This window comes from Canis lupus, chromosome 20 (genome assembly GCF_003254725.2).
Source record: "Canis lupus dingo isolate Sandy chromosome 20, ASM325472v2, whole genome shotgun sequence".
Taxonomy (NCBI): Eukaryota; Metazoa; Chordata; class Mammalia; order Carnivora; family Canidae; genus Canis; species Canis lupus.
Window position 1 is genome coordinate 56,612,717 of NC_064262.1, and position 72,089 is coordinate 56,684,805.

Sequence of the window (72,089 nt, forward strand, 5' to 3'; positions counted from 1 at the left end):
TTGTTTTATACATTCTTTATATATTTTAGATATTAACCTTTTTTATTGGATGTATCATTTGCAAATATATTCTCCCATTCTGTAGGTTGCCTTTTAGCTTGTTGGGTTGTTTCCTTTCCTGTGCAGAAGCTTTTTTTTTTAAAGATTTTATTTATTATTTATTCATAGAGACACAGCTAGAGAGAGAGGCAGAGACACAGGCAGAGGGAGAAGCAGGCTCCATGCAGGGAGCCCGACGGGGGGCTCAATTCCGGGTCTCCAGGATCACGCCCTGGGCTGCAGGCGGCGCTAAACCGCTGCGCCACCGGGGCTGCCCTGTGCAGAAGCTTTTTATTTGGATGTAGTCACAATGGTTTATTTTTGCTTTTATTTCCCTTGCCAGCAGAGACATATCTAGAAAAAAAGTTGCTATGGCTGATGTCAGAGAAATTACTCTGTCCTCTTTTTTTTTTTTTTTAGGATTTTTATGGTTTCAGATCTCACATTTAGGTCTTTAATCCATTTTGAATTTATTTTTATGTATAGTGTAAGAAAGTGGTCCAGTTTCATTCTTTTGCATGTTGCCCAGTTTTCCCAACACCATTTGTTGAAGAGACTGTTCTTTTCCCATTGGATATTCTTTCCTGCTTTTCAAAGATTAATTCACCATATAGTTGCGGTTTTATTTCTGGATTTTTAAAAAATATTTTATTTTTTTATTCACGAGAGGCACAGAGACATAGGCAGAGACACAGGCAGAGGGAGAAGCAGACTCCATGGGGACTCCATCGAGTCCCGATGTGGGACTCGATCCCAGGGACTCACGCCCTGGGTCGAAGGCAGACGCTCAGCCGCTGAGCCACCCAGGCGCCCCTATTTCTGGATTTTCCATTGTGTTCCATCGATCTGTTTGTGTGTGGGTACTACCCTGTTTTGATTACTACAGCCTTGTGACATAACTTGAAGTTCAGAATTGTGATACTTCCTGCTTTTCTTTTTCTTTTTTAAAAAGATTTTATTTATTTGCTCATGGGAGAGGCAAGAGAGAGAGAGGCAGAGACACAGGCAAAGGGAGGAGCAGGTCCCCACAAGGAGCCCAATATGGGACTCGATCCTGGACCCCAGGATCACGCCCTGAGCCGAGGGCAGATGCTCAGCCACTGAGCCACCCAGGTGTCCCTGCTTTTCTTTTTAAAGATTGCTTTTGCTAATTGGGGTCTTTTGTGGTTCCACTGAAATTTTAGGGTTGTTGTTTCTAGTTCTATGAAAAATGCCATTGGTATTTTGATAGGGATTGCATTAAATGTGTAGATTGCTTTGGTTGGTATAGATATTGCAACAGTGTTTGTTCTTCCAGCCCATGAGCTTGGAATGTCTTTCCATTTCTTTGCATTGTCCTCAGTTTCTTTCATGTGTGTTTTATAGTTTTCACAGTGCAGGTCTTTCACCTCTTTGGGTAACTTTATTCCTATGTATCTTTAAAAAATTTTTTTATTTATTTGAAAGAGAACAAGAAAGTGCATGTGCAGGGTGGAGGGGCAGAGGGAGAGGAAGAAGCAGATTCCATGCTGAGCGGGACATAGGACTTGATCCTAGGACCCTGGGATCATGACCTAGCCAAAAGCAGACACCCAATCAACTGAGCCGCCCTAGTGCACCCCCATGTAGCTTATGTATCTTATTTGTTCCAAGTGTAAGTGGGATTGCTGTTTTGTTTTATTTATTTATTTATTTATTTATTTATTTATTTATTTATTTATTTATTTATTTATTTTGGGGATTGCTGTTTTAATTTCTCTTTCTGCTGTTTCATTTGTGGTGTATGAGAATGCAACAGATTTCTGTACATTGATTTCATATCTTGCCACTTCACCGAAATTGCTTACCAGATCTAGCTGTTCTTTGGTGGAGTCTTTTATAGGTTATAGTAATATAGAGTATCATGTCATTTAACAAATAGTGAAGGTTTTACTTTTTCCTTACTGATGGATGCCTTTTATTTCTTTCTCTTGTCTGATTACTGTGGCTGGGACTTCCAGTACTATGTTGAATCAAAGTGGGGAGAGTGGACATTCTTGTCATGTTCCTAACCTTAGGGAAAAGGCTCTTACTTTTTCCCCATTGAGGATGATATTAGCTGTGGGATTTTTATTTTTATTTTATTTTTAAAAAGATTTTATTTATTTATTCATGAGAGACAGAGAGAGAGAGGCAGAGACACAGGCTCCCTGTGGGGAGCCTGATGCGGAACTCGATCCCAGGACAGGGATCACACTCTGAGCTGAAGGCAGATGCTCAACCATTGAGCCACCCAGGCGTCCCAGCTGTGGGATTTTTAAAAAGATTTTATTTATTCATTTGAGAGAGAGACCATGAGAGCACTTGAGCACAAGTCGGGGGAGGGAAGGGAGAGCGAGAAGCAGACTCCCCAGTGAGCAGGGAACCCAATGAGGGGCTCAATCCCAGGACTTTGAGATCATGACCTGAGCTGAAGGCAGATGCCCAACTGACTGAGCCACCCAGGGTCTGTGGGTCTCTCATATATGGCCTTTATTATGTGGTGGTATGTTCCCTCTAAATTACCTCGTCGAGGCTTTTATCATGAATGGTCGTTGTACTTTGGTAAATGCTTTTTCTGCTTCCATGCAGATGATCATATGGTTCTTGTCCTTTCTCTTATTAATGTGATAGATCACGTTGATTGACTTGTGCATATTGAACCATCCCTGAAATCCCGGAGTAAGTCCCACTTGATCGTGGTGAGTGATTCCTTTAATGTACTGTGGGACATTTGCTAGTACTCTGTATCTGCATCCATGTTCATCAGAGATATTGACCTTTTAGTTCTCTTTATTTGTGGTGTCTTTATCTGGTTTTAATGTCAGGGTAATGGTGGCCTCATAGGGTGAAGTTTTCCTTCCTCTTCTATCTTTTGGAATAGTTTGAGAAGAATAGGTATTAAGTCTTCTTTAAATGTTGGGTTGAATTTGCCTGTGAAGCCATCTGGTCCTGGATTTTTGTTTGTTGAGACATTTTCTTAAAGATTTTATTTATTTATTCATGAGAGACACACACAGAGAGAGGCAGAGACACAGGCAGAGGGAGCAGGAGGCTCCATGAGGGGAGCCAGACGTGGGACTCGATCCCAGGTCTCCAGGATCACATCCTGGGCTGAAGGCGGCGCTAAACCACTGAGCCACCGGGGCTGCCCCTTTTGAGAGATTTTTTTTTTTTTTTTTGAGAGAGAGAGTTTTGATTACTGATTCAATGTCTTTGCTGGTTATGGGTCTGTTCAGTTTTCTGTTTCTTCTGTTTCAGTTTTGCTAGTTTCTATGTTTCTAGGAATTTATCATTTCTTCTAAGTCGTCCAATATGTTGGCATATAATTTTTCATAATACTCTCTTGTCATTGTATTTCTGTGGTGTTTGTTCCTTCTCTCATTTGGGATTTTATTTATTTGGGTCCTTTCTCTTTTCTGGACAATTCTGGCTAGAGGTTTATCAATTTTATTGATCTTTTCAAAGAACCTCCTGGTTTCATTAATGTGTTCTATTGTTTTTTAAGTTTGTATGTCATTTATTTCTGCTCTAATTTTTCCCCCTGCTCTAATCTTTATCATTTCCTTCCTTCTGCTGGCTTTAGGTTTTGCTTGTTCTTGTTTCTAGCTCCTTTAGTTGTAAAGTTAGGTTGTTTTTCTCTGAGATTTTTTTGTGCTTCTTGAGGTAGGTCTGTTTTGCTATAGACTTCCCTCTTGGAATCACTTTTGCTGTTTCCTAGAGATTTTGAAACATTGTGCTCTAATTTTCATTTGTTTCCATGTGCTTTAGTTCCTCTTTTATTTCCTATTTAACCCACTCATTGTTTACTAACAAGTTATTTAACCTCCACATATTTGTGGTCTTTCCAGGTTTTTTCTTGTGGTTGACTTCTAATTTCATAGCACTGTGGTCAGAAGACATGCATGGTATGACATCAGTCTTCTTGAATCTGTGGAGACTTGTTTTGTGGGCGACTATGTGATCTATTTTGGAGAATGTTCCATGTGCACTTGAAAATAACGTGTATTCTACTGTTTAAATATGGAATGTTCTTTTTTTAAAAAAAGATTTTATTTATTCATGAGAGAAACAGAGATAACCAGAGACATAGGCAGAGGGAGAAGTAGGTTCCCCACGAGGAGCCTGATGCAGAACTAGATCCCAGGATCCTGGGATCACCAGAATCAACCACTGAGCGACCCAGATACCCCTCCAGTGTGTCATTTGAACCCATTGTTTCCTTGTTGATTTTCTGTTTAGATGATCTATCCATTGATGTAAATGGTGTGTTAAAGTCCACTACAGGTATGGTTTTATTATCACTGGTTAGTTCCTTTATGTATGTTATTAACTGTTTTATATATTTGTGTGCTTCCACGTTGGGCGCATAAACATTTAAAATTGTTATATCTTGTTGTATTGTTCCCTTTATTATTATATAGTGTCCTTCTTTGTCTCTTATTACAGGCTTTGTTTTTTTTATATTTTGAAATAAATCCTTTCTGTTTTTATTTACTTATGATAGTCACAGAGAGAGAGAGAGAGAGAGAGAGAGAGTGGCAGAGACACAGGCAGAGGGAGAAGCAGGCTCCATGCACCGGGAGCCCGACGTGGGATTCGATCTTGGGTCTCCAGGATCGCGCCCTGGGCCAAAGGCAGGCGCTAAGCCGCTGCGCCACCCAGGGATCCCCAGGCTTTGTTTTAAAGTCTATTTTGTCTCATACAAGTAAGTATTGCTGCTCTGGCTTTCTTTTGACGTCCATTGGCATAATGTTTTTCCATCCTCTGTCTTTCAATCTGTAGTTATCTTTAGGTCTAAAAACAAGATGAGGTGCCTGAATGGCTCAGTAAAGCATCTGCCTTTGGATCCCAGGATCCTGGGATCAAGCCCCACATTAGGCTCCCTGCTCAGTGAAGAGTATGCTTCTCTCTCTCTCTGCATGCCACCCCCCCGCCACAAGCACAAGCTTGTGCATGTGCTCTCCTGCTCTCTCTCAAATAAAATCAGAAAAAAAAAACTTAGTCTCTTGTAGGCAGCATATAGAGGAGTGTTGTTTTTATCCATTCTGTCACCCTGTGTATTTTGATTGGGGCATTTAGTCCTTTGACATTCAAAGCAATTATTGATAGTATGTACTTATGCCATTTTATTGCTTGTTTTGTGGTTGTTTCTGAAGATTTTTTTTTTCCTGATCCTTTCTTTGTTTTGTGGTTTGCTGGTTTTCTTTAGTGATATATTTGGATTTTTTCTATTTATTCTTTGCATATTTATTAGTGGATTTTCATTTGTGGCTACCATTAGGTTTGTATATATCCTCTTCCTCTTAGTTTAAGTTTGGACCCACTCTTTTTTTTTTTTTTAAGATTTTATTCATAGAAACACAGAGAGAGAATGAGAGGCAGAGACACAGGCAGAGGGAGAAGCAGGCTCCATGCAAAGAGCCTGACGTGGGACTCGATCCAGGGTCTTCAGGATCACGCCCTGGGTTGCAGGCGGCACTAAACCGCTGCGCCACCGGGGCTGCCCTGGACCCACTCTTTACTCCTCTTCTCCCCATGTTGGAGGTATATGGTGTCATAATTTATATCCTTTTATTTTGTTAGTTCCTTAACTGATGTTTTGCAGAAATACTCATTTTTTTATTGCTTTTGTGTTTCCCACCTTCATATTCTCATTTTTGGGCTTTCCTTTCCTGTCAGAGAGCCCCCTTTAATATTTCTTACAGGGCTGGTTTAGTGGTCATGAACTCTTTGAGTTCATCTGGGAAACTCTTTCTCTCTCCTCCTATTCTGAATGATAGCTTTGCTGGATAGAGCGTTCTTGGCTGCAGGTTCTTCCCTCTCAGCACTTTGAATATATCATGCCACTCCTTTCTAGCTTGGAAAGTTTCTGATGAAACAAAGGAAGACTTATGGGGTTTCCCTTCTGTGTAACTGTCTTTTGTCTTGCTGATTTTTTAAAATTTTTTTTAATTTTTATTTATTTATGATAGTCACACAGAGAGAAAGAGAGAGAGGCAGAGACACAGGCAGAGGGAGAAGCAGGCTCCATGCACTAGGAGCCCGATGTGGGATTCGATCCCGGGTCTCCAGGATCGCGCCCTGGGCCAAAGGCAGGCGCCAAACTGCTGCGCCACCCAGGGATCCCTTTTTTTTTTTAAATTTTTTTTAATGTCTTGCTGATTTTAATATTTTTTCTTTATCACTATATTTTGCCTGTTTAATTACAACATGTCTTGGTGTAGATTTGCTTTTGCTGATTTTGTTGGGGGTTTTCTGTGCCTCCTGGGTCTGGATATCTGTTTCCTTCCTCAGATGAGGGAAGTTTTAAGGTGTTATTTCTTCACATATACTCTCTGCCCCCTTCCTCTCTCTCTTTCTTCTGGGACGCCTATGATATGAGTGTTATTATATTTTTTTTTTAATTTTTTTTATTTTATTTATGATAGTCGCACAGAGAGAGAGAGAGAAGCAGAGACATAGGCAGAGGGAGAAGCAGGCTCCACGCACCGGGAGCCTGACGTGGGATTTGATCCCGGGTCTCCAGGATCGCGCCCTGGGCCAAAGGCAGGCGCCAAACCGCTGCGCCACCCAGGGATCCCGAGTGTTATTATATTTGATGGGTTGCCAAGTCTGTTCTCACTCTGCAAAATTCTTCTCTTTTGTTTAACTTGGTGACTTTCTGTTACTCTGTCTTCTAGGTCATGAGTTCATTCCTCTGCTTCTTCCAGCCATCAAGTGTGTTTGTTTTGTTTACTGAGCCCTGTATCTCTGCTATGTTATTCCTTATCTCTGTATTAACAGCCTCACTGATGTCCTTAACAATTTTTTCAAGTCCAGTGAGTATCTCTAGGATGAGTATCTTTAAATTCTGTGTCAAACATGTTACTTTATATCTGTTTTGCCTAGATATCTGGCTATGGCCTTGTTCTGTTCTTTCATTTGGGACAGATCCCTGTGTCATCTCATTTTGTCTAAGTCTCTGTGCCTGTTTCTGTGTGTGAGGAATGTCAGCTACATCTCCTGTTCTTGATGGTAATGGCTTTATGAAGAGGAGATCCTGTAGTGCCCACCATGTAGTGTCCTGTTCCCCAGGGCCTGGCGCTTCTAGGAGTGTCTCTGATGTGTGCTGCTTGTGCTCTGCTGTTTTGTCCTGGCTGCTCTATCCTTCAGGCCAGTCGTCTGCAAGGCTCTTTGACTTGTGGGCAGTGTTTGGTATCTTGCCTGAATGTGGTGAGTTTTAACTAGGTGTGCTCTGCTTGTGAAATGAGCACCCATCACCACTGCTGTTGGAACCCAGGCTCCTCAAAACTCGTGAGTGGGGAGATGGGGTATGAGCAGGGGTTTGGGCCAGTCTTCCAGGTCAAGGGGCCCGCCTCACTGGAACTCAGGAAGTATTATTGTGAATGCTGGTTCCACCAGAGCACAGGGTGGGAGGCTTGGTGTAAGCACGTTAGGCGGCCACTGTCAGTGCTGTGCTGGTTCCCGCAGATGGCTCTATGCTTATGCTGAGGGGCAGGGAAGGAAATGGCATCGGCCAGTTCCTTTGTTCTTCGATGTGTTTCTCTGTGAACATGGCCTCTCTGGGACGTGCTCCAAGATGAGCACCTGACCTCCCCCTGTGTGTCCCCAGAGTTCTTCAGATCACTGTTTCCATGCTGTTTGTCTGCAGTCTGCCTGGCTTTTCTCCAAGAGCAGCACCCATGTCCTCTGAACTCTTGCCGAGCCAAGCATGCTGACCTTTAAAACCCAAGCTTTACGCCCCACTGGTTGCAAGAACTCATGAAATTTGGACCCACTTACTTTCCAAGCCAATTGCTATGGGGATTCTTCTTCCCTGTGCACTCTCCTGTGTACTGGTCTGTCTCTAGCTCTCCTCTGTGACAGCAACTCCCTCCCCCCTGTAGCGGCCACCATCTCTCCCAAACCACAGCTCCACACTTTCTGCCTCTTCCTATGTGGCCTCTTTTCTCCCTTTAGTTGTGGAGTTTTGCTAGTCTTCAGGTCAATTTCTGGGGTATTCAGGATGATTTGATAGTTATCTGGTTGTATTCCTGGTACAAGGTGAGCCTAGGGTCCTCCTACTCCACCACCATCTTCTAGTTTCTTTTTAAGTGCTGTTGCTTGCAATTTATTTATTTTTAAAAAGATTTTATTTATTTATGAGAGAGACAGAGAGAAAGAGAGAGGTGGAGACACAAGCAGAGGGAGAAGCAGGCTCCATGTAGGGAGCCCGATGCGGGACCCGATCCCAGGACCCCAAGATCACACCCCGAGCCGGAAGGCAGGCGCCCAACCGCTGAGCCACCCGGGCGTCCTTGTTGCTTGCAATTTAAATGGGTGAGATTTACTTTCATATTGTGCTTGCATTCTGGAAACTTAACAAAAATCTTACTCCCTGCTTATCTTCTAGTTCTTTATGGATCTTCCATAATACTTTTAGCTCTGAATAAAGGTAACTTTTTTCTTTATAATTCTGATTTTTTTTTTTTTCTGGTGACTCTGGATGGGATGTCACCTAGAAGTGAGGTAATGGGATTCCTTTTCACCAAGATTAATTGGGAAAAGGTTCCACTTTGTATTCTTTGTATATTCTTTAATGAACATTCCTTTCTGATGTTTTCCTCATCAGGCTCTGCAAGTTTCCACCTATCCTTAAATTGCTAAGATTTTCTGTTTGGATTCATGTTGAATAGGATACATCTATTCAGATATTTTGACATTTTTCCTTTAACATGGTATTGTGATAAGTTATAACTGACTTCATGGAATTTAATCGTAAAATACAGTGTTTGTATAAAATGCATAGGTGGTTGCACAACCATCTAAATATTCTAAAGGACACCCAGGCCAAGACCTGGAGGAAGCCTTCATACCAGACATCCCACTTTAAATGACTCCAAAGGCAGGCCTCCTCTGTCTGGGTGAGTAACACTGTATGCATCTCTAAGTCAGCTGATTTTATTTTTGCATATTTTCTTTTGAGGAAAGCAGAAAAATTCAGGATCCAGTCATTTGTTGCTTTCAAATAACAAAGACAATTACTCAGAACTAGAATCTAACATCCACAAAGATGTGTTGCTGACACATAGCTACAGCAAGACTAATTAGTAAACCAGTAAACTTAGCCTGATTATTTACAGAAATGTAGAGAGCATAGTGACTGACCATATAAGCTTCTTTAAATCTGCCTTGCTAATCTTTTCTTCAGGAGTCTCCGATTGAAAATTTTAAAAGTTTCTCAAGGCTAAGAAGCCACGTCAAGGACATGCCATCACGCTTTACCTGCAGTACACAAAAATTCAGGTGAATTCCTCTCTTTCTGAGGTCCTCAAAATATCTTGAGATTTCTGCTCCTGCCAGGAAGTGGCCAACCTTACTGACCTGGGAAGGAAGCTGAGAACCCTGTAAGCAAGGTATCATTTCCAAGTGACCTCATTGACTCCATAAAGCCAATCCTAGTTGACTGGTCTGGTCATATCTGAATATATGCATCTCTCAAATATCTCAATTATGACATTCCATTCCAGCCTTAATAGTATAATGAATGTTTCCAGTTGTGCCCTGTTATAAGGAGAACAGATTCTTACTGAATTTATGCAAATAACTATATTGTCATGAAAATACAAACACAGTTGACGCTTTGAAAAACACAAGTTAGAACTGCTTGGGTCCAATTATGTGTGGATATTTAAAAAAAAACAGATACAGTGCTATAAATTTTCTCTCCTCATGATTTTATTAAAAACATTTTCTTTAGCATACTTGCTATAAGAATACAGTATATAATATACACAACACACAAAATATATGTTAATTATTTGTTATTGGTAAGGCTTTGGGCCAATAGTAGGCTGTTAGTAGTTAAGTTTTAGGGGAGTCAAAAGATATACTTGGGTTTTTAACTGTGCAGAGGGTCGGTGCCCCTAATCCCTGCATTGTTCAAGGTCAACTATACTCGTTAAGTTTCCAAGTTCTGGAGGATTAGGTAGAGAGAAAAAAAATTTTTCCCCATAATCCAATGAGACCAACGTGAATCTTTCCCTGGTCCCAGCAGAAACCAGAGAACCAGAAGGCACAGCCTCAGGAGGACAACATTCCCATCTCGGTCACCAAATTTACAGCTGAACTTTGGTGACTCACACATAGAAACCACGCCAGGTGAGTTGCTGCACAAAGCAGACATTATTTGTAGCAAATAAGATCACAGGGAATACCTTCTGAATCTGTACCCCCCTAAGCAAGGGTCAATATTTGGATAGGGACACCCTGTCACTGTATGGAGAGGCAGGCATGAGGTCATGTGTTCGCACTAAGGCCACAGGCCTGTACCTACATTCTATGTTATATAAATGAGGCTCTGCTCCTTCTTGGGTGGAGATTTTAGTATTCTAATGAGGTAAAGGTAATTGTTGGTCATTCCAGAGGTCACTCCTTGGTTCATCTGTGCAGGGGGAGTCCGGGGTTCAGCTCAAACTGGTCTGAGCCCGCTGGAGGTCTTGTCAGGGCAGTCACTAGCACCTGAGGGGTGGTTCTGGGTTTCATTTGCTTGAGTGAAGAGCTAAGCCAGAAAGAAGAACTTAAGGAAGGAAGTGAATACAAGCAGGTGGACAGTAGAGGTGTCAGGTCTGGGGTGTAGCTGGGACAGTATTTGTTTGCAAAGGTCTATATTTTTATTTTTTCAAATTAAAAAATATTTATTTATTCATGAGAGACAGAGAGAGGCTGAGAGAGAGAGAGGCAGAGACATAGGCAGAGGGAAGAGAAGCAGGCTCCATGCAAGGAGCCCGATGCGGGACTCGATCCCAGGACTCTGGGATCATGCCCTGAGCCCAAGGCGGACGCTCAACCACTGAGCCACCCAGGTGTCCTGCAAAGGTATATTTTGGTTTAAGAGAAAGTTCCTTTCTATCTGGAAGAGCAACATTAAACAATAGTGTTTCAAACAAGAGTCATAAAACTATAATGATCCTTCTCTGTTCATTCAGTTATTCTTGTTCTGTTTGAATCTGGTTTTCCTGCTAGTTTCAGGAATGCTCACACAGTTCAGTTCCATGATCCTAAGGTTATCAGGAACCTGTTTTGTCAAAACTCCTTTTCACGAATCTTGAAAATGAAATACTTTTGCAAAAGCATCAGAGGAAAACAATAGCTGTAAATGACAAGAGACTCAAAAGTGGCCGTGGTTAAAGATCTGACGAGAGTTCACTGTAATGTAGTGGACACAGAGATTTGGTTATTTCTGTGAAACTAAACACTTCAGTAACTAGAATTGCAAGTGATAACATACCAGGACATTTCTATTTCAGATTTCTAGGAGTTTCATATAATTTCTAGAACATTTATGTATCTACACAAATACAACCTAAAGAAAGCTTAGTATTCCTTCTTTCTTTTTAAAAGATTTTTTAAAAATTTATTTATTCATGAGAGAGAGAGAGAGGCAGAGAGAGAAGCAGGCTCTATGTCAGGAGCCCGACGCGGGACCCGATCCCGGGACTCCAGGATTGCGCCCTGGGCCAAAGGCAGGCGAAACCGCCGAGCCAGGGATCCCCTTAGTATTCCTTCTTGTTTGACAGAGTTTTCCGTGTAGTTTAACATATTTAGTAAGCCTAATTAGCTACATAACAAATCCTCTGGAATGTTCTAGGGATCCTTCTAGGAGAAATCCCAAATTCCTTTCCAGGTCAAGAAGACTTCATTTAGAATTTGATTTTGGGAAGTTTGTCAGAAAAATCAAAAGGAGTTTTAAAGCACTTGGTCAAATAGGACCATAGGTCACTGTGAAACAACACTTTGGTTATGAACCAAAGTGACAATAAGAGTTTTGAAAGGTAAATATAACAGGTTACATGGTTGTTGGCAAAACTTAACTTTTGATATTGAACAGATTCAGTTTTCATAAGTAATCAAAGGCCTGATAAACACAGGTAATTATGTTGGCAAAACAGAATCCTGTTTTTCTAGGCATAGACTATTAAAAGAGCATACCAACAGTTCAACTTTATCCTTTTAACAGATGAAAGAAAATTAAGTTCCATTTTTACCTAAGTACACTATTGATATTAAAACTTATTTTAAAATCCTTATAAGCTTATTTTTAAAAACACTTTAAGAAACACATTCTCGGGGATCCCTGGATGGCTCAGCGGTTTGGTGCCTGCCTTTGGTCCAGGGCGTGGTCCTGGGATCTGGGATCAAGTCCTGCATCGGGCTCCCAGCATGGAGCCTGCTTCTCCCTCTGCCTGTGTCTCTGCCTCTCTCTCTCATGAATAAATTAAGAAAAAGAAATCCATTCCTTATCTCTTGATCACACATAAAATTCCTTTCCCAAGATTCCTTTTTCATAAACCTACAACTTTCTCTGTCTATTTTAGTTTGCCCCTTGTTCTCTTTCCCATTCAGAAATAATCAGCTTTACTTTGAAGTAAAATTACCTTGTTTTCTCTCAATAAAAATGGATCTCCATTCCTCATACTTTTTATCACCAAAATATCCTTTCCTTATATACGGAATTGATGCTGTTATTATTTGTAGAAGCTTTTTTTTTTAAAGATTTTATTTATTTATTCATGAGAGACATAGGCAGAGGGAGAAGCAGGCCTCCCTGCAGGGAGCCTGATGTGGGAGTCGATCCTGGGACTCGAGGATTATGCTCTGAGCCAACTCAACTGCTGAGCCATCCAGGCGTCCCATATATGTAGAAGCTCTAATTGTATATGCTAATTATAATTTTTAACTTTTAGATATTCCAGTTTCTAGTGAAAACTAAGTAGTCAGCACTTGTGAGCTGCTTATTACATTGTATTCTTTAAATTGACAAACTTATGAATACATTTCATAATTTCTAGAAGCATGGTCCTTCTTAACAGTATGGTCCTTCAGTGAAGCACAAGATGTGTTTACCAACAGACCTAAATTTATCTTTTTGTAATATGTCAAAAGTAGGTAAACTTGGATTTGTTTAGCAATTAAATGCTTCAGTATTTAGTTTATTTGCATTTATGTGTTATTCAGTGAACTCGTCATTTAACTTAACATAGCAAAATTATTAACTTCCTTAATTCATTTATTATTTATTTATTTAATATGGCTAAATTCTAAGAATAGGAGTTACCAAAGAAATTTGGGAAGCTATTTAAGTGGACATACTATAAAATTACTAAAAAGTTCACATAAAAACTGTTATTTACATCTATCTAGATAATTTGCTTCTGGCAATTATGTTTAGATATCTCAGGAATTCTTCACGAAACATTAGCAAGAATTAGCCATCATTCTAACTTATTTTTGCTGGCAAATTTTGCAACAGACTGAACATGAATTTATTTGATTATTAAACCTGGGTAGGATAAAAGCTTTATATTTATTTATTTTTTATTTATGATAGTCACACACAGAGAGAGAGAGAGAGAGGCAGAGACACAGGCAAAGGGAGAAGCAGGCTCCATGCACCAGGACCCTGACGTGGGATTCGATCCCGGATCACCAGGATCGGGCCCTGGGCCAAAGGCAGGCGCCAAACCGCTGCGCCACCCAGGGATCCCAAAAGCTTTATATTTAATACTGTCAGCTAAAGACATGCCTATTTCAATTAGCAAACTTCAACTAGCTTTTATGTATTAAAGGTTAAGTCTGTATCATATGAAGCTGAAAAACATTTGGGTCAATTTTTATATTTCTGAAAGTTTTAGAACAGCCAGCCCTTACTAGTGCTTGCCTTCAAACCAGATAAACAGAGCTCTTCCACAAATTAATTTCAGCAATACCAGCCAGAGGTAGAAAAATACCATACAACACCTATATAGACATATATGAGGAGATGCAAACAGAGACTTTCTTTACAGTCACCAAGATTTGTGGAGATTTGTCCAATTTCCAATTACTTCCTCTCCTCTCCTTTTTTGTGATAAGAAACATCTCCCTAAAGTTTGTATTTCAAGGAATGGCTCTTATATCCTAGAGAAGATGTGGGTGGAAAGTCTACATTACAGAGGCACAGAGAAGGTATCCAAGTTTCTCCAAGGACTTGGGTTTCTCAGGACAATACTTTACAAGCCTTTTGAGATAGAGGGGGAGGTTTTGAGGTTTGTCAGAAGGACAAACTGAAAAACCCTGATTTGTTTCTGGATAATTCTGGGGCCATATTTCTAGTTTTCCAAAGATTTTTAAAGATAAAGATAGTTGCTCCCAATTCTTCAAAGCAATTCTTCAAAGAATTGACATCATAGGGTTATCTATTCAACCAACTGAATTATCCTCAATTTATTTCTTTCCCTTCGTGTACCTAGTTTTATTTTATTTTTAAATATTTTATTTATTCATGAGACACACACACACACATAGAGACAGAGAGAGAGAGAGGCAGAGAAACAGGCAGAGAGAGAAGCAGGCTCCATGCAGGGAGCCTGATGTGGGACTCGATCCCAGGACTCCAGAATCATGCCCTGGGCCGAAGGCAGGTGCCAAACCACTGAGCCACCCAGGGATCCCCACTAGTTTTATTTTAGCGTAGGAGAGAAACCCCCTACATTCATTCCTATCAGGCTCAAAATATCAGCTTCTGATATGGCCAAACTTGACTACAGAGCTGCTTAAAAACAAAATTCTTTTGACTATTTTGTCAGTTTTCAGCCAAGACAAACAGGTCAAACTGCTGGAAGTACTGAATAACCTACCCCCCTCCCAAGGAGGGGGCAAGGATACTACCTTCCCAAGATACAGAGTCACTCCCAAGGATAGCTTTGAGGAAGACCTGACAAGCTGCATGTCCCCGGCAGGCAGACAAGATGAGCCAAGCAAGACAGCAACAGGGAGAGAAAAGATCAATAACTAGTGACTCTGGATTTGGAAAGGAGGGGGTGTCATGGAATTTCATTTTCCTCTTCTATCCGCCCCTGAACATCAGCCTTCAGCCAGGCATTTGTGGGACAGCCTAGGAGAAATTCTGGTTATCTGTTTCCTCTGTGATGCAGGGGAGGGGACTTGTGAATGGCCACTGATCTTTCTAATTCTTTAAATTTGGTATGATTTGCTGAAAAGATCTGCTGTCCATGGGACAAGAATTCTTTGGCTGGGGACCTAGGATAGATCTACAAAGAACATTACACAATGGGCACCTGGGTGGCTCACCTGAGTGTCTGCCTTTGGCTCAGGTTGTGATCCAGGGGTCCTGGGATCAAGTTCCGCATCAGGCTCCTGCAGGGAGCCCGCTTCTCCCTCTGCCCTATGTGCCTGCCTCTCTCTCTGTGTCTCTTGTGAAATAAGAGATAAATAAATAAAAATAAAAAAAAAAAGAACATTACACAGGAAGACCAGAAGCTGGCAAGCCCTGCCTGTCCCAGGTACTTCTGACTTCCTGCATTTACATGAGTAACCTGCAGACCCTAGGCCTAGAGAATGAAAGGAAGCTAGAACAGGCAGATGGGGCCAGATTTTGAGAAGGGAAATTTACACTGAATTGAAATTTTGTTCTAATCTCCCTTCTTTCATCTTATTAAAGGGAGTCCCTAAGGCTAATCATTACATTTCTTTTTTTTTATTTATTTATGATAGTCACACAGAGAGAAAGAGAGAGAGGCAGAGACATAGGCAGAGGGAGAAGCAGGCTCCATGCACCGGGAGCCCGACGTGGGATTCGATCCCGGTTGTCCAGGATCGCGCCCTGGGCCAAAGGCAGGTGCTAAACCTCTGCGCCACCCAGGGATCCCCTAATCATTACATTTCTTTGTACTAGGTGCCAAGAAATCAATTGTTTAGAATGACAACTCTCTAAACTTTTAAAAAAGATTTTATTTGAGAGAGAGAGTGGGGGAGGAGCAGAGGGAAAAGCAGGCTCTCCGATGAACAGGGAGCCTGACATGTGGCTTGATTGCAGGACTCCGGGATCGTGACCCAAGCCAAAGGCAGATGCTCCACCAACTGAGCCACCTAGGTGCCCCTAAATTTTTTTATTCTTTTCTCAAATATAGCCAATTCAGAGGATCCATCATCTGGCCAGAGAGTGGGGACCAGACAGAATGTTTTCACTGGTCACAAAGCCATGTTCTCAGGATATAGAACAAGACAAGAGTTTTTCTTATGTGCACATGAACGGCTTTAGCTAAGCCTTGGGTCTCTCAGAGCCAAACAAATACCCCCTTGTACGCATCAATTTTGTGGCTTTGGCTTCCACCTGTCCCTTAGCCAGTAGCCTTTACCTCATGTGCATGTTAACCCAAAGCAAAATTTGTCTAAAAAAATACTGGTCTGCTGAGAGCTGTGAACTCACCAGTCTGTGAATCTGGCTTGAACGACAGGCGTATACGTGGTGTTCTGCACTATGGTTTCCGTTTTTATGACAACACAACACAACAAAGAAAAAGTATGGCCGTCTCTGAGAGAAAAAGGACCACTAGAGTTGCTAAACCCAGGGAACTAGTTCTACTAATATTTTCTCCTGCTAATCTAAATTTAGAGAAGGGATGCCTGGGTGGCTCAGCGGTTGAGCGTTTGCTCAGGGCGCGATCCTGGAGTCCCGGAATCGAGTCCCACGTTGGGTTCCCCGCATGGAGCCTGCTTCTCCCTCTGCCTGTGTCTCTGCCTCTCTCTCTTTGTGTCTCTCATGAATAAATCAATAAAATCTTTTTTAAAATAAAAAAATAAATTTAGAGTAGAGAAAAAAAGGGCAGGAGTACTCATCACTGCTTCCACTGGACTGTGCAGGTAGACATGCAAGGCTCTGATGTAGGAATTCTTACTTTTTGCCAGCTCTTGTTAAAAATCCCAGAATCTTTCTACTGCAACAGCTTTGGGGCAAGCAGTGCCCAACTAGTGAGGTCTCATTGCTGGCTTGCCAAAAGTCTCAGGGTGGAAAAATTTTCCTGTATCTTTCAAAGGTTCTTCTGGATGATCTAAAAATTACATTGACATAAGACCGATGAATAGGAAGAAATCAAATTTAATTGTGTTAACATAATAATGAAAGGGAATAGAGGGAAGGGAGAAGAAACGGGTAGGAAATATCAGAAAGGGAGATAGAACATAAAGACTCCTAACTCTGGGAAACGAACTAGGGGTGGTGGAAGGGGAGGAGGGTGGGAGGAGAGGGTGAATGGGTGACGGGCACTGAGGGGGGCATTTGACTGGATGAGCACTGGGTGTTATTCTGTATGTTGGCAAATTGAACACCAATAAAAAATAAATTTATTATTAAAAAATAATAATAAAAAATTGTAACATATTGGAACCCAACATACAAGAGAAGTTCAAAGACCAGTAAAATGAGGCATTTATGCCATCTGGAGCATAGGAACGGGATAGGGACCTGGGGCTTCAAAGGAGAGGAGGGCAGTTCACAAGGCAATAAGAAGAGCAGATGTTTGGTAATCAGACGTTGGCCCTGCTATACACATGGGTCACTCAGATAAAATTTATCTCTGGTAGTAACTCTTATTCTGGGAAAGACCCCCAACTTGGATTTTCCTAGGTAATTAAAGGAGGGACAAAAAGTTTCTCTTGAATCCACTCAGTCGCCTTCAGTTCAAAATAGTCCACATGCCAAAGTGGCATGTTTTGGGGTGGTTTGATCAGAACCCCTTCAGGAGTAAAACATGTTGGGTAAACCTAGGACAGCAAAATAGGGGCCCTGAACCTCTGAGATGCCATCTATCATCTCTGTCCCATTGGGAATAGGATAATTAATGGCAAGAACCCATGCATCTAAAATTCCATAGTTAATGTTGAGGTCTCCTCGTGGCCACCCAGTTTTAACCTGGCAACTAGGCTATTACAGGGTGGGTGGTGGGCTAATGACCCCAGGATTAAGCATATTTCTAATGATGGGTGAAGGTCCTCTGTACCTTGCTCCCGCTGGCACCACACTGCACTTACTGTTTATACTAGCTGAGGCAGTTGTAAGGCCATTTGGCATCACCAATGGATGATTAGAAGCAGGACCCAATCCATCCTGTTCGTGGTGCCAACTGTGATACTGTTAAGTCAGCATTTGTAACGTAGAGCCTCAGGGTTTCTAACAAGGAGTCCTAGTTCTGCAAAAGTCCACAGGGGAACTGAAGTAGGATTTATCACTCACAGTTCTGGAAGAGGTGCATGGATGGCATGCCTGAGGGGCCCAGTGGGAGGTCACTGCAGGTGCAAAGCAGAGTGTCTCCAGGAGAGAGAATTTAGTTAGGTCATGTTTCACGATACACTCTGACCACCTCTGCCGTTTGTTGGGTTGTGTGATCCGCTGACACTTAGTGTCATCATCATTCATTGTGGTTGTCCCGTGTCCCCATTCACTCTTGCTGTCTTCTGCCTTTGTTCCTCTACTGCTTTGTTTTGCATTAATATTTCCCAGGAGAGCATTTTAATTGGTTTAATTACATTTTTTTTCAGTTTTTAGTTTTTAAAAAATTGGTTGCTTTAGGGTTACCATATACACCTAATCAGATCAGCTTCAGATTTATGATTGCTTAATTCCTGAGGTACAGAAATGTTGCTCCTAAGTAGTTCTGTTCCTCTGCATTATAAGGCATTATTTCTCTATATGTTGCGACTATTAATGTTACAAAGCCAACAGGGTGTGTTTTAATGAATGGTTTATCATCTCTAATCATTTCTGTCCCTTTTCCATTATAGTTTTGCTCCTGCCCACCTCCTCTGTGCTGTTATTGGGAATTAGATTACACATATTTTACATCATATGTATTGTATACTCAACAATACATTATAAACATTTTACACCCCGGGCTTTGAAGTCGGTATATACACACCCCATCTTCTTTGCCCATTCATCAGGTGATGGATATTTATGCCCTTTCCATAATTTGGATATTGTTGATAATGCTGCTATAAACATCAGGGTGCATGTATCCTTCAAATGAGTATTTTTGTATCCTTTGGGTAAATACCTAGTAGTGCAATTGTGAGGTTGTAGGGTACTTCTATTTTTAATTTTTTGAGGACCCTCCACACTGTGTTCCAGAGTGGCTGCACCAGTTTGCATTCCCACCAACAATGTAAGAGGGCTCTCCTTTCTCCACATCTTTGTCAACACCTGTTTCCTGTGTTAATTTTAGCCATTCTGACAGCGGTGAGGTGATACATCATTATAGTTTTGATTTGCACTTCCCTGATGATGAGGGATGTTGAGCATCTTCTCATGTCTCTGTTGGCCACCTGGACATCTTCTTTGGGAAAATGTCTATTCATGTCTTCTGCCCATCTTTTAAATTGCATTATTTATTTTCTGGGTGGTAAGCTTTATAAGTTCTTTATATACTTTGGATACCAACCCCCCCTTTTTTTTATCAGCTATATCATTTGCAAGTATCTTCTCCCATTCCAAAGGTTGCCTGTTAGTTTTGTTGACTGTTTCCTTTATTGTGCAGAAGCTTTTTATCTAAATGGATTTCCAATAGTTTATTTTTGTTTATGTTTCCCTGGCCTCAGCAGACATATCTAGTAAGAAGTTGCTGTGGCTGTGGTCAAAGAAGTTGCTGCCTGTGTTCTCTAGGATTTTGAATTTTTTTTTTAATTTTTTTTTTTTATTTATGATAGTCACAGAGAGAGAAGGAGGGAGAGGCAGAGACATAGGCAGAGGGAGAAGCAGGCTCCATGCACCGGGAGCCCGATGTGGGATTCGATCCCGGGTCTCCAGGATCGCGCCCTGGGCCAAAGGCAGGCGCCAAACCGCTGCGCCACCCAGGGATCCCATGTTCTCTAGGATTTTGATGGTTTCCCGTCTCACCTTTAGGTTTTTAATCCACTTTGAATGTATTTTTGTGTATAGTGTAAGAAAGTGGTCCATTTTAATTTTTTGGCATGTGGCTGTCCAATTTTCCCAACGCCACTTGTTGAAGAGACTTTTTTCCATTCGATATTTCTTTCCTGCTTTGTTGATTAGTTGACCAGATAGCTGTGGGTTCGTTTCTGGGTTTTCCATTCTGTTCATTGATCTATGTGTCTGTTTTTGTGCCAGTACCATACTGTTGTGATGACTATAGTTTTGCAATATAGCTTAAAGTCTGGAATTGTGATGCCTCCAGCTTTTCTTTTCTTTTTCAGGATTGTGTTGGCTATTTGGGATCTTTTGTGGTTCTGTAAAAATTTTAGCATTGTTTGGTTTAGCTCTGTGAAAAGTGCTGGTGGTTTTTTGATAGGGATTGAATTAAATGTGTAGATTGCTTTGGGTAGCATAGATATTTTAACATGTTTGTTCTTCCAATCCATGTTCCATTTCTTTTTTCTTAAAGATTTTATTTATTTATTTATGAGAGACACAGAGAGAGAGACAGAGACATAGAAGGAGAAGCAGGCTCCTTGCAGGGAGCCTGATGTGGGACTCGATCCCAGGACCCAGGATCTCGCCCTGGGCTGAAGGCAGACACCCAACTGCTGAGCCACCCAGGCGTCCCCCATGTTCCATTTCTTTGTACCATCTTCAATTTCTTTCATAACTTTTATAGTTTTCAGAATACAGATCTTTTACCTCTTTGGTTAGGTGTATTCCTTAGTATCTTATGGTTTTTTGGTGCAGTAGTAAATGGGATACATTCCTTGATTTCTCTTTCTGATGCTTCATTATTGATATATAGAAATGCAAAGGTTTCAGTATGTTGACTTTGTTTCCTGCGATTTTAATGAATTCATGTATCAGTTCTAGCAGGTTTTTTGGTGGGGTTTTTTTGGTTTTCTTTTTTTTTAAGATTTTATTTATTTATTCATGAGAGACACAGAAGAGAGGTAGAGACACAGGCAGAGGGAGAAGCAGGCTCCAGGCAGGGAGCCCGACATGGGACTTGATCCCGGGTCTCCTGGATCACACCCCTGGGCCAAAGGCAGGCGCTAAACCACTGAGCCACCCAGGGATCCCCTTTTTGGGAGTATCATGTCATCTGCAAATAGTGAAAATTTTAGTTCTTTCTTGCTAACTTGGATGCCTTTTATTTTTTAATTTTTTTTGATGTCTGACTGCTGAGGCTAGAACTTCCAACACTATGTTAAATAACAGTGGTAAGAGTAGACATCCCTGTCTTGTTCACAACTGTAGAGGAAAAGCTCTCCGACTTTTGAGGATGATATTGGCTGTGGGTTTTTCATATATGGCCTTTGTTAGTTACGGTATGTTCCCTCTAACCCTACTTTGTTGAAGGATTTTATCTTGGATGAATTATGTACTTTGTCAAATGCCTTTTCTGCATCTATTGAGAGGATCATATGGTTCTTCTTTCTTGAATTAATGTGGTGTATCACACTGATTGATGTGCGAATAGTGAACTACTCTTACAGCCAAGGGATGAATCTCAATTGCAGTGAATGATTCTTTTAGGGTACTGTTGGATTTGATTTGCTAAGTATTTTGTTAAGAATTTTTGCATCCTTGTTCATCAGGGATATTGGCCTGTAGTTTCCTTTCTAGCAGAATCTTTGGTTTTGGAATCAGGGTAACATTGGCCTTGTAGAATGAGTTAGGAAGTTTCCCTTCCATTTCTGTTTTTTGGAACAGTTGGGAAGAATAACTATTAACTCTTCTTTTTAAAAAGATTTTATTTATTTGAGAGAGAAAGTGCATGAGCAAAGGGCAGAGGCAGAAAGAGAGAGGGAGAAGCAGGCTCCCCTGCTGAACAGGAAGCCCAATGGGGCACCATCCCAGGACCCTGGGATCATGACCTGAGCCAAAGGCAGATGCTTAACCTACTGGGCCACCCAGGTGTCCTGGTATTAACTCTTCTTTAAATGTTTGGCAGAACTCAACTGAGAAGCCATCCGGCCCTGGACTTTTGTCTGTTATGAGATTTTTGATTAGTGATTCAATTTCTTTGCTGGTTATGGGTCTGTTCAAGTTTTCTGTTTTTTTTCCTGTTTCAGTTTTGGTAGTTTATATGTTTCTAGGAATTTACTCATTTCTTCCAGATTGCTCAATTTAGTGACATACACTTTGTCATAATATTCCTTATAATTGTTTGTACTTTTGTGGTGTTCTTTTGTCTCATTTGTGATTTTACTTTTTGAGTTCTTTCTCTTTCCTTTTTGATAAATCTGGCTAGGGGCTCTGTCAATTTTATTAAAATTTTTTCAGAGGTCCAGCTCCTGGTTTCATTGTTCTGTTCCACTATTTTTTTTTTTAGTTTCTATATCATTTATTTCTGCTCTAAACTTTATTATTTCCCTTCTCTTGCTAGCTTTAGGTTTCATTTGTAGTTCTTTTTCTAGCTCCTTTAGGTGTAAGATTAGGTTGTTTTTCTCTGAGATTTTCCTTGATTCTTGAGGTAGGTCTGTATTGCTATATACTCTCCTCTTACCTCTTTTGCTGCATCCCAATGATTTTGGACTGTAGTATTTTCATTTTGTTTCCATGTATTTAAAAAATTTCTTCTTTAATTTCCTGGTTGGCTCATTCATTTTTGACTCATTCATTCTGAACATCCTAGTAGGATGTTCTTTAACCTCTATGTATTTGTGGTCTTTCCAATTTTTTTCTTGTGATTGACTTCAAGTTTCATACATAGTGTTGTGTTTGGAAAATATGCATGGTATGATCTCAATCTTTTTTACTTCTCAAGGCCTGGTTTGTGACCCAGTATGTGATCTACTCTGGAGAATGTTCCATGTACACTGAAAAGAATGTGCTACTTTGGGATGAAATGTTCTGAATATACCCATTAAATCCATCTGATCCAGTGTGTCATTCAAAGCCCTTGTTTCCTTGTTGATTTTCTGTTTAGATAACCTATCTGTCCACTTCTATAAGTGGGGTGTTAAAGTCCCCTACTATCAATATATTATTATTGATGAGTTTCTTTATGTCTGTTATTGTTTTATATATTTGAATGCTCCCAAGTTGCAGTCATAAATATTTATAATTATTATAGATCTTCTTGTTGGACGTTACCCTTTATTATGACATAGTTCCCTTCTTTATCTCTTGTTACAGTCTTTGGTTTAAATCCTAGTTTGTCAGGGTACCTGGTTGAGCATCTGCCTTTGGCTCAGGGCATGATCCTGGGGTCCTAGAATTGAGTCCCACATCAGCCTCACTGCAGGGAGTCTGCTTCTCCCTCTGCCTGTGTCTCTGCCTCTCTGTGTGTATCTCTCATGAATAAATAAAATATTAAAAACAAAACCTAGTTTGTCTGGTATAGGTATATTGCTGCTCTGGTTTTATTTTGATGTTGTTAGCATGATAAATGTTTCTCCCTCCCCTCACTTTCAATCTGCAGGTCTCTTTAGGTCTAAAATTAGTCTCTCGTAGGGAGGATGTATATATAAATGGGTCTTTTTATTTATTTTTATTTATTTTTAAATTTTTATTTATTTATTTTTGAAATATTTTATTTATTTATTCATGAGAGACACACAGAGACATGCAGAGAGATTGGCAGAGGGAGAAGCAGGCTCCATGCCTGAAGCCCGATGTGGGACTCGATCCCAGGACTCCGGGATCATGCCCTGAGTCAAAGGCAGATGCTCAACCACTGAGCCACCCAGGCGTCCCTAAATGGGTCTTTTAAAAAAATCTTCTGAATCCTATGTCTTTTTTTTTTCTATGTCTTTTGATTGCAGCATTTAGTCCACTTACATTCAGGATTATTACTGATAGATATGTACTTAATGTCATTTTTTTTTAAATATGGATTTTTTTTTTAATTTTTATTTACTTATGATAGTCACACAGAGAGAGAGAGGCAGAGACACAGGCAGAAAGAGAAACAGGCTCCATGCACCGGGAGCCCGACGTGGGATTCGATCCCAGGTCTCCAGGATCGCGCCCTGGGCCAAAGGCAGGCGCCAAACCGCTGCGCCACCCAGGGATCCCCTTAATGTCATTTTATTACTAGTTTTATCATTGTTTCTGAAGATTTTTCTCTGTTCCTTTCTAGTCTTTGTCACTTTGGGCCTTTTTATCCCCACTCAGAAAGTCCCCTTTAATATTTCTTGCAAGGCTAGTTTAGTGGTCATAAACTCCTGTTGTTTTTGTTTGTCTGAAAAACTCTTTATCTCTCCTATTCTGAATTATAGTGTTGCTGGATAGAATATTCTGGGCTGCAGATTTTTCCCATTCACCACATTGAATACATCATGCCGCTTTCTTCTGGCTTGTCAAGTTTCTGTGGGGGGATCTGCTGCTAACCTTATTTGTCTTCCCTTGTAAGTTAGAGGCCTCCTTTGTCTTGCTGCTTTTAGGATTTTTTCTTTATCAATGTATTTTTTTTTTGCAAACTTAAATACAGTATGTCTTGATATTGGCCTGTTTTTGTTGATTTTGATGGGAGTTCCTGGATTTGGATGTCTGTTTCCTTCCCCAGCTAAGGAAGTTTTCAGCTATTATTTCTTCACATAAATTCTCTGCCCCCTTTTCTGTCTCTTCTTCCAGAACTCCTATGATATGAATGTTATTATGTTTGATGGAGTCACTGAGTTACCTAAGTCTACTTTAATTATCCATCATTCGTTCTCTATTTTGTACAACTTCATTATTTTCCATAAATTTATCTTCTAGGTCAATTAGTCATTCCTCTGCTTCTTCCATATTTGTGGTCATTACATCCAGTTGGTTTCAGGCTGAAACCAACTTTTATATCTGTGGTAAGTGTCTCCCTGATGTCTTCATGCTTTTCTCAAGCCCAGCTAGTATCCTTAGGATTGTTGCTTTAAGTTCAGCATCAGGCATATTACTTGTATCTTTTTCAATTAGATCCCTGGCCCATGACCTTTTCTTGTTCTTTCTTTCAGGATGGATTCCTCTGTATTGACATTTTGTCTAGGTGTCTGTCTTCTTCTGTGTATTAGGAAAGCCTGTTATGTTTCCTCTCCTGAGAGTAATGGTTTTATAAAGAAGAGGTCATATAATGTTTAGGGCCTGATGCTTTAGGAATTACCTCTGGTATGTGCTGCATGCACTTGCTGTTGTGTTTTGGCAGCTCCCTCCCTCAGTTCAGTCATCTACAGAGGTTATCCTTGCTGCAACGGGGCAGTTTGGACCTTTGCCAGAGTTGGGTGAGATTTAACTAGGTGTGCTCTTGTCTGCTTGTTAAATGAGACCTGATGCTATTTTTCAAAATAACTGAGGCTTTGCAGAAACTATTGTCAGTAGACACAGTGTGTGTGGAGTTTTGTGCTGGTCTTCTGGGGAAGGGGCCCACTGTGCTGGTCCTTAGGCACACCTGCCTGAGAAAAGCAGTACTGCAGAGTGCAGGGAAGTTGGGCTTGATGTAAGCAGGTTAGGCAGTCAGTGTTGGTGCTGTGCCGTTTACTGAAGTTGGTTTATGCTGAGAGGTGGGGTAGGGAAATGGCACCAGCCAGCTCCTCTGTCCCCTGAGAGGGGAGTCCATGCTTGCTGCTCTCAGGGAAGCCCTCCCAGAAAAGCAAACAGTTTCCCCTCTTGTATCCTAGGTGTTTTCATTTTTTTCTAGGTGTTTTCAGATTGCTATTCTCACACTTGTGTCTGTTTTGACTGCCTGGAGTAGTGCAATACACTTTGGGCTCTACCCCAGCCAAGCTGTCTGACTTTCAAAACTCCAAACCTCAGGGACCTGGTGTTGCAGGGACTTGTGCTGGTCCTCTGGGAAAGGATCTCACCATGTTGAGATTGATGCAGGTTTGATTCAGAAGGGCAGTCACACCAGATCACAGGGGTGCAGGATTTTGAGCTAGCAGGCTAACGAGCCAGCGTCTGACTTAAGCTGCCCTCAGCAGGTGTCTCTGCACCTGTGCTAAGAAGCCAAGGAGGGAAATGGCACTTGCAGACTCTTCTGTCTCCTGAGAGGCGACTCTGTGAATGTCACCTCTCACAGATGTGTTCCAAGAAGAGCAAATGGTCTCTCACTGTGCCCCTTAGATGATCTTCCGATCATGCTGTCTGCCCTGGGATTGTCTGCATGCCTTCAGTCCAGTACACGAAATGGTACCATGCATATCTTCTATCTTCATTTTATTCTCACGGTTCTTAGAATTGCATAACCAGTCTGTCTTTGTGTTCACTAATTCTTTTTTTTTTAATTTTTATTTATTTATGATAGTCACACAGAGAGAGAGAGAGGCAGAGACACAGGCAGAGAGAGAAGCAGGCTCCATGCACCGGGAGCCTGATGTGGGACTCGATCCCGGGTCTCCAGGATCGCGCCCTGGGCCAAAGGCAGGCACCAAACCACTGCGCCACCCAGGGATCCCCTGTGTTCACTAATTCTTTATCTTGGCAATTTCAATCTACTGCTAGGCCCTGTACTGAATTACTTTATAACCCAGGGAGTTGATAGTTCTCTGTGTCAGTGGTCTCCAAGACCAACTTAGGTGTGAGGACTTGCTACAAGGGCTCACAGAAATATTTATTACACAGAAGGGCTTATTTCAGAAAAGCTGTTACAGTGTTTGGGTTTATTCAAAAAGGTCTGTATTAAAATTAGTAAATGGAAAAGGAACATGAGACAGAATCCGGGAGGAGCCAGGATCAAGCTCCAAGTCATCAGCTCTCAATGCAGTTGAACAGATCTTAATGTGTGACAACATTTATGAAATATTTCCAGCCAGGAGAGCTCACTCAGGTCTTGGACTGTGGGGTTTTTATTGAGAGTTAGTCATGGGCACATCCATGTGACTCGTCTTAGCTTTTCAGCATCCAGCTACACTAGAAATCTGATACAGTGTGTCCCAAGGCCCCAGATGGACAAAAGCAGGCATGTATCAGAAGTCACACTGTTGGCAAGAGCTTTGCCATGGCCCAAGGCCCCATTTACATATACAGATACTCTTATCATTCCATGTATTCTGAAGGCTTGCAGATTTCCTCCCAGGAGCTCATCAAAGGCTAGTCCTAAAGAATATTTTGGGTTTGGACTGTTGAGATCTGCTACCCTTTTACTGCATAATTTGCAACAGAAGCATTTATTTCGTGTGCACAGCATATCTCTCTGGGTCCTGGTGATAGAAAAATGTAGTGTTAAGGTTGACTCTTTAGTGGTGCAGGAGCACATACTGTGAGACCAGAGGATCTGTTCTGAACTTCCTATGAATTAAGTTCAGTTCCCCAGGGCTTTCAGATTCACCCTTCCTCTTGCATATATTCGTATGTTTCAGGACTCAGTGATCTTTGAGGATGTGGGGGTGGACTTCACCCTGGAGGAGTGGACTTTGCTGCATTCTAGGCAGAAGAATCTCTACAGAGATGTGATGCTGGAAACTTTCCAGAACCTGGTCTCAGTGGGTAAGGATGGATTCAGGCCTTCACTTGGATCTCTTGTCAGTGCTCTTCCATGATTTAAAGTGTGGAAGGACACTTCAAAGGAAGACAGACATGGTTACAGCCATCATGGACTTAGAATCTGATAATGTCTCATGACAGTGAAAATGAGTGCATTAAACTGAAGTTTTATTTTTGTTTTGGTTCAGAAGACTTGAAGCTCCTTAAAGTTCAGTAGTGGGAGACTGGCTTCATAAGTTGTTTTGGTTCACAGTTTTCTTGGAAAACTTGTTATAGTCATTAGTAAATTGCCTACCATTTTGACCTCTCCTGCCTGCCATTGATGAAGTCCTGAAAACCCTAAAGCCCTCAGTCTTTCTTTGCTCACAAGTTACTTCTTCAAGATGTTCATTCACATTTTTATTTGTTTAAGATTATGAAACACTGTTTAAACCCAGTGAGTTGGTTTCTAAACACGATATGCATGAGGAAAAAAATCTAATGAAGAGAAAATGGCAAAGTGCACAAGAAATCATTCTTGTGCCTACATATTAGAAAAAAATTGGGAAGACCATAGCATTGAAGATCAGCATGGAAACCATGCAATACATCTGAGGTGAGTTGTGCTGACAACATAAAGCAGTAGTAATCCCAGGACAGAGTTTCAGCATATCATGAAATTTTAAAAACAAAAAACCCAGCTCCAAATCAGAGAGAGCGTGAGAGCAAGCAAGCACACAAGTTGGGGAGGGTACAGGGTGGGACAGAGGGAGAGGGAGAAGCGGACTCCCTGCTGAGTGATGTGGGGCTTGATCTCAGGGCCCGGAGATCATGACCTGAGCTAAAGGCAGATGCTTAACCAACTGAGCCACCCACATGCCCCCAAATATATTTAGAATTTTAAGAAAGTTTTCAAAAACTTGACTGAGACATTGAGTGAAGCATCATTCACTTTTCTAGGAAGATCCTGTACATTATAAACAGTATGAACAGTGAATATGATAGAGGTCACTTCAAGGGCATTTAGTTAACTCTAAGACCATCCACAAAGAGTAGAAAAACTTCCTGCATACTAAAATGCAGTTAGTCATCTGGTTCCAATAGCTATTACTTGCTAATAACAAACCATTAATAAACATAACATTGATGAAAATGTTTCTGACTTTTAACAGCAATCCTATGACAGATCCTATGAAAGTAATAAAGGAAATCAACATAGAGAAATGTGCAGCCAGTTTCCCCATTTTAATTTCTGCAAGAATATTTCTACCAGAGTAAAACTCTATGAATACACCAAGTGTGGGAAAGGCTTCATGCATCTTTCTTCCCTTAAGAGGCATGTGAGATCTCACTGTGGACAGAGACTACATCCGTGTCAGGAATGCAAGCAGGCCTGCATTTGTCACACACACCTAAGAACTCACACTGGAGAGAAACCTTATGGATGTAAATTATGTGGGAAAACCTTTCCTTATTTCTATTCCCTCACTCAATATATCAGGATTCACACTACAGAGAAAAACTGAATGCACACAGTGTGGGAAAACCTTCAATGAGTTCTCCAATCTTACTAGACACATGAGAACTCACACTGGGGAGAAGCCATATAAGTGTAAGAAATATGGGAAAGCTTTCATTTATCCCTCAATCTTTCAAAGACACACAATAACACACACTGAGGAGAAGCCCTATGAATATAAATTATGTGGGAAAGCCTTCCACCATTCTTCCTCACTCAACATATGAAGATTCATACTTCAGAGAAAACCTATGAATGCAAGCAGTACAGGCAAGCCTTCTGTGAGTTCCCAAGCTTTACTGAGCATGTGTGAACTCACACTGGGGAAAAGCCATATAAGTGTAAGGAATGTGGGAAAGTCTTGACTTATCCCTCAGTCTTTCAAAGGCACACGGTAACACACACTGGGGAGAAGCCCTATGAATGTGAGTTATGTGCGAAAACTTTTCGACATCTCTACTCCCTTGCTAAACATAGAAAGAGTCACACAGCAGAGAAAACCTGTGAATGCAAGCAGTGCAGTACAGCCTTCTGCGAGCTTCCCAGTCTTACTAGACATGTGAGAACACACATGGGGGAGAAGCCTTTTAAGTGTAAGGAATGTGGGAAAGCCTTCATTTATTCCTCCACTTTTTGAAGACACATGATAACACACCCTGGAGAGAAGCCCTATAGGTGTAAACAGTGTGGGAAGACCTTCAGTTACCAAAGACATGAAAAGACTCCGACTGGAAAGAAGCCCTATGAATGTAAGGAACGTGGGAAAGCCTTCAGCTGGCCTGAGACCTTCCAAGTCCATGTGAGGCTGTGCACGGGGGAGCAGCTCTCTATCTGTGAGCACTGTGGGAAAGCCTTCAGTTCTGCCAAGTCCCCCCAGGGCCACCTGAGAACTGATACTGGAGAGAAACCTTACGGATGTAAACAATGTGGAAAAGCCTTCAGTTGGTGCTCAACCTTTCAAGAGAACATGTGAGAATTCACGCTGAAGAGAAACTGTACAAATGTGAGGACTGTAGGAGAGCCTTCGCTTCTTCCAGATCCTTCCAGGGCCAGGTGTGGACCCACACCGGAGAGAAGCCTTATGAATGTGTACAATGTGGGAAAGCCTTTAGCTGATCCTCATCCTTACAAAAGCACGCAAGGATGCACACTGGAGAGAAACCCCATACATGCAAACAATGATCCTTTTGAAACCACGTGAGGATGCACACTGGGTAGCAGAGCCAGAATTGCATATCATATTTGATAAATTTTAGTTAGACCCTGCCTTCTAGAGAGAAATTCCATAATTGTAAGTAATGTTGGAAAATCTTGCACTAATTCATGTATAATGCTCCAGGAAGGAAATGTTGGAGGTAATAAATATGGTATTGTGTTTGTCATTACCTCATTTAAAAATGGACCCCTAAACAGTGAATTTCTAGTTCTTTCACGAATATGTGTTCATGTGAGAAATAATTTTTTTAAGTCCTCAAGTTTGAAAGGTTTTTTTTTCCTGATTTTTCACTGAATACAGTTTTCTTTCTTGGTAGTTTATTTGAGCCACAGTGATTTGAAGTGTGCTTTTAAAGTGACAGAAAGTTTAACTGGTATGAAGTGTATTATAGTGTAACTGCCTTAGAGGGAGCTCCTGATTATAACGTAGGGGCCTGACAACATTTGACTGCTGACTATAAAATACAGCTGCCAGTAGAACTAGATTCAGAACCAGGCCACTCTCCACCAATGAAGTTCCTAATAAAGAATCAACCTACAAAACCCCAGGCACCCACCCTTGACCCCAACACATGCCGAACACCAGGTCTGCATTCTCTCTCTACTTACAAACTTGCTGTGTGGCCCTGCTAGTGTACCGTGTCCTTTCTTTTTTTTTTTTTAAGAGACTTTTGTGTTTTTTTTTAATTTTTATTTATTTATGATAGTCACACAGAGAGAGAGAGAGAGGCAGAGACACAGGCAGAGGGAGAAGCAGGTTTCATGCACCGGGAGCCTGACGTGGGATTCGATCCTGGGTCTCCAGGATCGCGCCCTGGGCCAAAGGCAGGCGCCAAACCGCTGCGCCACCCAGGGATCCCTGTACCGTGTCCTTTCAAATTCCATTATGGGTGTTGCTAATGTGTGTCTTACAATATATAATAAGAACCACAGGGACTGGTCCAGTCACATCACTGGGTCTGGATGGTGCATGTCTGTGGGGCTCACTACAAGCAATATGGCCTAGGTGAGCACCCCTAGGCTTTCCTGCTGACAGCATCACTACTGACAGGGTGAGATGAACAGAAGAGCAGGTTTTCATATCATTAGAATAACAGAACTTTGGTAATTTAGCAATTTCCTTACTGTCCTAGTATGGCACATAGTGGATATCACTTACTTATGGATTTCTTTTTTCTTACTGAAATACTCGTTTAATGCCAAAAATTCTAAGTATGCAAAACTCTACAAAGAGCGATCTTTATCGCCTGCAATTTGTGCTTTTCCTTCTGCATGTGAACTGGACAGCAAGCTTTGAATTAAGAATAGAAATCAGTGATATAATGAAATGTAGATAGAGATGGTTATGCTGGATTCCATTAGGGAAATGTGGGTAGAGCTGGGAATTCTATTTCCTTAAATATCTTCTAGGTTAACCATCATTAATTGCCAAATTTACATGACATAGAAAGCAGAATGGATGCTAACTTCCAGATCGTTATACTGATTCCTGCCCCCTTTAATCAAGAGTCCTCTCACGGGCAGACAGCAAGCACTTGACTTTCATTCTCTCCAACCTAACCTGTCATTATCTCCACGTGCTCCCTCAGCGTAGGTACTGAGAAATGTTTTTTACTTTTCACTCTGGGGATATGTTAAAATATCCCACTGCAGTTATGGAGTGTGAAATCAATGTAATTCTGCCAATTTATGCACCATTTATTCTGAGTCTGTGTTACCAGGTTTATACAAATCCATGTACTTTCTTTGTGGTAAGTCTTTTTTTTAATGTAGTTAAAACTTCTGACATTAACATGATTTCATATTCTTTTTTTAAAAAAGATTTTATTTATTCGTGGGACACACACACACACAGAGGGAGAGGCAGAGACACAGGAGGAGGGAGAAGCAGGCCCCATGCTGGGAGCCCAACGCGGACTCGACCCCCGGGTCTCCAGGATCACGCCCTGGGCTGCAGGCAGGTGCTAAATCGCTGCACCACCAGGGCTGCCCAGTGGGGCCGCTTAAAAATCTCCACAGGTTCCTGTTCCTGAGCCTACTCCTGTTGTTAGGCCTTTTGAGAGATACTCATCCTCTTCTCCTTAGCTATTTCTCCTCTCTCCATGTGTGCAGCGGACAGTTCTTAGAAAAGTATCATGCGAGTATTTGACTCCCTCAAAACAGCAAATAATTCTAGAATTTGGCAGTAGTAATAAAAATGGCCAACGACCACATGGCCTCTTTTGTACACTCTGTCTCTGATGGCACGATAGCAGAATCTAGGAACACTAGTCATTTGTTCCTATTGGATCAGCTACCATGTTTCTTATGGGCAACATGCTCAACTGATCCCAACAGAATCGTCAGTGTACCTCCCTGAAGATGAAATTATATTTTTCAAAATCTATGGTAGAACAAGACAATACTCTACCAAGAAGCCTGTCAGGGCACTACACCCATGATAGAAGATTAAAAGCCTCAGTGTCTCACGATCCTCTGGCACTATTCCCTGTGACACCTCTGTTTCCCTGGTGAGAAAACCCAATGGCTGATGAGGGATATCTGACCAAGACCTCTCAGCAATGAATCACATTTTCATCCCTCCACACTCTGGTGTCCCTAACCCCCATTGGCTACTGATATCCATTGCCATTGTAATTCATCTATGCAGTGGATTTAATATTCCTGTTGGTAAATGTAGCCAGTTTTTGCTTTCACTTGGAAGCACAGAAATACCCCTGGACAGTCATGCTGCAGGGAATCACAAAGAGTCTTTCATCATTTCCACAAACCCATAGGCTATTCTGGATGACAAAGAGTTCTCTGCATCTCTCCTTCATTATGCTATGGAGATAATTTCATTCTCTGCTTGCCTTCAATGGAAACCATCATCTACTTGTTAAAGCTTTTGGCTTTAAAGGGACATAAAGTCCCCCAAAAATTGCAGTTTGCTGAAACTCAGGATCAATACTTAGGGCATCTAATCTTGGAACCAGACCACACTGGGATCCACACAAAACCCCTCATGACTCCTTAATGCTGATATATCATGTTTTGAATCCCTGTGGCATTTTACATGTCACTTCTCTAAAGAAGAAAGGTTTTTCATAGTTTACAAGTGGGTCATTCAAAAGGATGAAAATGGTAAATATTAGCTTGGATATGTATTGCAAATCCCTTTTCGTTTTAGATTTTATTTTGATTATTTTTTTAAATGATCTCTACATAAAATGTGGGACTCAAACCCACAACTCCAAGACCAAGAGTTGCATGTCCCACTGCCTGAGTCATCTAAAACCCTGCAAATTCTTTTAAAGGTACTGAGACAGCAATCCTTTTCCCTTTGACATTCAACCCAATAGGATGAATCCCACACTCTTATTTGGCCATATACCTCTGCCAAAAGTAAAACCAGAAACGTTTAGTCCAATTGGTATGCACTTGGTGTACCTCAGGACTGTAGGACATTATGGAAACCGTGAAAGTTTGTATGTCCAAAGTGGATAAAAATTTACCATATGCCATATTTTGACCAGGAGTTCTGGTTGATATTAGTGGTACTGTGCACACCAGAATTGATCTCCTGGGGACCAGAAAAAAGCACCACATTGGTATTTCCACCACAGTCACTAACCCCAGAAACAAAAAGCAATCCTGTGACACAGAAGTATGTTCTTCCAAGTCACATTTGGAACAAAATCAACCAAAGACACAAAAAAATTACTCTCAAAAAAGATAAACCAATATTGCAAACTTAACAATTGTTATCTCAATAAAGAGAGAAAAATAATGTGAAAACCTATCTTTCAATAATAAGGACTGAAAAGAAGAGGTGATACAGAGTTGGGAAATTCCAGGACCAGCAACAGAAAACAAAAAGAACTTTCAACAATAAGTCTCATGGGAGGATCATAGACTAGTAATATTTGGGAGTGTGAAATTAAGAAAGTCTCTTAATAAAATTATATAAAGTCACACACACACAGCCCTCCTACAGATACATTCTTTTCATCCTGGGTCCAAGAGACATAGTGGAAAAGAGACCTGTTTTACATAACCATGTGATTGCTTAAAGCCTAAGATAACAAAGCATTCTGTTGTACAGATGTAGAGGACAAAGGACATCATTACTGTTCATATCAGTGATGTGGACCAGGAATTAATACACTTTGGATTCCTATGAAGGAAGAAACACTCACAAAGACAAAGCCACGTTTAAAACAATGAAAATATTTCTGTCCCACAGGAATATTCATGAATAAAATAACAAGTCTTTGCTAAAATATTTCCCAAAATTTTGTCCATTCAGAAGACTTAAAGGAAAAAAAAAAGAAGACTTAAAGGCCTTCCTGCACTGCTGACATTCATAGGGTCTTTCCTCAGTGTGTGTCCTCACATGGACTTGCAGGTCTATAATACCTGAAAGCTCTGCCACACTCCTTACACTCATAGGGTTTCAGTACATCTGTGTGGCCATGTGACCTTCAAAAGGTCGATGCTTCCTGAAAGTTTCACCACACTCCTTACGCTCCAAGTATCCACCCTCTGTGTGCCTTCTCACAGTATGTACTATGAGGGTGTGGTGATGAATGAAGACTTTTCCACATGACTGACATTTATAGGGTCTCTCTCCAGTGTGTTTCTTTCAGGCTTCTGCAGGTCTTTCCACACTGCTGACATGCATAGGGTCTTTCCCCAGTGTGTGTTGTCATATGTTCTCAGATTTCCAAGATATCTGAAGGTCTTCCCACATTGCTGACATTCATAGAGTCTATTCCCATTATGTGCCTTCATACGTACTCCCAGGGCTGTGTGATACCTGAAGGTTCTGCTACACACCTTACATTCTTAGAGTTTCACTACACTGTGCGTGGTCATGTGACATTGAAAAGGCAAATGCTTCTTGAAACTTTTCCCACACTCTTTACATTCCAAGGTTTCATACTCTGTGTGTTTTCTCACATGTACTGCAAGGGAGTAGTGACCAGGGAAGGCTTTCCCACACTGCTGACATTTGTGGGTTTTTTCCCAAGCATGTGTCCTCACATGTCTTTGCAGTCTTGAAGGATATCTGAAGGCTTTCCCACACTCCATTCATATGGTCTCCCTGCAGTGTGAGTTCTCGCATGACTTGTGAGATCAGAATTATACATAAAGGTTTTCCCACACACGTCACATACATGGACTCTCTGTTGACAGTGACCTTGCATATGACCCTGAAAGGATGAACGTTTTTCCACATTTCCCACACTTTAAAGATTTTTGACTACCAAGACCACTCAAGTATTTCTAAGTTGCTCTTCCAGTGTCCAGAGGTTCATAAGGTTTCCCCACAAGGTCTGTGTCCACCTGAGTACTGAGTTTTGAGATACAGCTGCAGGCTAGCCCACCTTCCTCACAGGGACTAGGCTTGTGTCCAGGGTGAGATATCTGTGGATTCTCAAGGAAAGAACCATCTCTGTACTTAGCACATTCACAGGATTTATCTCCAGTAGGATAATCCTCAAGCACAGTAAGACCTGTAATCTGGTTTATGGTTTCTCCACCTTCATTGCTCTCACAGACACACTCCAGCAAATGACTTCTGTTCAAAACAGGAAGGCACACTGTTAGGAAAAAATGATTATAACCAATCTCTTTTTTAAAGATTTTATTTATTCATTCATGATAGACAGAGAGAGAGAGGCAGAGACACAGGCAGAGGGAGAAGCAGGCCCCACTCCAGGAGCCCAACGCGAGACTTGATCCCGGGACTCCAGGAGCCCAACGCGAGACTTGATCCCGGGACTCCAGGATCACGCCCTGGGCCAAAGGCAGGCGCTAAACCGCTGAGCCACCCAAGGATCCCCAATAACCAATCTCTTAATTAAAGATCTACTGGTGTTTGTTAATCATTATTTGACTACTTACTGGCCATTTTCAATGAATGGTCACATTTTTGGTGCTGCCTGCATGGTAACAAAGGGGAACAAGCTTAATGCACTGGCTGAAGACTCATATATAGTCCCAGCACTCTGGGGTTCTTACATATGGTTTTTCTCACCATTGCTTCCAACTGAAGTAGTTTTCAGATGATAAATGTCTAGAATGCATTCATTAAAATTTCGCCTTGTGAAAATTCCAATTATACAATTGTTAAGGTGTGCTTTCAGCTGTTCTTTAATTTCAAGTTAGTATCACAATCTGCCCAGATCCCCACCTCCTCCTGTACAAGTGTCATTCAAATGCCCTTCCTGGATCTGGGTCTGATCTCCATCGCTATGAAATTTTGGGTTTTCTCCAAAAACAGAACACGAATCATTTCTTGTAAATCTTACTATTTTCTCTTCCCTGGGTAGCTCATTCTGCAAAATATTTTGCTGAATCTCTGATGCACTCCTTTTATCTTGACTGGGACACACTGCAAAGATTAGTAACATAATCTAATTTCTTGGGAAAGATCTGACGTTTGAAGGTAAGAAAATAGACCATATGATGATTCTATTCATATACTGATCCCAAAATATAAATGAAGTTTATAGGGAAGAATAGACAAGTGACTAAAGAAAAATTCTGAGGACCCTAGTGATTTGGGACTTTGGCAAGAAGACGAAAAGTGTAGGAAAGGCAGCCTATTTACTCAGAAATACTTCAAAATAGATAGAAGCTAATGTGGAGTAAGTATTATCAGAAAAGCAAAGGAGGAAGGACCTTGGCAAGATTCACACATCTACATGCTACCCTTTATAAGACAAATACAGAAAGGCTCACCATGTGGGCAAGAATGGGTGAAAAGTCCAACAGGGAATCCAAGTAAATGACAAACATCACCCTTCTCCAACAAAGTTGAGTCCAAATGCCATTCCCTTCTCCAGAACCTGGTCCAATCGAGGGTTCCTGGACTGTCCTGAAGGCACAGAGGCCCTCAGTGAAGCCTGCCTGTGCTGCACCAGCTGCCACTGGGAGGTCAGATGGTGTGTGTGCCTACTGCCCTGCCCTGGAGAACAGCTCAGCATGAGGGAGGATTTGAAGGGCAACAAGCAACCTGGAAGATGGATTCTTACTTTAGTGTTCAAGTTCATTGATGAGGGCTGAGTGTGGGCTTTTTTTTTTTTCTTCAGTAGAAGCAGAGTGACCTATAATATTAGTGTCAGGTGTACAAAATAGTGATTTGACAATTATATACATTATGATGCTCACCACACTAACTATAATTACCACCTGTCACTATAAAAAGCTGCTACAATATTATCGACCATGTTCCTTCTGCCGTACTTTTCATTCCCATTACTTAAGATTTCTTGATTTATTATTTTGAGAAAGATTGAGAAAGTGTGTGTGGGAGGCGGGGAGGGAGAGAGAGAATCTTCAAGCAGACTCCCCACTAAGTGCTGAGCCTGAAGGGGCTCAATCTCACACTCTGAGATCATGACCTGCACTGTAATCAAGAATCAGATGCTTTAACAGACTGATCCATCCACGCAACTGCCCATGACTTATTTAATAAGTGCAAATCTAGGGCAGCCCTGGTGGCTCAGTGGTTTAGCGCCGCCTTCAGCCCAGGGTGTGATCCTGGAGGCCCGGGATCAAGTCCCACGTCGGGCTCCCTGCGTGGAGCCTGCTTCTCCCTCTGCCTGTGTTTCTGACTCTCTCTCTCTCTCTCTCTTTCTCAATCTTTGTGTGTGTGTGTGTGTGTGTGTGTGTGTCTAATAAATAAATAAAATCTTTAAAAAAAATAAGTGCAACTCTGGGGATGCATGGGTGGCTCAGTGAAGGTTAATCATCTGCTTTCAGCTCAGGGCATGATCCTGGAGTCCTGGGTCCCTCATCAGGCTCCCTGCATGGAGCCTACTTCTCCCTCTGCCTGTGTCTCTGCCTCTCTCCCTCTGTGTGTCTCTCATGAATAAACAAATCTTCAAAAAATATGTGCAACTCTGTACAACTCAATCCCCTTCTTTTTTAAAAAAGATTTTTATTTATTCGAGAGAGAGCAGTGAGAGAGAGAGAGAACGCACAAGTGGAGTGAGGGGCAGAGGGAGAAGCAGACTCCCCACTGAGTAGGAAGCTTGATCCTGGGACGCTGGGATCATGACCTGAGACAAAGGCAGACACTTCCCCGACTGAGCCACCCAGGTGCCCCTCAATCCTATTTCATCTATTTCACCTATCCCTCCATCGCCTTCCAATCTCACAAACACCCAATTTTTTCCTCTATGGCTTTAAGTTTGTTTCTGTTTTCATTTTATTTGTTCATTACTTTGTTACTTAGGTTTTACATATAAGTAAAATATGGCATTTGTCTTTCTGTCTGACTTATTTACTTGGAAGAACACCCTCCAGGTCCATGCATGTTGTCACAAAGGACTTTTTATATAGCTTTATATAAAACTATATCCTTTTTATATGGCTTTATCCTTTTTATATGGCTGAGTAATAATCCCTTATATGTAGATACCACATCTTCATCATCCACTCATCTGTGGATGGACATGGGGGTTGCTTCCATACGTTGAGCATTGTAACTAAAGCCACAGTGAACGTGGTAGTGCACAGATCTTTCTGTGTTTGTTCTTTCCTATGGTGAACTCAGAAGTGGAATTATGGACCATATGGTCCTTTTGTGTTTACTGTTTTGTGCAAACTTCATAATGTTTTCCACGGTGGCTGCACCAACGTACCTTCCCACAGCAAAGATGAGTTTCCTTTTCTCCACATCCTCACCAACACTTGTTGTATCTTGTCTTTTTGATACCAGCCGTTCTGGCTGCTGTGAGGTGATATCTCATTATGGTTCTGATTTGTGCTTCCCTGATGATTAGTGAGATTGAGCAGCTCTTTCATGTGCCTAATGGCCATCTGAGAATCTTCTTTGGGGAAAACATCTATTACATTCTTCTGAGTAGTTTTTAATTTTTTCTTTTGTTTCCTTGCCTGAGGGAATACTTCCACAAAAACACCACTAAGGCTGATGTCCGTAAGTTTAGCACCTCTGTTTTGTCTTAAGAGGTGTATGCTTTCAAGTCTTACACTTAGGTATGTGATCCATAATGAGTTTGGACATATTTTTGTGTCCAGTTTCATCCTTTTGCAGGTAGTTGTCTCATTTTCATAACACCAGTTATTAAGAGACAGTCTTTCCCCATTGTATATTCTCAGCTCCTTTTGTGGTAGGTAGTTTCATGATATAAGCATGGGTTTATTTCCAGACTATTCTGTTCTCTTGATCTATGTGTTTTTGTGGCGGTACTATGCTGTTTTGATTAGCATCGTCTTGTAGTATACTGTAAAATCTGGGATTGTTATGTCTTCAACTTTAGTATGCTTTCTTGACATTGATTTGGTTATTTGGAATCTTTTCTGTTTCCATACAAATTTTAGAGTTTTTTTGCTCTAATCTTTGAAAAATACTATTACTATTGTTGATAAGGGCTGCATTGAATATGTAGAGTGCTTTTCACAGTATGGGCATTATTAACAATATTAATCCTTACAATGCATAACAAAGGTATATCTTTCCATTTATTATGTCATCTTCAATTTTGTTCATTAAATATCTTATAGCTTTCAGCATAGAGGTCTTTCAACTTCCTTGGTTACATTTATTCACAGTATTTTATGGTTTTGAAAGAACTGAACATGGAACTGTTTTCCTAATTTCTCTGATACTTTGTTATTAGTTACAGAAATGCAACAGAAGGGTGCTTGGATGGCTCAGTTGGTTAAGCATCTGACTCCTGATCTCAGTTCAGGTCTTGATCTCAGGGTCATGAGTTCAAGCCCCATGTTGGGCTCATGTTGGGCATGGAGACTACGGAAGGAAAGGAAAGAAGGAAAGGAAAGGAAAGGAAAAAGGAAAGGAAAAAGGAAAGGAAAAAGGAAAGGAAAAGAAGGAAGGAAGGCAGGCACCAGATTCTGGTAGACTCATTTTGTGTTCTGCAAGTTGCAGAAATTCTAAGTTGCAGAAGTTCTAAATTCATTTGTTAGTTCTAATACTATGTGGTGAAGTCTTAAGGATTTATTTATTTTTTAGAGAGAGAAAGAGAGAGGAATTTAGTAGGGATATTTGTCTGTAATTTTTGTTGTGTCGTTCTCTGGTTTTGGAATCAGGGTAATGCTGGCCTCATGGAATGAATTTGGAAGTATTCCCCCTCCTCCTCCTCCTTCTTCTTCTTCTTTTTTTTTTTGGAATAGTTTGGAGTAGAATAGGTATTAATTCTTCTTTTTCTGTTTAATAGAATGTCCCTGTGAGGCCATCTGGATGGTCCTGGATTTTTCTGGAAGTGTTTTGATGAGTAATTCAATTTTGCTTCTAGTAATGGATCTGTTTACATTTTCTATTTCTTTTTGATTTAGTCTTGGCATATTAAGGTTTCTAAAAATGTATCTATTTCTTTGAGGTTGTGTAATTTGTTGGCATCCAATTTCTCATGGTAATCTCTTACAATCCAATTTGTGCTGTTGATTATAACTTTTCTTTCATTTCTGAATTTGAGTCTTCTCTTGTTTTCTTGATTAGTTTTGACAGATTTTTTTAAAAAAATCAATTTTGCCTTTTCAAGGAACATGCTCTTAGTTGCATTAATCTTTTCTATTTTTTATTTTATAGATATTATTTATTTATTCATGAGAGACACAGAGAGAGGCAGAGACACAGGCAGAGGGAGAAGCAGGCTCCCTGTGGGGAGCCCGATGCAGGGCTAGATCCCAGGACCCCGGGGTCACGCCCTGGGCTGAAGGCTGATGCTCAACCACTGAGCCACCCAGGTGCCCCTGATCTTTTCTATTTTTTTAAAAAAGATTTTATTTATTTATTCATGAGAGAGAGAGACAGAGAGAGGCAGAGACACAGGCAGAGGGAGAAGCAGGCTCCATGCAGGGAGCCTGATGTGGGACTCGATCCCGGGACTCCAGGATCACACCCTCAGCCAAAGGCAGGTTCCAAACCGCTGAGCCACCCAGGGATCCCCCTCTTTTCTATTTTTTAATCTCCATTTAATTTATTTCTGCTCTGCAGAAAGGTTGGTGTAAGGTTAGATTGAGATTTTTCTTGATTCCTGAGGCAGGCCTGTTTCATTACACACTCCCTCTTAGAGCTGCCTGCGCTGCACAAACCAAAAATATTCCATCATGCGTTCATTCATTTTTCTTTGGCTCCAGGTATTTAATGATTCCTCTTTGACTTCTTTGTTGATGCATTGGTTTTAGTAGCATGCTGTTTAGCCTCCATGCATTTGAGTTTCTAGTTATTTTCTTGTTATTGACTTGTCATTTCATACTGCTGTGCACAGAAAACATGCTTGATACACGTTTCAGATTTCTTAAATTTAAAACCCAACTGCCTTTCTGAATAGGATAAAAGAGGCTTTTAAAGAATATACTAATCTTTACTTAAATTCCTAGGGAGGCCAAGTAATTCTAAAGGACAAATTGCCAAACAGCCCCAGACTTTACAAAACACTGATGCAAGAACCTGGGGCTACCTGAGATGAAATGTTGGCCATGGCCTCCACAGTCTTCTATAATGGTGGCCAGGAAACAGAGGTTATGGCTAAGGCGATGGAAAGATGAAAGGAAGTCAGGCATGCCTAAATACTAGTTACCTTACAAGGCCAGGCAACCTCCAAAGTACCCTGGCCAGAAAAAAGAAGTAAATGCCATATTTGCTGACAACATGGGCACAGGGCTGCTCTCTGTCCCTTGACCCAAAGGGGCAGGGGCTACCAGCAGACTCCCAGATGATTGCCCAAGAATGAGGAAGCTCCTTCCAGCCGGTGCCAACTTCAAGGGTCCACATCTGTGGACTGGAGGTGAGTGTGCAAATGGATGTAGCAGGTAGGGCAACTATTTTCCTACTTGATTCTGGGGCTACCTATTACATCTTGACTTCCTTCTCCAGACGTCCTCTAAAACCTGCACCATCATAGAAGTGTATGGCCTATTAGCCATTAGACATTTCATTGATTCCCCTGTTCAGGATTTCGGAGGGACAAATATTTACCATAGTTTTCTGATTATGCCTGAATGTCCCAACCCATTATTAGATAGAGATTTCTTACAAAAATGGAAGGGTGGAATCTTTTTCAGGCCTCATCCTGAAAATTATCTATGGAACATGCTAGGGGCTCTCTTAACATCACCTTCACCCATTCCAACACAAATATTAAAAACCTGGGATTCCCCAGTCAACCCTGCTGTCTGGGATCAGGGAATCCCTGAAAGGGCAAAATGGACCCTGCCCATTATAACTCAACTTAAGGACCACCATTACTACCCTCATAAAACAAAATATCCTCTCAGGTCTGACACTAGAGAGGGGCTATAGCCCACAATCACCAACTTTTTAAAACATTAGCTTCTTATCCCCACAACTTCACCCTACAACATTCCCATCCTAGCAGTTAAAAAAAGGACAACAGCTATCATCTAATCCAAGAGTTGTGAGCCATTAACGAGGCTATTACACCCCTACACCCAACCATGTCAAATCTGTTTGTCATCCTTGGCACCATTTCTCCCAACAGCCTCTGGTTTAGGATCCTGAACCTTAAAGATGCTTTTAAGGTCCAAGACCTTTTGTATCCCATTAGCTCCAAAATCCCAATTTCTGTTTGCCTTTGAATGGGAACCCCCATCTGGGGCTACCCAACAACTAACCTGGACAGTAGTCCCACAGGGATTCAGAGACAGCTCCCATCTGTTTGGCCATGCCCTCTCTAAGGATTCACAAAACTTATAACTTGAGGGGAGGAACCATCATCCAATAGGTGGGCAGTTTGCTCTTTTGCTCCCCCACTCAAGAGTTAGCCATTCCTCAAAATTGTCAATAGAAACTAATTAAAACCCTTCATAACTCCACTCATTTAGGACAAGATGCCTTACAAACTGTCATTTCCAAAATGCTTCAATGTAAAGAGCTTTCCCAGATGGTTCAAATAACCTCCTCCTGCCCTGCACATGTACCTGCACATATACCAACCCCCAGGGTATCCATCAGTCTCAATTAATCCAACCAATACAGAGGAAGGGATCCCATCCTGGGGAAGACTGGCAGATTTTACTCAGATGCCATCCTACAGAGGATACAATACCTCTTCGTGCTTGTTGACACCTTCAAAGGGTGGACAGAGGCATACCCCACGTGCACTGAATGGGCAATTGGGTGGTCAACAAACTTCAGCATGAAATTATCCCCTGATTTGGCCTCCAAAAACCACTTCAGAGTTACACTGGACTCTCCCTTGTGGTGACTATAGTTCAATGTGTCTCCAAAGCACTGGATATCAAATACTATGTCCATTGTGTTTGGAAACCACAATCCTTTGGGAAAGTGGAAAGGGCCAACCACTACCTAAAAGGTACTATTAAAAAACTCACACAAAAGACATCACTGAACTAGAAAGAATTCAAGGGTAATTGCCAATTACCCTTCTCTGTAGTCGTGTAGCTCCCAAGGAGGCCCTGGGTTTGAGTCCTTTAGAGGTCTTCTATGAGAGAACCTTCCTCTTTACAGGCCTCTTGGTAGATCCAGAGACTCTAGGGATACAAACTCATACTTTCTCTCTATCCAAATTTCAACATGTTTTTTAAAATACAGCCTAACCAAACAAGAGGCCCTTCTCTATATGAACCTGACGATCAAGATCTAATGAGGGTCTGGAGAGAGGGCTTTTCTAAGTCTCAACTAGAACCTACATGGAAAGGGCTTTTCCTGGTTCTTTTATCTTCCCCAACAGCCATCAAGGTACCAAGAATCCTCAGCTGAATCCATCACTCCAGAGTCAAACCCTGGAATCAACTCCTAACAGATACCATGATGCCTACTCCTAAGAACTCCTCAAAGATCAAGTATTATGCTTCAAAAAGATTCTATGAAAGAGAAGTCTTCTCTCTTTTTCTGTGTCATCTTATTAGATATAGGGCTTGCCATAGCCATCTTTTCCTTTTTATAACTCAATTGTCTTCTTCCCCCATTGGCCCAATCTTTACTAATCTCTACATTCAAGGTCTTCATTTCCCTCTCTGCCTTAAAAAAAAAATACCAAGGGAAAATCTATCTTTCTGGGATTTCTGGGTAATCCACAAGTATTTACAATCACATCCTTACTCCCTTTATTCTTCTCTCTCTAAAAGCTCTCTTAATGTTACCCTTTGGACCAAAACTAATCAATATGTTAGTATTATTTGTCTCCTTGAGGCTATAGGCCATCAAATTCCACATGGTCTTCAACCAAGGATATCAACCTCTACATGCCTAAACTTTTTCCCTTTCAGAAGTCCCTTGGAAGGACACCAAGAGCCACCATCACTTTCTCTTTTCTATAATCAGCAAGTGATGGACTCCCAAAATCTTCACAATACTCCCTAACAGTTTGAAGAAGCCAGAGTGGTCATCGCCACAATTCCCAATGATTTGGGGTCCAATCTCTTGAGGGGGGAATGTTAGGCAGTTAGTTAGAATAGAGCAAGGAGGGATAAAGCAGATACTGGCCACACCTTCAGAGCCACCTCTAAGGGCTAACAGAATAGGAAATGCCTCACCACGGAGCTGGCTCAAAAGCCACAAAGGGACTCCCAAGAGCTGAGCATGCTCAGAAAAGGTGTAACTTGCCCGGTCACAGCAAAATCTTATTAGAAACTTATAAACAGGGGTACCTGGGTGGCTCAGTGGTTGAGCGTCTGCCTTCGGCTCAGATCATGATCCCACGGTCCTGGGATGGAGTCCCACATCGGGTTCCCCACAGGGAGCCTGCTTCTCCCTCTGCCTGTGTCTCTGGCTCTCTCTCTGTGTCTCTGAATAAATAAATAATTTTTATAAGAAACTTATAAATATACAATACATAAATACAATTATAACAGAATGCATCATGGGTAGGCACACGCGCAGAGGCCAAAATGTTATATAACCACCAGCTGTCAATCAAAATATCAATTGAAGCCAAATTTACATATACACAAAGCAAGCTTGAAAGGATGCAGCTAGAGCTTCTCAGTGTCACACTTGTGTGGGAAGTGACAACATGCGAGGGGATCCACTGCGGTGCCCTCAGTGATGGGATGGGGGCTGGGAACCCAAAGCAGAGGGTGATGACAGCAGCTGATACTTACACACACCCAAATACTGGTGTGGGGAGGGGACCCCAGAGGGTTGTCCTTGGAGTTTTTAAGTTTAGGGGGTTTTAGGAGCTCTTTTGCAGAAATATCTTAAGCAACCAGGGTGTGCTGAGTCGTGCCAATCTGGGCTTTGGTTATGCAGTTGTCTACCCATTAGGTTAATGTCCACGTGCTGATGGTCTTTTTTGGGCTAATACCTGCCCAAGATATGTTTTAACTGCCCCTTGCTCGTAATAGTGACAAATGCTCTGTGGTGAATTGCTTTATTTCAGGAGGTTTTGCAGAAGTCACTCCTGCAAAGGCTGCAGAATAGAATGCTAGTGTGATCCTGTGTAAGCTGCAAAACAGGATGTTAGTGTGGTTTTGTCATAAGTGTTCTGACTCCCTCCCTCTCTTCTTGTGGGGGATCCTGGCCCTGATTACCTAACCGACCAGCTAACTCCTGACATTCCCCCCTCTTAAGAAGTGACCCTAACTGCCATTAGGGAAAGAGGGCAATGACGGATCTAACTGCTTCCTGGTGGTTGGGGGCTTCGGTGAAGAATGGCAGTCAGGGTTTCATCCCCAGAGGTCTGTGTAAGGGTCCCTAGTAGAAGTTGGTAGGGGCTGTCTGCATCTGTGGCTGCACAGACACGACCATCTGTAGCCTGATGGACTCTAAACGAGAAGAGACAAATCAGATAAGGGCATTTTTTAGAATACAGGGTCTGAAAAGCAGCAGGAGGAAGATGACTAAAAATGGGGCCATTAATGGCCATCACCAGCCTAACAGCTGTGCCCTGAGAGACATCCAGCAAGAGGAGAGGTCCTCTATTTGGGCCACTAGGTTATCTGAGAAATCCCAGTGAGAGGCCACTTAACCTGTGTTGTTGATATAGGAGCCCCAATCTTCCTGGAGGAAGGTGCATGTTCCCCCTGCAAGAGATGTTAGGGGGTCCAGGGCACTGCGGTTTTGCAGGGGTCACTCCTGCCAAGGAATTTACCTGCTATCTTGGGCACAGGACAGCCAGCTATGTGACCAGGACAGCTGCCAATCTGGACTCCTGTGCAAGGTTCCCCCCTCATTGGTCTAATGTGATCCCCTCCACATCTCTGGTGTAGCCGCTTCTGGCCACAAGATCTCCACTTGGAAGCTGCCGAAACAGGTACCCCATTGAATTAAAATAAAACCCAACTGGGGATGGTTTCCTAGGGAAGTTGGCTGTTGAGACTACATGTGTGGGAGCATTGCTTAGACTACAGTGGATTTCTATCTTTACTATTTTTCATCAGTGCCCCCTACTGACTACTTAGATGATAACATTGGGTAATTCCCCCTTGTAAAACTTTTCTAGTATTTTCCATAGGTTAAAAACAACAGGTTTGGGACCCATGCGTGGCTCAGCAGTTAGTGCCTTCCTTTGGCCCAGGGCGTGATCCTGGGGTCCCAGGATCGAGTCCCACATCAGGCTCCCTGCATGGAATGGAGCCTGCTTCTCCCTCTGCCTGTGTCTCTGCCTCTGTCTCTCTCTCTCTGTCTCTCATTAATAAATAAATAATATCTTAAAAAAAATAAAAACAACAGGTTCTTCATGGCAGGGTCTTAGGTCTGCTCACCAGCACCCACCCTGTGGTCTAGAATGCAATGGAGAAGCAGAGGGACACCAGCATCTCTCCTACAGGGTAAGGCGGTGTTCACGGGGACTTCTTAGAGGGACGCTTCTGGTCACTCTGACACTAGGAACCTCTGACATATCTTGCATGGGATGCCACTCGGGATTCAGGGGAGATTTTCTTGATAATGGATCTTTCCTCAGTTCCCAAGGATCTCCCTTGAAATGCCTTTTAACCCACTGGAAACAACTCAGATTGCAAGAAAGGACTGATCTTCGGTAATACTGCATGGCTTCAGTACTCCTTATGAGACCAGGAAAAACGGCCCAATAATGGGATGTTAAACTTCAATATGATCTATCAGATCTCTTCTGCAGGAAACAGGGCAAATGGATAGAGGTACCCCATGTCCAGCCCAGCATGGCCCTAAATCCAGGCCCCGAACTTTGGGCCTCTTGCAGAATTTGTCTGTTTGCTAACCAGGCTTGTAAACCCCTTCCTGATATTTTGGATTATGGTCTAAACATGTCAGGGAATTCTCTTTCTCTGCCCTGTGGGCTTTTAGGTGCCTCACCTCTTCTGACTCCAGCCTTTGTCCTTCTGTGGAGGCCAAGAAAAATCAAGGCCATTCCACCTCAAGTTTAGCATTAGCACAATACAGCCATCTTAGGCCCCTGTGAATAAGAGCTGAACTTTACAGGAAAAACTGCAGAATGTCCTCAGCAGGGAATCCCATATCAGAAAGACAACAGAGCCCACGCCCATGGTAGAAAGTTCCATATGAGAATGAGAACAGAACTCAATGCCCTTGAAAGCCCCATATCAGAATGTAAACAGAACTTGAGAAATTCTTCCACCCCTTCTGAAAATCCCCTAGACCAGCCTATAAAAAACCCAGCTGTAACCCACTTGGGGGTCCAAGTCCCTGCTCCGCTGTGTCGGGTATACTTGGACCCAAGCTCGAGCTTGCTAATAAACCCTCATGCACTTGCATCGGTGTCGGCTCCTTGGTGGTTTCTTGGATTCGCAATCTTGGGCGCAACACCCTCCTGTTTCTGCACCACCTTAGTTGCAGTCAAATAACTGGTTCTGGTATCAGCTCAGTGATTCCTGTACCGTTGGCTCCTGCTCCTCTCCTCGCCATCTAGAGCACCCTCTAGAGCCTAGAGCACCCCTCCCTGGACCTACATCCCCCAATTCAGATTCCCCCAGTGGTGCCCCAGGTAAAAAAATTGACCTTGGGGAACAACAGACTGATTGACTTTTAAGTGGACCCGTGTGCAATACATCTGGTATTTAAGCTGATTTAGGTTCCTTAGGTTATCAGCATTAACCATAAAACTTATTCTACCAAGGTTTACTAAAGGTCAGATAAGCTCATGGTATCTCTGTTGCAATTTGTCAGCAAAAAAGATGACTTAATGGTTAATTTTGTCTGTCTCATAAAGTTCTCATGGGTAATAACGTTAAGATAGATTTAAAAGTGTTTGGTAACCTGAAACCTAGAAGTTTTGCTAAGTTAGATGACAAATTGGGTTAAATTGACTGGATATCTGCCTTTTCCAAATAAGATAAAGTAGTTATTTTTAAATCTTATCTTAATTAGTATCAGCACTGATTAATGAACATAGGTTTGTGCATTTAGCTTCTTATTGCAGAGAAAATGAGTATACTTAGGTCTGTTAGTGAATATGCTTTGTGCTTGATTAAAATACTGTACTATGGAAAAAATGTATGTTTTTAGAAATTAGAAATATATTTATAAACTTCTCATCCAAAGAATTCTGGTGTAACCAACTGTTCACAATTGGTTAGTTTTCAGCAGGGACTAAGGTTTCGGAGAGTTAAAATTCTAATAAATGTAATTAAGCCTGATGGAAATGATGAGGAAAACAACTCTGTATGTAGGAAAGTAGATGTGTAGGAAAGGTATAAGAAACTGGAATACACTTTGTGGAGGGAAAAAGAAAGCAATTTTGCCCTAAAATGAGACTAGTTGTTTAGAGAGAAAAGGCATAGGACATAATCTGATTGAAAAAGAAAGTTGTAGGTTTGTGAAAGGAAAGCTTTGGAAAAGAATTTTATGTGTAGTCAGGACTAAGGTTGAAACGAATGGATATTAAAAGTACACTGGTATAAGATTGACATTCTGCTTTTCTCTCAGTTAATAAGACAAAGATTTCTTTGATTGTTGGTCTTCTCTTGAAAAGCAATTTTTTTTCTCTTCTCTTTATCTGCCCAGAAAACCAAAGCTTCTATGCTTTGTCTTTATCAGGTCTTTAGTTACTTAAAAAAGTTAAAGCATCTCAATGTTAAAGGAGCTACATTTTGCCAACAATTAAATAGCTTCCTGTAAAATCCATATCTCCACCTTGGTTAAATATAAATATTAAATTTATAATGATCTGTAATCCTATTTAGGCATGTGCTTTAAAATTTTGGGGGGTTTTAAACAAATATCCCAAGATTCAAATGGTAAATTAAGTTAATTAGGTTTGTCTATTTTGTATGTTTATTTATTTTTATTTTTTATTTTTTATTTTTTTATTTTGTATGTTTAGTTACTTGGAAAGTGCTGTGAAGCAAATGATGATAAGCCATAGGCTGCATTGTATGGATAAATGCTATAACTATTCTAGAAAATATATGAAGTTCCTGAAGTTTTAATATGTCCTGGTATAAGATCATTACTTGAATTATTGAAATGTTGTGTGTCACAGAAATAACCAGATTTCCTTGGCAATTGCATTATAATGAACTCTCCCATCAGATTTTTAATCATGGCCATGGGTTTTTGTGTGTGTGTGTGTGTGTGTCATTTATAGTTATTGTTCTGATGTTCTCACAAAATGTGTTTCATCTTCAAGGGGATTCATAAAAAGGACTTTTGACAAATGCAGGTTTCTGATATCTTTAAAATCATAAAACTAAGCTGAATGAAAATATCCAGAATTAACAGAAAAAGCTGCAAACAGAACAAAAATTAATAACATAGGACTGAATGAAATGAGGAAAATGATAAAATATTCCTTTGTGAACAAATTAAAATGTCTTAATTTTCTCCCTACCCAAACCCTCTAGGATTCAGAAACTCTCAAGTTCAGAAAGAAAGTATTCTTTCTTTCTTGGCAGTTATAATCATTTGCATCAGTTCAATGAGTATCTGTTCTCCTTCTAACAGGACATCCTTGAAAACTTTGGTTATCCTACCAGCGCTTTGACTGGAATGTCATATTTGAGAGAGATGTGGCCAGATAGCTTTGAGAAATTAAGGTTGACTTTATGGAGCCAATGAAGCCCCTTGGAAATGTTGGTCTGATACTTTGCTGACAGAGTTCCCAGCAGCCTTACCAGGAGAGTAAAGAATGTTGCTTCCTGCCAGGTGCAGGAAACCTCAGGATATATTGGGGACCTCAAGAAGAGGAATTCCCCCCAAATCTACAGGTGTTGCAGCCAAGTCTGACAACAAGCATTTGGCTTCTGGCCTCGAGAGGCTATTAAAAGTTCACTCTAGAGATTCCTTATAAAAAGTTCCAGCAGAACAAGTTTTAAAAAATAACTTATATGGCCAATCACTGAGCTTATTCTTGCTGAGCTTATGCAAATAATTGGGCCAAGTTTGTTAACACTGGGCTTGTTTTTTTTTTTTTTTTTTATGATAGTCACAGAGAGAGAGAGAGAGGAAGAGACATAGGCAGAGGGAGAAGCAGGCTCCATGCACCGGGAGCCCGACATGGGATTCGATCCCGGGTCTCCAGGATCGCGCCCTGGGCCAAAGGCAGGTGCCAAACCGCTGCGCCACGCAGGGATCCCAACACTGGGCTTGTTTTGCAACTAAATTAGTCTTGATTTGGCTATCTCTGGAAATAAGGATGAAAATAGAGAGGAAAAATTGTTTCAATAACATATCTTTGAGGTGCCCGGGTGGCTCAGTCAGTTAAGTGTCTGCCTTAGGCTCAGGTCATGATCCCAGGGTCCCAAGATCAAGCCCCAAGTCAGGCTCCCTGCTCAGGGGAGAGTCTGCTTCTCCCTCTCCCTCTGTCTCTCTACTCCTGCTCTCACTCTCTCATATAATTTTTTTTTAAAGCATTAACATTAAGGCAGTTGTGAGTTCCTTGAGGAGTGTCAGTTACTCTGCCGGCCTCAAGTATTTGTTGATAGGCTGCAAGCTGTAAGAACGTGTAATCTTCTCTACATTTCTTTTGCAATTGTTCTCCTCATCAATAACCACCAGCCTCATACAGCAAAAGCTCACTTCTTCCTGCCCACGGTTCCTGTCCCTCTGCTATAATAAAAGCACCTTTTTTTGCACCAAAAATGTCTCAAGAATTCTTTCTTGGGACGCCTGGGTGGCTCAGTGGTCGAGCGTCTGCCTTCGGCTCAGGTCATGACCCTGGGGTCCTGGGATCAAGTCCCTGCATGGAGCCTGCTTCTCCCTCCGCCTGTGTCTCTGCCTCTCTCACTTTGTGTCTCTCATGAATTAATAAATTTTTTTTTTTAATTTTTTTTATTTTTTATTTATGATAGGCACACAGTGAGAGAGAGAGAGGCAGAGACATAGGCAGAGGGAGAAGCAGGCTCCATGCACTGGGAGCCTGACATGGGATTCGATCCCGGGTCCCCAGGATCGCGCCCTGGGCCAAAGGCAGGCGCCAAACCGCTGCGCCACCCAGGGATCCCGAATTAATAAAATTTAAAAAAAAAGAATTATTTCTTGATCATCCGCTGGTGGCCCCACATCAGTGTTTCCCCCCCTGACCCCATCTCCCTCCTGCCCCTACAGATAAGCACTCCCTTGCAAGTGGTGTTTATTTGTTATACCCTCACTGATGTGGGAAAGATGTTAAGGTTCAAAGCCAGAAGGAAAGGAAGAATTCTTGATGCAGAAAGAGCTGCACTGGGGTCAGGAGGAGTGGCCCATTATATACTTTCAAGTTGGGAGGGGGGTAGGGGGAGTCTAAGTCTCTAAGGAATTTTGGAAGCAAGGTTTTCAGGACCTTAAGGGGCTAGCAGCTATTGTTGGGAAAAGGCAATTTATTAGTGTCTAATAAAACTTGAATCATGAGACCCTTCAGATGTACGTTGGTGGGTCATGTGCTTGGGGGATGATTGCCAGCACATATCTTGTGGGGGGTAGGTAGAGATAAAGGAAATTTATAAAATAGTTTTTATACTTAGAGTGGATGCACAAGGTCCTGGGGATCAGGCCAAGATCGCCTGTTGCCCTTAGTAAAGTATCAACATTGAGGCAGTTGAGTCCCTAGAGGGAGGTCACTCTGCCTGTTGCAAGGACTTGTCAATGGGCTGTAGGTAGGAAGGGAATTTAATAATTTCTCTTCTGCCTTTGTTTCCCACATCATTTACCACCTATTGATTATCAGGAAGTGGGGTTTGGTTTAATTTTGACTCTTAAGCTCTCAGGAAAAGAGTCAAATTACACAAAGAAACCTGTTCTGTGGCCCCTCAGCCCTGGTCTGTCTTGCTGGTACCTGAGGCCCCGGTCACCACTGAACTCCTCCACCCTAGCTTTTATGTAGCATGTGCTCCTTCAAGACTATTTTCACTCCTGTTGACACTTGCTGCGACAATCATTCTTGGTTTTGTCTCCAAGTGCAAACGATTTGTGTGTGTGTGTGTGTGCAAACGATTTTTAAATTTTCCACATCCTGGAAAAAACCTGCTGTGTTGTAAGTTATAATTGGTGAGGGGACAGAAGGCAAGCTAAGGGCAAAGATCAAGCGGACACCCCACAACAACCATCCCCCACCCCCACTCCAACTCCCAACTCCTGGGTGAGATAAATGTGACATTCCTCAGACACTCCTGGCTGCCCTAAAACTAAGGGAAGGGAAAAAACACATGGTTCACTGATAAGAGATCACAGTCCTGCAAGACAGGAGTCTCCATCAGTTCACCAACGTCTTAGTGACGTACAAGGGAAAAGTGTCCTTATTAATAGCCTAACTTCTAGAGACACATAGACTTCATTTTCTGGAGCTCTAAGATCACCCTCCCCTCCATAGTGATGTGGAAAACAAAAGCAGAAGGTATGTAAGTAAAATTAAATTTCTTTATACCCTGCAGCCCACTGACAAATACTTGGGCTAGGCAGATTACAGCATTCCTCCTGGAAGCTCCCACCTGCCTCATGTTAATCCCTTACTAGAAGGAAAAACAACCAGGCCTCCAGTATCTGGTGAGTCTTCTTTAGCATATCAGAAAGAGAGGTTTTGGAAACCTCTCTTTCTCCTTACCTCCACCAGCTCCCAGGTATATAATCAGTCACCCCCCACACTTATAATGCAGCTCTTTCTGCCCATAGGTCCTGGCTCTGTGCTTTAATAAGATCACCTTTTTGCACCAAAGACATCTCAAAAATTCTTTCTTGTCCATTAGTTCCAGACCCCAATGATACCACAAGCCACAACAATAATGTTCATATTTACTAAGAAATGCCAATAGAATGTCTGATTTGACCCCCTACCATTATGTATATGTCTTCATTAGCTTCCTATGGTTGTCCACTTGCAGAATTACCTAATTTGTGAATTTTTGCCTATGGAGCAAGTGAAGAAGGATCTCTGTTGATGTGGGAAACAAAGGCAGAAGAATAATTACTAAATTCCTTTACTACTCACAGCCCATTGACAAGTCCTTGAAACAGGCAGAGTGACATTTCTCCAGGGACTTAACTGCCTCGATGTTAATACTTTGCTAAGGGCAAAAGGCAATCTTGGGCTGATCCCGAGGACCCTGTGCCTCTACTCTAAGTATAAAAATTCCTTTGGAAATTTCCTTTAACTCTACACTCCTCAAGGTACATGTTGGCAATCATCCCCCAAGCATATGACCCACCAATATAAATCTGAAGGGTCTCATGACTCAGGTTTTATTAGAAGGTAATTAATGGCCTTTTTCTAACAATAGCTAGCCCCTTCAAGGTCCTAGAAACCTTGCTTCCAAAATCCCTGAGAGACTTAAGCTATCCCTAACCCCCTCCCAACTTGTAAGCATATAATGGGCGACTTCTCATGACACCAATACAGCTCTGCCTCCGTGCTTTACCAAAATCACTGTTTTGCACCAAAGATACCTCAAGAATTCTTTCTTGGCCTTCGAACCCTAACAGTCTTTTCCTATATCATCTGTGATTTTATACTGTTTTTAACTAATTACTAAAAAGATCAAGCATTTTTCCTATGTTGTCTTTCATCATCTGTTAAAGTTTTCAGTCATCTTTTCACCTTCATACTGTGCTTACTCTGGATGTGGATCCTTTTTCATTCATGGATTCTGCAAATATCTCCTCTGAAATTGTGGCTTATCTTGTCATTCCTTTTATTCTACATACTGATGGACTGGTCTTAACTTTTTCTTTCTTTCTTTCTTTCTTTCTTTCTTTCTTTCTTTCTTTCTTTCTTTTCTTTCTTTCTTCTTTCTTCTTTCTTTTCTTTCTTTCCTTTCTTCTCTTTCTTTCTCTTTCTCTCGTTCTCTCGTTCTCTCTTTCTCTCTCTCTTTCTTTCTTCTTTCTTTTTTTCTCTTTCTTTCTTTCTTTGTACGTTGCAGATATTCTTTCTTTCTTTCTTTCTTTCTTTCTTTCTCTTTCTTTCTTTCTTTCTTTCTTTCTTTCTTTCTTTCTTTCTTTCTTTCTTTCTTTCTTTCTTTCTTTCTTTCTTTCTTTCTTCTTTCTTCTTCTATTCTTTCTTCTTTCTTTTTTTCCTGAACTTTAATAGTATTGAGTTGACCAATCCCTTTGTGGCTTACACTTTTTCTTCTTATAAGAAAGAACTGAACTCCGAACTCATTATAAAAGTGTTTCTTGTAACTTCTGAAACTATTCTGCTTTTGTCTATCAAAGTTAAATCTGCAATGAAATGATTATCTACAGAAAGTGATGATAGGAAGATTCCCTATTCCCCTGTAGATAATCAGTCCTTACTGTCCTCATGTAAAATATTATTTCTATCACTGCCTGGCAATGTCTGCTCTGGCATAGGTTCATTTTCCAAATATAGGTGGGTCTTCTAAAATTTTATGGCTTTCTGTTCTAGTCCACTAGTCTATTTGTCCATCCTTCTGTCACTATCATTCTGTCCTAATTACAGCATTTTAAAAAGAATTGATGTGTGTTAGGGAAAGTCTTGTTACCTTGCTCTTTAGAAACTTCTGGGTATTCCTGGGTACTGTACAGCCATGTACATTTTAGAGAGTTTTTGTAAAGTTCAAAAACTCCCTGCTGAGGTTTTGATGCAATTTAATGAAAACTATAGATCTATTTGTTTAGAACTGATATTTTGTTCTCCTTTTTAAAAACATTATTCATGTTCTCTCTCTCTCTCTCTCTGTCTCTCTTTTCCCAGTTGGCTTTTATGTCACTCATGAAAGTTTTTATTATCCCATTAGGGCTTTTTTTTTTTTAATGCTTTGTTAGAATATGTTATGGACTGAATGTGTTTGTCTCAAAAAATGTGAAACTTTGACCCCCAGACCCTGTACCTGGAGATAGGGCCTTGAATGAGGGAATTGCATTAAAATGAGGCCATTAGGGTGGGTAGGCTCTAATTCAATGTGACTTGTCTCCTTATAAGAAGAGGAGATTGGGACATACACAGAGAGATAACCATGTAAAGATACAGGATGACAGCCATCTGCAAGTCAAGGAGAGGCCTCAGAAGAAACAAGCTGTAGGGCAGCCCCCTGTGGCACAGCGGTTTAGCGCTGCCTGCAACCTGAGGTGTGATCCTGGAGACCCAGGATCAAGTCCCATGTCAGGTTCCCTGCATGGAGCCTGCTTCTCCCTCTGCCTCTCTGTGTGTGTGTCTCTATGAATTAATAAATAAAATCTTAAAAAAAAAAAGAGAGAAAAAGAAACAAGCTCTATGGATACTCTGGTCTTGGACTTCCACCTCCAGGACTGTAAGGAAGTAAATTTGTTTTTATGCCACCTACAATTAATTGTGTTATTTTGTTATTGAAGAAGCCCTAACAAACTAATACAGAGTATGTTTAGCATTTAATTATATATAGGCATACCTCATTTTATTTTGTTTTGCATTATTGCACTTGGCAGATATTATGTTTTTAAAAATTGAAGTTTTGTGACAATTCTGTGTCCAGCAAGTCTGTTGGTGACATTTTTCTTCTTTTTTTTTTAATATTTTATTTTTTTATTCATGAGAGACACAGAGAGAGAGAGAGAGAGAGAGAGAGAGAGAGAGAGAGGCAGAGACACAGGCAGAGGGAGAAGCAGGCTCCATGCAGGGAGCCTGACACAGGACTTGATCCTGGGTCTCCAGGATCATGCCCAGGGCCAAAGGCAGGCACTCAACTACCAAGCCACCCAGGCATCCCGGTGCCATTTTTCTAACAGCATTTGCTCAGTTCATGTCTCTGTGTCATATTTTGGTAATACAGTATTTCAAACTTTTTCATTACTGTTATATTTGAATTGCTGCAATCTCTCTCTCTTTTTAAATATTTTATGTATTTATTTGACACAGAAAGAGAGGGATCCCTGGGTGGTGCAGCGGTTTAGCGCCTGCCTTTGGCCCAGGGTGCGATCCTGGAGACCCGGGATGGAATCCCACATCGGGCTCCCGGTGCATGGAGCCTGCTTCTCCCTCTGCCTATGTCTCTGCCTCTCTCTCTCTCTCTCTCTGTGTGACTATCATAAATAAATTAAAAAAAAAAAAGAAAGAAAGAAAAGAAAAGAAAGAGAGCACAAGCAGGGGGGAGTGGCAGCCAGAGGGAGAAAGAGAAGCAGGCTCCCTGCTTGACAAGGGGCTTGATCCCAGGATCCTGGGATCATAACCTGAGCCAAAGGCAGGTGCTTAACTGACTTAGCCACCAGGTACCCCTGAATTGCTCCAATCTCATGATAAAACTTGAATGGATGAGGAGTTGTTTCTTATGGATGAGCAAGAAAGTGGTTTCTTGAGATGGAATGTGCTCCTGATGAAGATGCTGTGAAGACTGTTGAAGTGACAACAAAGGACTTAGAATATTACATAAACTTAATAAAGCAGCACTAGGGTTTGAGAAGATGGATTCCAATCTTGAAAGTTCTACTGTAGGTAAAATGCTATCAAACAGCATTGCCTGTAGGGATCCCTGGCTGGCTCAGTGGTTTAGCGCCTGCTTTTGGCCCAGGGCGTGATCCTGGAGTCCTGGGATCGAGTCCCACATTGGGCTCCCTGCATGGAGCCTGCTTCTCCCTCTGCCTGTGTCTCTGCCTCTGTCTCTCACGAATAAATAAATAAAATCTTAAAAAAACAAACCCAGCATTGCCTGCTACAGAGAACGGAAGGCAGAGCCAATTGATGTGGCAACTTCACTGTCTCCTAGTAAATTGCCACAGCACCCCCACCGCCAGCAGTCACCCCTCTGCTCGGTCGGCAGCCGCCAACATCAGGAAAAGACTCTCCAGCAGCAAAATGATGATGATTTGCTGAAAGCTCATATTATGGTTAGCATTTTTAGCAATAAAGTATTTTAAATTAAGATATATATATATATAATTTTAGACATAATGCTATTGCACACTTAACAGACTACAGTATAGTGTAAACATAACTTCTATATGTACTGTGAAGCCAAAACATTCATTTAGCTCACTTTATTGCAGTATTTTCTTTGTTGTAGTGATCTGCAGTATCTTTGAACCTGCAATATCTTTGAGGTATGCCTGAATAGTTATTTCCTAACTACTTCTGCTAGTTATAAGAAATTTAAAAAATTAAAAAAAATTTTAATAAAGATTTTATTTATTTATTAATGACAGATACACACACAGCGAGAGAGAGAGAGAGGCAGAGACACAGGCAGAGGGAGTAGCAGGCTCCATGCAGGGAGCCCGACCTGGACTCGATCCTGGGTCTCCAGGATCACACCCCGGGCTGAAGGCGGTACCAAACCGCTGGGCCATCGGGGCTGCCCTTAAAAAATGTGTTTTTTTTTTTTTTAAATCATGTATTTTTATTTTGAATTTTTAAAAGATTTATTTATTTTTATTTATTTATTTATTTATTTATTTATTTATTTATTTATTTATGATAGACAGAGAGAGAGAGAGAGAGAGAGAGAGAGAGAGGCAGAGACACAGGCAGAGGGAGAACCAGGCTCCATGCCGGAATCCCGATGTGGGACTCGATCCCAGGACTCCAGGATCGCGCCCTGAGCCAAAAGCAGGCGCCAAACCGCTGAGCCACCAAGGGATCCCCCTATTTTTATTTTTTTAAAGATTTTTATTTATTTATGATAGACACAGAGAGAGAGAGAGGCAGAGACACAGGCAGAGGGAGAAGCAGGCTCCATGCAGGGAGCCCGACGCGGGACTCGATCCCGGGACTCCAGGATCGCGCCCTGGGCCAAAGGCAGGCGCCAAACCGCTGAGCCACCCAGGGATCCCTAAAAAGTTTTTTTAAGTAAAGTCTATGCCCAATGTGGGGCTTGAACTCACAACTCTAAGATTAAGAGTCACATGATCTATAGACTGAGCCAGTTAGATACCCCAAAAATAGTTTTTATTTCTATTTCAAAAACTATTTTGAAAGGGCTCTCAATGGGAAGATTTGCAAAATTCTGAGTGTTGAGTGAGATTCAATAATGAGGGACATCTGGGTGGCTCAGTGGTTAAAGCGTCTGCCTTTGGATCAGGGCATGATCCTGGAGTCCTGGGATCAAGTCCCACATCGGGCTCCCAGCAGGGAGCCTGCTTCTCCCTCTGCCTATGTCTCTGACTCTCTCTGTGGGTCTCTCATGAATAAATAAATAAAATCTTTAAAAAAAAAAAAGAGATTCAATAATGAAAGCAACAGCCCACTGAACAATATTAGAAACCAGGAGCCAAAAACCAATATGAATAAACAAATAGGGGGAAAGGAAGGTCTTCTACACACAGAAAGCAAACTAAAGAATGGGAAAAAATTATGGTGTTTAGGGCAGCCCTGGTGGCGCAGCGGTTTAGTGCTGCCTGCAGCCTGGGGTGTGATTCTGGAGACCTGGGATCGGGTCCCATGTTGGGCTCCCTGCATGGAGCCTGCTTCTCCCTCTGCCTGTGTGTCTCTGCCTCTCTCTCTCATGAGTAAATAAATAAAATCTTTAAAATTAATTAATTAGGGATCCCTGGGTGGCGCAGCGGTTTGGCGCCTGCCCTTGGCCCAGGGCGCGATCCTGGAGACCCGGGATCGAATCCCACATCGGGCTCCCGGTGCATGGAGCCTGCTTCTCCCTCTGCCTGTGTCTCTGCCTCTCTCTCTCTCTGTATGACTATCATAAATAAATAAAAAATAAAAAAAAAGAGTTTTAAAAAAAAAAAATAAAAAAAAAATAAAATTAATTAATTAATTAAAAAAAAAACAGTGAAAATAAATGTGAGCCAAGGATTCTATATCCAGCCAAGATGTCCTTCAAATACCAAGGCTACAGAAAAACATTTTAACATAAAAAGAACTTAGGAAAATCTGTCCCCTTCATCACCTCTTGTAACCCACTAGAGCATGAACTTCATCTAAGCAAGTGATATCTGAGAAAATTCAGCCAAGGTACTGATGGGGAGTGTTTTTAAAATATATAAATATACATCTAATAATAGAGCAAAGGTGGAAAGAGGGTAGAAGACTATGTGCAAATGTTATGGATCATGAGAAAGTAGAAAGAATGCAACTAAAATGGGACAAGGGAGATGAGAAAAGGAAGTAACAGAACTCATTGATGTACAGGCAGTGGGAAGGCATTAAGTATACAAAAGCAACCCTGATAAACCAGACAGTAAAAGATAAAGAAAAAAAAATACAGAACTAAGTGCTTTAAAAATGTATAAGTACAAAGACAACAGCCAGCACAAGACTACAAACATTATTAAATAGCAAAGAAAGGAGTATAAGAGAGCAAAATATAGCTTCCTGATAGAGGAAGAAACAGCAAATGATACAAAATATATATAATTATAAACACTTACAATAGCCTAGAACCAATGGCATGCCAATAGCAATGAGCACACCCAGTGTCCAGATCGTGGTTTCTCAAACCATTCTCCAACAGAATCAGGGTTCCCTGGAGAAATTAGTGATTCTAGGACTAGGGCAAGAAAGGAAATGTGATTTTTACATCAGATGAGGAGAGCCTGGAGCAGCATGTACAGCCAGAAATTACAGAAGTGCTAAAAACAAAACAAAAACAAAAAATCCCCCACAAGGTTAGAAGCATGTCAGAAGGATATGAGAGTCAAACAAAAGAGGTCTCCTTGGCCAAAGCTAGAAAAACTTGAGCAACAAAATACATAATGTAGTTTTGGATTATAACCTAAAATATAAAATATCCATGAGTTCATAGTGATATAAATAACTGATTGCATAAATACATAAATGTGGTAAATAGGTAAAACTCCTATGCAGAAGAATTCAAGAAAACTCATGTAGACAGCCTTCAGGGAGATGGAGCACAACTCCCCACTCCTAAGTGAAGGCTGCACATAATGACTTCCTTCCAAAGAGTACAGGATGGAAGTGCTTAAAGTTTACAATGGAGACATCTGACAAACACACCTCAGCCAGGTGACCAGGGTCAACAATGACAGTGATAAATCATGTTGGTAGCAGGTACGGTTGATATGATGGGATGAAAATAGCTAAAACTTGACCTCTTAGTTTTCCTCCTCAAACCCCACTGCTCTACTCTAATCATAAAGAAAAATATTGGTCATATTCAATCGAGGGACGCTCTTCAAGACACCTGCTCAGTTCTCCTCAAAACAAAGTTATCCAAAACAAGTAAAGTCTGGGAAATTGTCACAGCCCAGAGGAACCTAGGAAGACAGGATTACTAAGAGTCATGTGGGGTCTTAGATGGGGTCTTGTGACAGAAAAAGGACATCAGGTGGAAACCAGGGAAATATAAATAAAGTATGGACTTTAGTTAACAACTATGTGTCAGCGTTGTCCAGTAACTGTAACAAACATGTCAAAATAACATAAAATATTAATCATAGGGCAAACTATATATGGGATATGTGGGACAATTCAATAACAATAGGCTCACAAGCTTTCCCTGCAATTCCCCTGCATTCCCACTGTCAGATAGGCATGTGTCTGTACTCTAGCTGGACAAAGACCAGGACTATTGATCTAGCATAGAGACAGTACAGACAAGTACACTGAAGGGCCTACCAAAAAAAGGGAAATTGATCCTCACTGTATCTACTAGCAGAATGGGCAGAAAGCATTTGCTAAACCAATAGCTGCCTGTCAGATGCCAGGAGCCTGATTTGTCTGCACCAACAAAGGTGCCGTATTTGAAATAAAGCTGTGGTAAGTAAACCAACCTGCATTTCTGAGTATCTGGATGGCAGTACTAATATCCAAAACCCCTCCATCAATGAGGTGCTACTTCAGGTTTAGGATCTTAAGGAGTAACTACAGAAGCATTCCTTTGACCCTCCCCTAGGTTATAAGCCTCAACTAATGAGTTTGGAAATCAAAACTGCTATTTTGCTGGTTAATAAGTACATCTATTCCCATTATCCATTCTGGGCCCAAGAAACTAACCTCTTCTCACATCTTTATTAGGCATTTGTAATTTATAATTTTTCTAACTTTCCGTGCATAGCTTTTGCACATTTTATTGGATTTCTACATTTCACATTTGATTTAGAAGAGCTCTTAAAAATATTAATGATATTGCCTTTTTTTTGCTATAATGTTATTAAAAACACTTCCCAGTTGGTATTTCTTTATTTTTTTAAGATTTTATTTATTTATTCATGAGAGACAGAGAGAGAGGCAGAGACACATACAGAGGGAGAAGCAGGCTCCCTGCAGGGAGCCCAACACAGGATTCGATTCTGGGACTCCAGGATCATTCCCTGGGCTAAAGGCAGACACTCAGCTGGGGAGCCACCCAGGCATCCCTCTTTTGTCTTTTACTATTAGACATTTTAACTTTTTATTTTTCAAATAATCATTATATTTTTTCTTTGGATGTCATGAATTTCACTTACGCATCTAGAAACACTGATGTTTTCTTGTAGGATTTTTGTTGTCTTTTCTTAGGTCTACATCTTTAATCCATCTGGAAATTATTTCGTTGTACTAGAAGAGAGGACCATAGATTGAATCAGCTCTTGCCATAAGTTATAGATTTTATTCTATTCTTGTGTCTGTTAATACATTTCCAAGGGCTTCTCTATCTGTTGCAGAATTTCTCAACACTGGCGTCATTCACATTTTGGGTAAAATTCTTCTTCTGAGGGGCTGATCCTGTGTATTTTAAGATGTTACAGCATCCCTGGTGTCTACTAAAGATGGCTTTATACTCTCTTCATATCCCCATCAATGAACCAAAAACACCTCCAGATATTTCCATATGTCCCCGAGGTGCAAAGTCAGGGAACTGACTGGGAACTACTGGTCTCTTCTTATAATGGCAACAGACCGTTTCAATTATTTGTGCATGTGATCAGAAAATTCTTCATTCTTCATTTAGAATATTTGCCTTGCTACTCCTTGCACTACTTTTCAGAGACTCTTTTTTATTTATTTATTTATTTATTTATTTATTTATTTATTTATTTATTTATTTATGATAGGCACACAGTGAGAGAGAGAGAGAGGCAGAGACACAGGCAGAGGGAGAAGCAGGCTCCATGCACCGGGAGCCCGACGTGGGATTCGATCCCGGGTCTCCAGGATCGCGCCCTGGGCCAAAGGCAGGCGCCAAACCGCTGCGCCACCCAGGGATCCCCTAGAATTATTTCATTATGATGCCCAGAGAAGTTCCTGATGAAAATTTCATTGGAAATTTCACTAAACTTTATGGCTGTGTCTAGAGAGATGTGGTTCTTTGCATTGAGAAATCTTCAGTCCCACCAAGTTGCTTATGTATCATGAAAGTGACACCTGTTACTCCATCAGGAAACACTTATAATTGCTGTCACGCAGATCCTACATTTGGTGTTAAGCCTATTCCTCAACATTTTATACATACACTTCAATGCCTTTGTATATATATATATAATGAAAATGCAATTTTAGTCCAATTATATATATAATATATATATATATATATATTTAAGTTTTATTTATTTGAGATAGAGCAAGCAGGAGCAGGGGGGATGGACAGGTAGAGAGGGAGAAGCAGCCCCCCCATCCCCGTGCTGAGCAGGGAGCCCAACATGGGGCTCAATTCCAGGACCCCAGGATCACAACTAAGCCGAGGGCAGACACCCTACTGACTGAGCCACCCAGGGACTCCTACATTACATATTATAAAATATTTAATGGTATCTGGTAAATGGACTCTTTCCATCAGTTCTAACAGTTTATATTTTTGTCTTTAGCTCCCTCAAGAAAGCAAAGCTACCACCTCTAACCATCACACCTACTTCTTTCCTATTCTTTTTTTTTTTTTCTTTAGATTTTATTTATTTAAGAGGGAGAGAGAACGCGCAGGGGAAGGGCAGAAGGAGGGGGAGAAGCAGAGTCCCCGGGCAGAGAGCCCGCCCCACTCCATCCCAGGACCCAGGGACCAAGACCTGAGCCGAAGACAGATGCGTAACGGGCCGAGCCTCCCAGGCGCCCGTCCGGGTCTTTATTGGATGAATCGGTGCCCCCTACACAGAGCCAAGGAGACCACGAGGGAAGGACACAGAATATACACGCAACAGCAGCAGGAAAAGCCCCGGGCACCCATTAAAACACATTAAAACGACATAAATGAAATCTTAAGGCAGCAAATCAGAGTCAGATCTGTTTTAAGTGCACGTAACACAAACTTTAAAGAATCAATACGTTTCGAGATCCAACCAGCACAATGTGCATCCCTGAAAATGCAGCCGGGAAGGCGCTGAGACCCTCGACGTGGCGGCGCGGGGACCCGCCTCCGGAGCCCCGGCCTCCCGGCCCGTGCCCACCGGCTCCCGGCAGGGGGCGCCCCGCGGGAACGCAGACCCCCGACTTCCGGCCGCAGGGCGGGGCGCCGCGCGGGGGGCGGGCTCGGCTCCAACCGCACTTCCGGCAGCGGAGGCCCCGCGGGGAAAAGGGCTGAGGGGGACGACGGCGTTTCCGCCCGGCTCGGCCACGTGACTCCGCGCCCCGCGCGTCACTCAGACGGGGGCGGTGCAGACGGGCACACCGCCCAATCGGAGACGCTGGGACAGGAGCCGCGTCGAATCAGGAACCGCGGGAGAGGGAGAGCCCGGACCACTGTCCAATCAGGGCAGGGGGCGGGCCACATCGCAGCCTGGGCACCTGCCCCGCGCAGCCCCAGGTGCCCCGTGCGCGCCGCTCTCACCTGCCGAGCCGCGGAGGCGCGGGGAGGGCCCCCGGGAGCCCGGAGCGGGGCCGCGAGATGGTGAGTGCGCGCGGCCCGGGCCGAGATGCGGGGGTCTGGCTCGAGCCGGCTGCAGGCGGCCGCGGGCCCGCGTGTGCCCGCCCTCGGGGTCCCGACCCGAGTGTCCGCCCCCGGCTGTGGGGGGGTCCCCGGCGCCCTGTCACGTCTCTCCTCCACGGCCGGTGTCACAGACACGGAGACAGGGTGTGGCAGAGAAGGTACCCAAGAGAGGTGCGGTGATGCAGTGGATGTGTTCTGGTGCCCGGGGGACCGAGTTTCTCAAACGCAGAAAGCGAGGGTTAGGGTCAGCACAGCCGGACAGACTCCAGGACAAGGAGTTGGGACCACGTCGAATCTGTAGATGAAGTCGAGGACGGACGGACATCCACCCGGTCCTGAGCTTTCCAATCCATGGACTTGCTGTGTTTCTCCATTTGGACTGAAAACAAAACCTCCAGTACTGGTGCTGATTTAAAAGGTGTCTTTTAAAATACTGTTCCAAAAATTTTAAATAATTAATAAATAAATAAATAAATAAATAAATAAATAAATAAATAAATAAATATTAAAATAAAATAAAATACTGTTCCTGGTTAGAAGTAAATTCACGTTTGAGCATTATTCGTCGAGCCAGTGTCCTTGTTAAGTGCACGGATTTTAATTGACCATCTGTAAATTCTTTGAGTCTTTATATGCAGAAATCTTATCTACAAGTAATGATGTCTCAACCCTTTTCTCGTATTATTTTGCTTTTCATTTATGATTCACCAGGGCCTCCAGTTCATTGTACAATAGAGGACGCTATGTGTCTTGCCTTCTTGACAAGGGAACTGTTTTACTCTTTCAAAATTCTTAACATTGCAGTAGGTGTTTCCATGCACCATCTTCCACAATCAGCCAACTAGCACGTCCTTCTGGTTCCAGAGTATTAAATGCTGCTATACATGAATAATGGTAATGCTCATTGCTTTCTATGGAAGGACATGAAATTTTTTCTGTATTTTCTTTTTTTTAAAGATTTTATTCATGTGAGACACACAGAGAGGCAGAGACACAGGCAGAGGCAGAAACAGGCTCCCAATGGGGAGCCTGATGCAGGACTTGATCCTAGGACCCCAGGATCATGACCTGAGCCAAAGACAGATGATCAACCACTGAGCCACCCAGGCATCCCTGATTTTTCTGTATTTTCTATTAATGGAGCAAAATGAATATTAATTTATGGTCAGTCTTTAGACATTCTTGCATTCCTGAAATAAAATGAGCTTGGTTGTAATTTATTATGCACATTATTTCTCTATATGGTAGTAATACATTTATCTTTTTTTAAAAAGATTGATTATCCATCTATCTATATCTATTTATTGGGAGACTGTGGTAGTGCACAAGCCAGGGGGAGGAGAAGGAGAGGGACAAGCAGACTGCACTGAGTATGGAGCTCAATATGGCGCTTGATTTCACAATCCTGACATCATGACCTGAGCTGAAATCCAGAGCTGTATGCTTAATGGACTGAGCCCCTGGAAGTACTCAGAATTCCCCTCTGGCAGTCATCAGTCTGTTCTGTTTTTATGGATCTGTGGCTACTTTTACTGTTTTTATTTTATCTTGCCCTAGTTTGGCTTGCTTGCCTTCTCATTCCATATGCTTTCACTGTCTCTATTTTATTTACAGCACTTACCCTTCACCTAGATTATATCAGATTTCCTTATTTTCCTCCCACATGAGAATTTAAGACACAAGTGGTTCAGAATTCTCCTCTTTTTTATTTTTTTATTTATTTTTTTATTTTTTTTTCTCTTTTTTTTTTCTCTCCTCTTTTTTAAAGCACTATACCCTGTAGCTGCATGTAGTGGGAATTATCACCTAAACCAATTTTTAGCAAATGAATGAATGAGAGTTACAGATGTATAGAGAAGTAAGGGCTGAGACAAGGGCTTTACCAGAAGGAGCCCAAAAATGCGTGAAATAAGAATGTTTCATGTTTCTAGTCTTCACAGATCTGCACTGCACAGTCTACTACAGTAGCCTCTGACCACATGAGGCTGTTGCATTTTCGAAATACAGCTAGTCAAAACTGAGTTGGGCTGTATGTGTGAAATCCATACCAGATTTGTAGCACTATGACAAAAATACAGAATATCTCAATAATTGGGTACATGTTGAAATGGGCAAAATAAAAGTTTAATGGGCAAAATAAAAAATATTAAAATGAAAGGCATCTGAGTGGCTCAGTTGGTTAAGCATCTACCTTCAGCTCAGGTTAGGATCTCAGGGTCCTGGAATCAAGCCCTGCATTGGGCTCCTTGCTCAACAGGGAGTCTGCTTCTCCCTCTCTCCTTCTGATTGTGCTCTCTTTCTCTTATTCTCCCTCAGATAAATAATAAAATCTTAAATATATATGTAATTAAAATGAATTCAATACATCTTTTTTATAAGGTGGTTACAAGAAAATTCAAATTTAGATACACTATATTATCTTCCACTCTGATGGTACTGCTCTGGATCAGAGGTTGACAGACCACAGCCCACAGGCCAAATCCAGCCTGCCACTTATTTTGTAAATATACTTTTACTGACACACAGCCACAGCCATTCCATTCCATGTCGTCTGTAGTTACTTTTGTGGCACAAAGGCATAGCTGAGCAATTGCACGGAAACCACATGGCTGGAAAAGCCTAAATGATGTAACAGCCATAATCATATTGTAAGGTGTATGTATGTCTAGAATTACAGCTACTAGGACTTAAGGCTTTGAAGACAAGCAGACTTACAACATTCGAATTGGGTAAAAGTGAGTGTTACTGACTGTCCTTCTAACTTTCCTGTTACATACTGATTATGATATCTACTTGGGAGATTTATTATGAGAAACAAGCTAAAAAAAAAAGAGAAACAAGCTAATGTTTGGAAATCTCTGTGTCAAGTATTTCACACATCAGGGATGCTCAGTAGTACATAGTATTGTTAATACTGATTTGAGGCTGTTATGGGCATTCATGGCTTTAAAATATCACATGGCACGCAACAGTGGAAGAGTTCACCGAATTTGTGGATAAAAGTTTGTTGTGAGACAACGCTAGATACCACTGTACTGTAATTAGAAGACCCAAAGCAGCTTTACTTACCTCATAAGAAGAGTGTTTCCATCTGGACTTCTAGTTCTGCTGCTGTTTATTGTACAGGCAAATTGCTGCACCTGTACTGCAGCGTGGCAGCCTCTATTTGCACTTGTGCATGCAGAAGCCAATGGAATGATGTGCTTTCTCAAAGGATAAGCTTTCTGGGGATCCTGCAGGCCAATGGAGTCCCCGTTCTGGGGCTGGGCAGTTAAGCTTGTCTGCAGGGCAAAGGGTGTGGACTGCTTATTGTGTGTAGAGAACCAGGAGGCTGGTATATAGGTCAGTGCCTCTGGATTTTTACAGTGGGAACAGATGGTCTGGAGGAAGGTGCTACCTGAGACCTTTATGAATTTTATGATCTCAGCAAATTCACAGGCAAACCCTTCTGGATTTCAATTTATTCACTTCTACAGTGGAACTCATAACTGCCTCTTCACAGAACCAGGGCACACTTTTCCTGGACAGACAAGGCTGTTCTGACATCTTGCAATGTCAGTCTGTCTGTTGAAGGAGAGCTGTCACCCATAACTAGTGGTTACCAGCACCCTGGCCCACGAACGCAGGCCCTGTGGTGAGGTCTGAACTTCTGCCTGAGCTCGTTTGCCAATACACTGCCTGTCTCCTAGAGAGAATGTAGGAAAGGAAGGATTGCTGTTTTATAGAAAAACAGGAGACAGATAAGTATTAATGCCTCTCCTGAAGAATATTCTTATTCTACCAGGTGGACCTGCCAGTTGACAGTGTATCAGAGTTCAAGGAAATATGTCCATTCAGGGCCTGGGTTGAGGGTTGGGCATAACCAGGCCCCTTAAGAATCAAATTCTTGGTGGGCAGAGAAGCAGGAAATGCTCCCAGGCCCTCAACATGTTTTCATTCATTAAAACCTCATCTAGGTCCAATGCTGGCTTCATGTGCTAAGGCCTGTAGAGGACAGTGAAGAAAGAGAATAATTTTTTTAAGATTTTATTTATTTATTTATGAGAGACACAGAGAGATAGAGAGAGAGGCAGAGACACAGGCAGAGGGAGAAGCAGGCTCCATGAAGGGAGCCTGATGTGGGACTTGATCCCGGGACTCCAGGATCACGCCCTGAGCAGAAGGCAGATGCTTAACCACCAAGCCACCCAGGCATCCCAGAAATCCTTTTCATCGCAAGGAACTGATGTTTTTAAAGAGGAAATCATTGTTTCATTTGTATAGTATTTCTTTCATATCTCTGACTTATTGTGGACTTCTTTGGACCCTTCAGGTGGAGGGGAAGAGTGAAAATCGTCACAGACTGTGGCAGGATGAGCTCATTAGAGATGCTATTAAATCTACAAGGCCAGCTGGCATCCCTGAGGATGTAAGTGCTGAAGACAGGGAAGGAGATAGGATGACACAGCCCTAGAGTTGATGGGAGGCCACAGAACTACGTGTGAACTTGCTGTGACTCAAGTCCTGGTTCCCCAGTCAGCTTCCCCTCCCCCTTCCTCGCACACACTGGTGGAGAATAGTACCCTGTTGAACCAGAATCTGTGGGATGTTTCAGGACTCGGTGGTTTTTGAGGATGTGGTTGTGGACTTCACCCCGGAGGAGTGGGCTTTGCTGGATTGTGCTCAGAGGAGGCTCTACAGAGATGTGATGCGGGAGACCTGCAGGAACCTGACTTCAGTGGGTAAGGATGGCTTCATCCCTTCACTTACTCTCTAGAGTATAAGTACCTGCAAGCTATCGAGCTTGTTCCAAAACTTGAGCTGAACAATGGGAATTTGTAGCTAAGGAAGACAGACATGGTTACATTACTAGAGGATATAGTCTAATAACTTTCTAATGTATGTATTTGAATCTGCTACTTTCCCTTTTATTTTTTTATTTTTTATTTTTTTGGTTTATAAGAAATTTTATTTCTTATATTTTTTTCCTAAATACTTTATTTTTTTAAATTTATTTTTATTGATGTTCAATTTACTAACATACAGAATAACCCCCAGTGCCCGTCACCATTCACTCCCACCCCCCGCCCTCCTCCCCTTCTACCACCCCTAGTTCTTTCCCAGATACTTTCCCTTTTAAATGCTTTTCACCTCTGTAAGGGTTATAACTCTTTGCTTTAAGAGGAACAACCCTTGTTGGGGAGCATTACATTTGGAAATATTTTTTTTAAGATTTTATTTATTTATTCATGAGAGAGAGAGAGAAAGAGAGAGACAGAGAGACAGAGGGAGAGAGAGAGAGGCAGAGACACAGGCAGAGGGAGAAGCAGGCTCCACATAGGGAGCCCGATGTGGGACTCGATCCTGGGTCTCTAGGATTATGCCCTGGGCCAAAGGTGGCGCTAAACCGCTGAGCCACCCGGGCTGCCCTACATTTGGAAATATTAATTAAAAATAAATTACTCTTCTTACTGAGGAAGTTTCATTTTGTCAGACACATTGGCATCTTTTTTTTTTTATTTTTCCCATCCTCACAAATATCTTTGTTCAAACTGAAAAACCTTCCATATTTTCTCTTTTAAAGTTAGTATTGAGCATGTGCAGTTTGTCCAATTCCTTTCCACATTGCTTTCCTGACAATAGGGTGTTTATGTCGCCATAAATCTCAATCTTCATGGAGTATTTCCAGTAAATTGCACACCATTTTGGCCTCTTGTCTTTGTTGTTGTCAAAGTCCTGAAATAGCCAAAACTCTTCAAGGTTTGTTGTGGTCCTTTGCTCAAAAGTACATTCCTCCTTATAAAATGTGTTTATTTTTTTGGATCACTATTTGAAAAGAAGTGTGCTCCCAACTTATTTTTTTTTGCCTTCATCTCACCAGTTCTTTCCAAAGAAAGAAAGTTTTGTTGCTGTTTTTCATATCATAACACTCAAAACCAGGTCAAATCCTCTATAGTATATGTTTGGGGAAGAAATATGACATGAATGGACTACAGTAAGATTCAGAAGAAATATTCCTGGTCCTTCATTGTAGGTGAAAACTGGAAATGCCATGGTATTGAAGATCAGCACAAGAACCTGGGGACATGTATGAGGTGAGTGGCATCAACTTGAGAGAAAGCAGGTCTCAGGAGAGAGTCTGAGTATGCCATGATATTAATGTGTGTATGTGTCTCTGTGTGTGTGTGTGTGTCTGTGTGTGTGTACACATATGTAGGTATACATCAGATGATGAGTATTCACAGAGAATTTTCACCAGTTCTATAAAAGTGGTGCATGTGTTGATTATTTGAGATAGTTCAGTTGTAAACAGCCATCAGGAAACAAAATCCAAAAGGTAAAAAACACTGAAATGGTAAATGGGACAGAGCCCTCAATCAGAGCATTTAGCTTATGTACCACTTTAGAACAATTCTGACAGGGCAGGAAATGTACACATTCATTGAATATGGTAAAAACGTAATCCTATTAATTGTTAAAAGCCATCAGTGAATTGTTAGCTAATCACTGGTAACATGATGCTTATTTGTAACAGGTGTCATGCGGTGGAGATACTCTCAGAAAATAATGGAACTAATCAATGTGGAGAAACCAACCAGATTTCAAATTTTATATTGCATAAGAAACTTTCTACTGGAGTAATAAAGTCCTATGAATACATTAAGTTTGAAAAAGCCATCATGGATACTACATCCCTAAAGAGTCCCATAACATCACTTCAACATGGACAGAAATCCCATCGATGTAAGGAATGTGGAAGAACTTTTATTTGTTACTCATCATTTAGGGCACACATAAGAGCTCACACTGAAGAGAAACCGTACACATGTAAGGAATGTGGAAAAGCCTTTATATACTTCTCCAAACTTAGGGTTCATATAAGAACCCACACTGGAGAGAAGCCTTATGAATGTGAAAAGTGTGGGAAAACCTTCAGATCTCCCTCAAACCTCTGGACACATAGGGAAACTCATACTGTTGAGAAACCCTATGCCTGTAGAGAATGTAATAAATCCTTCTCTTCTCCCTTGTCTCAGAAAACATGCGAAGGTTCACAGTGCAAAGCCTACGAATGTAAGGAATGTGGGAAAGCCTTTCTTCATCCTTTTTACCTGATCATACATGCAAGAATGCACACTGGAGAGAAAGCCTATAAATGTGTGGAATGTGGGAAGGCCTACAGCTGGCCCTCTGACCTCAGGATTCACATGAGAACACACTCTGGAGAAAAGCCTTATGAATGTAAACAATGAAAAAAAAATGAATGTAAACAATGCGGGAAATCCTTCAGCTCCCCTTCATCGTTTAAGAGACATTTGCGAACTCACACAGGAGAAAATCCGTATGCATGTAATGAATGTGGAAAAGCCTTCAGCAGTCTCTCATACTTTAGAACACATGTGAGGATTCACACTGGAGAGAAACCCTATATATGTAAGCAATGTGGGAAAGCTTTCAGTTGGTCATCATCATTTCGAGGACATTTGAGAACTCACAGTAGAGAGAAACCCTATAAGTGTAAGCAATGTGGTAAAGCCTTCAGTAGACTCACATCCCTACAAAGACATGTGAGAATTCACAGTGGGGAGAAACTCTAAATGTAAGCAGTGTGGGAAAGACCTCTGTGGTACCTTATCCTTAAAAAAAAAAAAAAAAAAAAGACATGGAAACCCTAACAGGAGGGAAACCTTATGTCAGTAAATGTGGGAAAAACTTCATGTAAATTACATCACTTATTGTGCACAAAATTTACATACTATTAGAAAAATTTTATAAGCATTTTATATTGTTGACATTATTAGTGCCTTAAAGTAGACTCCTATCACATTATTTCTAGTTCTTTCTGAGAAAAACATTTAGGAGATAAATACTCCTTTAAGCATTATTTTGCTAAGGCAGCCCTGACAAATTGCCACAAAGTTGGTAACTTAAAGGAACAGAAATTTATTCTCCAGATCTGGAGGCTAGAAGTTGGAAATCAGGGTGTCATTAACATTGGTTCCTTCTGGGCTCCTGGGTGGCTAAGTTGTTTTAGCATCCAACTCTTGATTTCAGCTCAGGTCATGATCTCAGATTGGTGAGACTGAGCCTCATGTGGGCTCCCTCTCCCTTTGCCCCCTATCCCCACTCATGTTCTCTGTGTCTCTATTA

The 72,089-nt window shown here is 41.6% G+C and overlaps 1 protein-coding gene, 1 long non-coding RNA gene and 1 pseudogene across 2 annotated transcripts in view; all 3 read left to right on the top strand.

The window, feature by feature from the left end:
* The first annotated feature begins 4,449 nt into the window (after window positions 1-4,449).
* LOC112666248 (uncharacterized) lies at window positions 4,450-27,504 on the top strand. Its single transcript, XR_007404041.1, has 4 exons — window positions 4,450-4,744; window positions 9,230-9,434; window positions 10,076-10,179; window positions 27,076-27,504. It is a non-coding gene; the product is annotated as an uncharacterized LOC112666248 (long non-coding RNA).
* A 1,515-nt stretch (window positions 27,505-29,019) lies between these two features.
* LOC118349977 (zinc finger protein 57-like) lies at window positions 29,020-31,644 on the top strand (annotated as a pseudogene).
* Window positions 31,645-63,769: 32,125 nt separating this feature from the next.
* Window positions 63,770-72,089, top strand: part of LOC112666246 (zinc finger protein 77-like) — a 9,008-nt gene continuing 688 nt past the window's right edge. Inside the window, exons 1-4 of the mRNA XM_049097452.1 lie at window positions 63,770-63,920; window positions 68,554-68,680; window positions 69,973-70,033; window positions 70,474-72,089. The exon at window positions 70,474-72,089 is cut by the window's right edge and continues 688 nt beyond it. Of these exons, the coding sequence (XP_048953409.1) occupies window positions 63,918-63,920; window positions 68,554-68,680; window positions 69,973-70,033; window positions 70,474-71,191 (909 nt within the window). The 5' untranslated portion in view covers window positions 63,770-63,917 and the 3' untranslated portion in view covers window positions 71,192-72,089. The remainder of the gene's footprint in view (window positions 63,921-68,553; window positions 68,681-69,972; window positions 70,034-70,473) is intronic.